Genomic DNA, 60948 nt, shown 5'->3' on the forward strand with positions numbered 1-60948 from the left:
AATGCTGAGCCCTTGATAGGGCACTTTTCCTTGAGGAGACTAACCAGCTACTTGGTGGCAAGTCAACTGCTTTGGGCCTCTCCCACGATGGCTGGGCCAGTGGTTCATCCTCACAGGAATATATGACTTATTTGGGGTATGGGTTTGCATTTCCTACCTGTAATGGCTCAGCCAGCATCACTATTTAGGGGCTTATGGAATCCCTGATCTACAGGCAGGGATTCTCACACAGCTTAGCATCCAAACATGGGAGCCTCTTCATAGTGAAGGAAGTGTGGAGTGGGCCCATGATCATAGGTCCACCGGTCATATCACATACTATACCAGCCAGGGGCAGCTGGTCTCAGAAAATGTTGAATAGCCTTTTAAAGGCACAGCTAAAGTGCCAGTGTGTGTATGGGAAGAATACATGGCTCTGGGAAGCAAGGGGTACAAGCAGAAGTAACCCCACTTACCATTACTCACAATGACCCAGTGGGGGATTTTGTACTTTCTATCCCTGCACCTCTGAGCTTTGTAGAGTTGGAGGTTCTGATCTCTAAAGAAGGTGTACTCTTGCCAGGGGACACAGCAAGGATCCTATTGAACTATAAGTGATGGCTGCCACCAGGGCATTTTGGACTCCTGTGTCCAGGGACCAGCCTGAGAGAAGAGCCACCGTATTGGCAGAAGTAATTGACCCTGATCAGCAGGAGAAGGTAAGGGTGTTTTTACCCAATGGGGACAGGGAGGGAATATGTGTGGAATCTCTGTGATGCAGTTGGGCATTTCCTGGTATTTCCTTGCCCTCTTGAATGGACACATGCAGCAACTCTAGTCTGAGAAGGATGTGGTTACCCACAGCATGATTACCTACTTCAGGAATGAAGGCTCAGGTCACACTACCAGGTGAATCAACAAGGCCAGCCAAGGTGACAGATGACAGTGAGGGGAATTTAGAAAGGAGGAGGCAGAGTATGAGTACCAGTTGCAGGCCTGAGATCAGCAGCAGTGATGAGGGCTGTAGTTTTTTCCACTCAGTGGGCCCTTGCTTAGGAAGAGAGGCCCCATGGAACCATGGAGGAGCTGCTCCCCAGTCCCCTGTGGAGAAGGAGATGTGTGCGACCATGGGAATGTGTCTCTCAGATCTCCTACTGTGGGCAGCGTAGTTGATGCCCCGCCTGCTCTGATCTACATACACCACCACATTTGCTCCGAGGCCACATTTCCTGTGGTCTTTTTCCAGACAGTGGTGGTACGCAGCAGGCCCATTCCTGTGAGACAGAGGACGCCTCTGACAGATGATTTTGGCCTGAGCATTCTACATCAGCTTTCAGATACTCTCTGAAAGCTTCATGGCATACTAAGGTCCCTCCTACCTTCCTTCTTTGCCTCGCTCCTTCTCACAGGTTAGATGTGTGTCACTGTCTGGCAGATCTCAGCCTTCTCTAGCTTTCTCCCCATTTTTTTCCACAGGCATTTCCCCCCGTTTCTTGCAAGTCTAGTCTGATCTTGGTGTCTACTTCTTGGACTTGAACTGACACAGGTAGGTAGAAATTTACTCACTTTATAGATGAAGAAACTGTGCTTCAGGGAGGTTGAGTAACCTGCTCAAGGTTATATAACCAATAAGTGGCAGAGCCATGACTTAAATCCAGAATCATCTGGCTTCAGAGCCCATGTGCCTAGATTTCATATTTCTGTTTTCTTGCTTCTGCAGTTTCTGTTAGCTTCATTCTCCCCCAGTCTCCTGGAAAGGCTTTTGAATGTTCTAGTCTGTCTCTACCCTGCAAAGGCAGGAGGACTTTTGAGTACCACACTTGTAACAGAATGTGAAAGAAAGAACATTGTACTCTTGGGGTCAGTTACAGTTCTTGGGTTTAAAGAACCCACCTGGGAAGGAGAAATTAAGGGGACAGGGTTGCTGAACTTCCCCTCCCTTCCTGGAGAGTCTTTCTGGAGAGTTAAACCATGAAAGTTCAGAGTTTTGTTTTATAAGAGAAACTGTATGCCTTTATACCCATGATCTTACTAGTACTTGTCCCTCCTTTATGCCCCTCATCTTCTATGAATTTGTGAGTTTTCCTCTTAATTAAATACGACACAAAATTTTTAAGGAGTGAAAATCAAGGGCTGTGTGGACTTTGTGGCTAGGCATCACCTGTGGAATTCATTCACCCTTTCCTGATCACAGTTTCCCTCACTGCCCTGGCTGGCCTCGAGGAGATTGTGCTCTTTTATCATGCAGATTCTCACGTGAACATACGGTTTTTGTGAGATTCTCTATCTGAAAGCTGGAATATCTGAATGAGATGTTAGTAAAGGATAACAAAAGGAAAACCAACCTAGGGAGTGCTGTTTGCCTATTGCAGGCAACATGGCTTTCAAGTCAGGTTTGTTTTCAGAGTCTGCAGGATGCTTTCCATCCCTGGACAGCTCAGCCAAGGTCTTCCCTTCCTGGCCCTTTCCATTAGGTGAAAACCACTACCTTTTACAGGAGTGAGGCCAGCTAGCTGTCTGCCTCAGGGCCCACCTTAACTGTTCTGTTTCAAATAAATTGTTCCCTTTCTTTTTTGAGGACCCTTGCTTACCCTAGATGTTTGACACAGGGAGTCTCTTCACCCAACTGCTGAAACTCTATCCCTTTCCAGTAAGGATGCAGTTGCCACAGCGTATCATAATTTAACCTCTTCTCCTTGCCCATCTTCATCATCATTCTCATCTCTACTGGTTCATTCCCATGTTCTCATCAGCACACAAGCATGCTGTGATATACCATCTTAACAAAAAACAAACCACAGAACTGCAAATCACAGAACTACAAACCACAAACAGTACAGAAATGTACTCTATTCTACAACCATTTTCAATTTATGGCTCTTTTCTCTGTTTTCCTTTCTAGCATAACTCTTATCTGTTTCCAGTGCCTCTCTCCCCATTTTTTCCTGAACCTACCACATCAATTAGACTTTCATTCCTACCATTCCACTGAGAATGCTCTTGTGAAGGCCACCAGTGGCCTGCAGTTTATGAAACTCAGCATTTAATTCTAAGTTCCCATCTTGCTTATCCACTAGGCAATATTAACATAGTCGATCACTCCTTGGGACCTTCAAAACGATGTTCACTTGACTTTGGAGACACCACACTCCCCTGGTTTCCTGCCTATATCATGAACTGCTCCTCCTCGTATTTTTTATCTCATATTTCTTATCATCGGAGCGCCCTAGGACTCCGGCCTCAGACCTTTTCTCTACATATATTCATACCCTATTAAAGGTTGACAAACCACTTTTATAAAGGACCAGATAGTAAATATTTTTGGTTTTGTGGGCCATATGGTCTTTTACAACTACTCAAGAAGCCATAGACAGTACAAACATGAATGTTGAATTGATCAGTGTCATGATTGCTATAGGTATTCAGTGTTTTTTATGAGCCTTACATTGCTAAATAAACAATTTATCAACCTGGTATTTTAGCATAGTTACCTGAGCATTACTGGAACTCAGAGGGAGGAAAAGTTCCCTACCTGTGTAGGAGAGGAGGGGGAGTTCTATTTTGAAATGTCTGTATATTTCTCCAGGACCTTGTGCCCAATTTTGTTTAAAATTCAAGGGTTTTAAAAGGCTCAAGGCTCAATCTGAACTCTTTTTTCTTATTAATGTCAGCATTCAGCCTTTGCTCATCATGTGGGAGAAGGATGTGTGTAGGGGGTGGAGGGTGGCTTGGGCATGGCTGTGGGGAGGAATGAGGGACAGCTTCTTAGTAGGGTCTGAGAAAGAGGGAGGTTACTTTATTTGTTGAGATGGGGTGATTAAACTCCCAAAGTGAATTCTGAGAGACAGCTGCACACAGAAAAGAGATGGTGATTAGAACTAATTATTGTTGTTGTAGATGTTTTGCATTTCTATAGCACTTTGTATTTACAAAGAATTTTGTAATCGCTTATTAACTTTCCCCCACCAGAACCTTGTGACATAGGCAACAGTACCACAGATGTTTGTATTTTGTCTTCTGGGAAGAAATTTGAGCTGCTTTGGCCATATACTAGAATTAAGGAATCAAAATCCTTATTGCACCTCTTTTACTTCCTTTGTGACTTTGAGAATCTGAATAAGAACTTGAACACTGTTTTATTCTATAATTTTATTATGAAGAGTAACTCATGAAGATGGTTTAGTACTTTGCTAAATTAAAAAAGATATTATATGTAGGTACATAATAATACTCAAAATTTGTTTTCTTCAGATTTTTAAAAAATAAAATTAATAATAGTGTCTATATCATATTTTTACATATCAAGTGTTCAGCATAGTGCCTAGCGTATTTACCTAATGAGTGCTTAATAAATGTTATCCATTATTAATACTGTAACAAGACCCAAGTAACATAGGCATTCTTATTGCCTCCACTTGATTTCTTTCTTTAGTGTTCCTGTCTTTGGGTAAAGATGCATGCAGATGTACATTCACTTATTCAGCCATATTTATCGAGTGACTACTGTTGATCAAGCATTGTTCTTGGAGCTAGGTATAGAGCGGTGAACAAAAAAGGAGTACCTGCTCGCATGAAGCTTATATTCTGGCAGGATGGGGAGGACTCACATCATTGTGGAGGAGGGACTTACCTTCTAGTGGGAGTTAGGCTGGGATAGAGAGGATAGAAGCATGATTAGGGTATATTTAGAATATGTGTGGAAAACATTTTCCTGAAATTTTTATATAAAAATAGTATTTTGTTATAGCAATAGGTTAAGTGTTTATGTTTAACCTATTCATTTTTATAAAAGTATTTAAATATATACTTGTTTATTTTATTTTAGAAAAAATATACTTAGGAATTTATAAAATATTTAAAGAAAATATTATTTTATTTATTATAATATAAATAATAATACCACCATACTGAAATTTTTTAAGATAGGAAAAGTATCTATAATTTCATTACAATATTATTCCTTTTAAGTCGCCTGCTTCAACGTAGGAAAAATGGGCTCAGTTTCCTGACACTTGGGCATGGCTTGTAGCAGCAGACAGCTCAGTGGTATGGCAGCCGTGGGAAAGGATATCACATAAAGCCATCCTGAACTCCCTTAGCCCAGAGCCTGCTTTGAAGGGATGAGGTAAAGGGAGAGGAATATTGGCCATGCTGAAAAAGATCAGGTAAAGATGAGTAGACTGGATCAGGATTAAATCCCTGGGACATGCCAGGTGCCAGAAGACCAGAGAGAAGGTTCTGGAGGTCAAGAGGAGCCCCAGGTTCTCACTGTTGCCTTCTCAACCTCAGGTGATTTCTGGGGAAACAGTTGCCCCTACCCCCGCAACGTAAAGACTTAACACTTTTCTTTCTGTTAGGCTGTTAGGGCTGTGGATTGACATGCAAGCCAGAGTCCTTGCTAAGATGACCCTGAAACAAGTTAATTTGGAGTTCCACAATCTGTGATTTTGGCCTCTTGCCCTCTTTTCCAGCTTCAACCAATGTCTTCTCAGTCTGGGTTCTTGCCTGGATACATCTAAATTGTGATGCAGTTTCCCAATTTATTCCTCACTCTTCGGACACTGAAATGAGTTGATGAACAACTTGTAGATTTTTAAGGTCAGAATTAGAGTTATGGAATTGAAAAATATGCCCAAAAAGGTCATCTGGGAAGTTTCTCTCCATGTTCCTGACCCTGTCTGAAAAGTTTCTTTGTTCTTTGTCCTGCTTAAAACTTTAGTTCTCTGACAGCAAGATTTCATAAAATGAGACCAGCAGTCACACAAACAGTCACCAACAGTCATACCAGAAATCTTCATGAATATCAGGAGTAAATGTCCCTGATCTTGATGGAAATGTGTTGGGGGCTCTTCTGCTTCTTCTAGGCCCCTTCCTGAGACACTCCCTGGATTCTGCTCTGGGTGTGAGCACTAGCTGCAAAGCCCTTAAGCTTTCTTTATTCTGGACACTAGGCCCACTGGCTTCCTGGCACCTCCTTTAATGGTGCAGCCTCCATGCTTTGTCATTTTGTTGGAAAATCCTATAAGGGTTAGGAACAAGAGATGTTGTTTTAGGAGAAAACTCCCAAATGGTGTCTCTGATCTCGGGTTCCTTCTGTTTTACCAAAGGAAAACTCAGCCAGGTCATCCGCTGACATGAAGAGACCCAGGCGGGAGTCCACAGCAGCACTTCAGTGCACTGAGAAACCTGCATAAACAGATGCTTTGTCCCAGGTGCTGAGAATTTAAACTTCAGGCTTGGATGAAGCCCCTAGATACGTTAGGGAGACAACCAGCAGTTTTTCTATTTTACATGGAAATGCTAATCTCACTTGCAGAAGAGAAGTACCAAAATAGTATTATGATTATAACAGTAGAAATGTAGGAGTGTGGAATTTGTAATGTTATAGACAAATTAAGCATGAAATGCAGATACCACATCAGAGTGGGCTGTGTATCCAGATCTCAGCTGAAATTCTCGGAAAGGGTTACAATGGCTAACTAGTGCAGCTGAATAAAGGGCTGCGGTGTGAGGAGATGGAGGGGGTAAAAATAGGTGATGTAGAAAGAGGAGGAGGCAGTCTTAGGTTTGTGACATCTCCTCAGCTCTTCTGGGGAAGTTGTTCATAGATTTGAATATCTACAGTAATGAATTCTCCCACTGAAATACGTATAACTTGAGAATTAATTTAATAACTGTTATTTGGGAGGATAAGACAGACTGCTGCTTATGATGACGTGACAACTTGAAGACTTAGTACATTTGGGCTGCTATAACAATACCATAGACTGGATGGCTTATAAATAGCAGGAATTATTTCTTTTGGCTGTGGAGGCTGGGAAGTCCAAATCAAGGTGCCAGTCAGTAGATTCAGTGTTTGGTGAGGACCCAGTTCCTGGTTCCTAGATGGCCATCTTTTTGTTGAAATCTCAGATGGTGGAAAACAGAGGGGGAAGCAAGCTCTATCATGACCCTTATAAGGGTACAATCCCATTCATGAGGGCTCCACCTCCATGACCTCATCTAATCCTAATTACCTCCCAAAGGCCCCACTTCCTAATACCATCACATTGGGGTTAGGGTTTCAACATGTGAATTTGTAAGGGGGTCATAAACATTTAGTCCATACAGAGACATTTGATAACCTGCAAATCTGATTGTTTCAATCCTCTGCTCAGAGTGCTCCAATGGATCCTAGTGCCAGTAGCACAAGTCACTCATTATTTATTGGTTTGCTCATATTATTTTTTTCATTCTTTCCATAAATATTTGTTGAGTAGCAGTCTGTGCTAGGTGCTGGAGATGTAGCAGTAAAGAAGACAGATAAGGGAGACCCACCCCTCTTGGAGCTTGTATCTTGTGGAGACAGACAATAAACAAATCATTTAAATGGAGGTGGTATTTTAATAATAAACTAATGTGGATTTGTTTCACAGACATCCTAACCCCAATCATGTTTCCCAAGTCCAATCGTATTCCCTTGTAGCCATCCCACCAGTATGTTCTCCACCATAAAGAAGAACCATATGATAGAGGGGAAACTCCCTCCAGAGAAAATGATGAAGTAAAAGAAAGCACTTTCATTGAGAGTAGGGGTATGGAGGTGGGAGGATGTTACAGAAATATTCAGATAGTGCGAAGGTGATCTGAGACCCTTTGAGCCTGATGGCAGGTACAAACCTTGGAGAAGCTCTGTGTTTGATGTGGAGGTGCGGAAGGGGAGAGTAGGCAACGAAGGAACGTCTGTGAAGGCAAGCGTCTGGGTAAAACTCCTCCCAAAATGCTGCTCGTTCTCAGTGGTCTGTATTTAGAATGCAGAGATTCAACAGTCCCTGTGTAGCCCTAGAGTACTGTGAGGACAGCAAGACCAAGGGACACCGGAGCCACTGAGATGATGGCCGTAATGGAGGTTGGTGGTGGTGCTTGTTGATCCCAAGTGGATTCCAGAAAGACAGAAACTAACAGTCAGGGGTGGATTAGAGATAAACAGGGTGAAACAGCTCAATTGAAGACCAGCAGAAAAAGAGTACGGAGGGCTTCCCTGCTGGCGCAGTGGTTGAGAGTCCCCCTGCCGATGCAGGGGACACGGGTTCGTGCCCCGGTCCGGGAAGATCCCACATGCCGTGGAACGGCTGGGCCCGTGAGCCATGGCTGCTGAGCCTGCGCGTCCGGAGCATGTGCTCCGCAGCGGGAGAGGCCACAACAATCAGAGTCCTGCATACTGCAGGAAAACACACACACAAAAAAAAAAACAAAGAAAAGAAACAAAAAAAGAGTACGGAGACCAGCTGTACTCCCATGTTTCCAGGGAAGAGTAGTAGACACTGTGTTTGAGAAGCGGGAGGGGGAAGGGAAGAACACTCCTATGAGGGCTGAACTTCGAATTGGCTTAATACTTACCAGAAAGTGACTATCACATGTGAAAAGATCAAGGGGCAAAGGAGAGAATGAAAAGAAGCCTGGACTGATAGGAAAAGTTTAGCTCATGAGAGTCTTTTTTTTTTTCTTTTTGCCACAAAGCAGAAGCATAATATTTGTCAGTTGATTAATGTTTTAAAACAAAAGGTTCATGATGCCACGCCCCTACTTAAAATCCTTCAATAATTTTCCATTACATTTAGAATGAATCCTAAATCTTTAATAGGGCCTAAAAACCTCTATGATATTGTGGCCCTCCAACATCTTGTAGTACCGCTTCATTTTAATCTCACCAGTCAGAATAATAATAAGCTAATATTTACTGAACAATTACAGACACCCTATGGGGTAGGTATAAATGAGGAAACCAAGGTCCAGAGAGGTTATGTAACTTTTCCAAGGTCACACAGCAAGTTGGGGGCATAGCTGGGATTCAAACCCAGGCCATTTGACTTTGGAACCTGGGCACTTCATCACTACACTGTACTGTCTGTTTCAGTTCCTCATAGTGCAAGTGCTTTCCCACTTCAACCCCCTTGTGTACATTATTCCCTGTCTAAAACGTTCTTCTTCAAATAAACTCACTCTTTCAGTTTCACCCTAAATGTCACTTCCTCTGCAAAGCTTTCCCTGATAGCCATATCCCAAAGGTTAGGTTACATGTCAGTCCTGTACACAATCAGGATACCCTTCTTATTCCTAAGTAGCACTTTTTGTAATTTTATATTTATTTTGTGTGATAATATAGTGCTGGTGGGAGGTTGGGTCAAAAATTTTAAACTTGAACACATACACCAAAAAAAGTAGCTTTAAAAAAAAAACCTGACCTGAATTCCCTGGTGGTCCAGTGGTTAGGACTCTGCACTTTCATTGCTGAGGGCCCGGGTTCCATCCCTAGTCGGGGAACTAAGATTCCACAGGCTGCGGTGCTGCCAAAAAAAAAAAAAAAAAGCTGATCTAATCTTACTTTTGAGCCCCAGCCCCCTTGTTTGTATTTCTGACTTGTTTTGAAGAGCATTAGGAAAGTCCTTATATGTATAGATAAGTGGTTGTAAAATGTAACAATTTATTTTTACGTACTGTCTTTCAGTCTCAGGATTTTCTTCAGTTAAACAGAGCCATTAGAGAAGTTTTATTCCAATTTTTGTAAGACTTCATAGTTTGGTATAGTTTCCAGTGTGTTAAAAATTAGTAGAGGGCTTCCCTGGTGGCGCAGTGGTTGAGAGTCCCCCTGCCAATGCAGGGGACACGGGTTTGTGCCCCAGTCCGGGAAGATCCCACATGCTGCGGAGCGGCTGGGCCTGTGAGCCATGGCCGCTGAGCCTGCGCGTCCGGAGCCTGTGCTCCACAATGGGATAGGCCACAACAGTGAGAGGCCTGCGTATCGAAAAATAAATAAAAAATTAGTAGAGGGCCCATTAGAGAGTGCATGCTATTGTGTATTTATTTTAAAAAAGTAAAATGTTTATGGATAAAACAGGGCAATGGGCTTGCATGACATCATGCTTATAATTGAAACTAGTAGTCCCAGGTAGAGTATTTGCTGGTGCTAGGGGTTAGGTTCCAGGGGCTGATGCTAAGATGTGTAACTTACTGAAGCAGCAAAGAACAGGATGATTAGGAAGAGTTATAAAGAAAGTTTGTAAGAAAAACTGAGAGTCAAGCTGAGAAGCTAGAAGCAGTTGAGACATCTGGTGGCAGGATCAAGGCTGAAAATGAGAGAAAAATGAGAAAAATGCACATACAGGTTTTTGTGTCATCAGAGGCTTTCATTTCACTTAGGTAAATACCTGGGACTGGGATAACTGGGCTGTATGGTAAGTCTGTTAAATTTATAAGAAACTGCTAAAATATTTTCCAAAGTAGCTATACCATTTTGCATTTCCACCAGCAATGTATGAGAATGAGAGTTCCAATTGTTCTACATCCTCATTGGCACTTGATAACATCAGTTTTTTGTTGTTGTTTTGGTTTGGATTTTAGGCATTCTATTAGGTTTATAATAGTATCTCATTGTGGCTTTAATTTGCATTTCCCTAATGACTAATAATATTGAACATCTTTTTACGTGCTGATTTGTCATCTGTGTATCTTTCTTTGGTTAACTGTCTGTTCAAGGCTTTTGTCCATTACAAAACATTACAGATTATTTCCTGTTCCTCTACATCCTTGCTAGCATTTGGTGTTGTCAGTGTTCTGGATTTTGGCCTTTTTAATAGGTGTTTAGTGGTATCTCATTGTTTTTTGTTTTTGTTTTTAAATTTAACATCTTTATTGGAGTATAATTGCTTTACAGTGTTGTGTTAGTTTCTGCTGTATAACAAAGTAAATCAGCTATATGTACACATATATCCCCATATCCCCTCCCTCTTGCATCTCCCTCCCACCCTCCCTATCCCACCTCTCTAGGTGGACACAAAGCACCGAGCTGATCTCCCTGGGCTATGCAGCTGCTTCCCACTAGCTATCTATTTTACATTTGGTAGTGTATATATATCAACGCTATTCTCTCACTTCGTCTCAATTTACCCTTCCCCCTCCCCGTGTCCTCAAGTCCATTCTCTACATCTTCATCTTCATTCCTGTCCTGCCCCTAGGTTCATCAGAACCATTTTTTTTTTTTAGATTCCATATATATGTGTTAGCATATGGTATTTGTTTTTCTCTTTCTGACTTACTTCACCATGTATGACAGACTCTAGGTCCATCCTCATTGTTTTATTTCCTTGATGACATGTGATGTGGGGCATCTTTCATGTGCTTATTTGCCATCTGTATATCTTCTTTTGCCCATTTTAAAATTGGGTTGTTTGTTTTATTACTGTGGAGTTTTGAGAGTTTTTAATATATTTTGGATAAAATCCTTTGTCAAATACCTGATTTGCAAATATTTTCTCCCAATTTGTGGCTTGTCTTTTCATTCTCTTAACAGTGTCTTCCAAAGAGCAGAAGTTCAGAATTTTGATGAAGTACAATTTATCAGTGTGATCTTTTATGAATCTTGCTTGGATAGTATATTTAAAAACTCTGTTCCTAGCTCAAAATCACAAAGGTTCTCTTGTGTTTTCTTCTAAGAGTTTTAGTATTATACATTGCCTTTAGGTCTGTGATCAATCTTGAGTTAATTTGGAGTGTGTGAGGTATAAGTCGAGAATCAGTTGGTCTTTATTGTGAGGGGGGTGCAAATGGATGCACAATTATTCTGGCACCATTTGTTGAAAAGACTTATCATTTCTCCATTGATTTGGCTTTTCACTTTGATCAAAAATCATTTGTCCATTTATGTGTTGGATCTATTTCTGGGCTCCCTGTTTTAGGAATTGACTATTATTTTTTCCCTAAAGGGCCAGATATTAAATAGTTTAGGCTTTGCAGGTCAGATGGTCTCTGTTGCAACTACTCAACTCAGTTATTGTAGCATGAAAGCAACTATAGACAACCTGTAAACGAATGAGCATGACTATGTTCCATAAAACTTTATTTTCAAAATAGGCTGTCGGTCACATTTGGCCCACAGGCCACAGTTTGCCAATCCCTGCTCTATTCTGTTCCATTGACTTTTGTGTCTCTCTTTTCTCTAGTACCACACTGTGTTGGTTACTGTAGTAAGCCTTGAAATCAGGTAATGGGAGTCCTCCACTTTACTTCTCTTTTCTTCAATTTTTTTGGGTATTCTTCTTTCTTTGCTTTTCCGTATAAATCTATAAGAAATCCTGCTGGGATTGTACAGATCAGTTTGGGGAAAGTTGAACCATTAACTAAATTAAATTTTCCAGTCTTTAAACTTAATATGTCCCTTTGTTTATTTGGGTCTTCTCTGATTTTTTTCATCAGCAATTTTTTTCCATCAGCATTTTGTAATTTCCAAATATTTGGGGATTTTGCAGAAATCTTTCTAGTCATTAAATAATGATTTGCAGTTTAATTATTTTATGATCAGACAATATACTTTGTACAATTTTAGTTTTTAAAAAATTGTTAAGGTTTGTTTTACGGCCCAGAATATGGCTTATCTTGATGAATACTCCACGTGCGCTTGAAATGAATGTGTATTCTGCTCCTGTTGGGTGCCGCGCTCTATAAATGTCAATATGGTCAAGTTGGTTGATAGTATTGTTCAGGTCTTCTATATCCTTGCTAATTTTTGGTCAACCTGTTACAGAGAGAAGGGTATTTAAATGTCCAGGTATACTTGTGGATTTGTCTCTATCTCTTTTCTATCAGTTTTTGCTTCATGTATTCTGGAGCTCTGGGTTCTTAGGAGCATATACATTTAAAATTGTTCTCTTCTTGGGTAGTTGTCCAATTCTTCACTATAAAAGTTTCCTCTTTACTGCTGGTAATTTTCCTTGTTCTGAGGTCTGCTTTTTCTGACATTGAAAGAGCCAATCCAGCTTTCTTTTTGATTAGTGTTTGCATTATCTATCTATCTATCTATCTATCTAGTAGGTTTCTTGAAAGCAGCATATTGTTATATAGTTTGGTCTTTTAAAAATTGAATGTGAGAATTTGTTTGTTTTAATTGGTATGTATAGACCATTTATATTTACTGTGATAATTGAAATGGTTAGACTTAGTTGTACATTTTATTATTTTCCTGTTTGTCTTCTTTGTTTCTTGCTCCTCTTTCCTGGCTTCTATTGGAATTTTTTGCATATTTACTAATATTCTATTTTAACTTATTTACTGGCTGTTGGCCATGTAGCTTTGCATCATTTTTAGTGGTCGCTCCAGTGATTATAATATATAATACATACCCAGCTCTCACAGTCTATTTAAATTTAATATCACTTCGAGTGAAACACAGGAGCCTTACAGCCACAAAGCTCCCTTTATCGTGTCCCTTTATCAGTGTCTTATGTATTACATCTATAAATACAATGTTGTAATTGTTGGTTTCAACATTCATACATATATTAAAGTACTTAAGAGTAGAAAAATAGTCTGTTTATCCTGATATTTACACTTTATTTTGTTCTTCCTTAATTCCTGAAGTTTCAACTTTCCTTCTGGGATCATGTCTCTTAGGCCTGAAGAACTTCCTTTAGAATATCTTTTAGAGCAGGTCTACTGGTGACAGATTCTGTTAGTTTTCTTTCTTATGAGAATGTTTCTAGTTCATCTTAATTTTAAAAAACTTCTAAAATTAAGACATAGTTGAGGTACAATATTATATAAGTTACAGGTGTACAACATAGTGATTTATAATTTTTTTTAGTGATTTACAGTTTTTTAAGGTTATACTCCATTTATAGTTATTGTAAAATATTAGCTATATTCCCTCTGTGTTTGTATAATATATCCTTGTAGCTTATTTATTTTATTTTATTTTAATTTTTTTTAAACTTTATTTATTTTTGGCTGCGTTGGGTCTTCGTTGCTGCGCGCGGGCTTCCTCTAGTTGTGGTGAGCGGGGGCTACTCTTCGTTACAGTGCACGGGCTTCTCATTGCGGTGGCTTCTCTTTGTTGTGGAGCACGGGCTCTAGGTGTGCGGCTTCAGAAGTTGTGGCACGTGGGCTTTAGAGTGCAGGCTCAGTAGTTGTGGTGCATGGGCTTAGTTGCTCCGTAACATGTGCGATCTTCCCGGACCAGGGCTCAAACCCATGTCGCCTGCATTGGCATGCAGATTCTTAACCACTGCATCACCAGGGAAGTCCCTGTTTTGATACATAATAGTTTGTACTTCTTAATCTGCTATCCCTATCTTGCCCCTCCCCACTTCCCTCTCCCCACTGGTAACCACTAGTTTGCTCTCTATATTGTGAGTCTCTTTCCTTTTTGTTATATTCACTGGTTTGTTTTATTTTTTAGATTCCACATATAAGTGATACCATACAGTATTTGCCTTTCTCTGTCTGACTTATTTCACTTAGCATAAGTACCCTCTAAGTCCATCCATGTTGCAAATGGCAAAATTTCATTCTTTTTTATGGCTGAGTAGTATTCCATTGTATATATATACCACATCTTTATCTAGTCATCTGTTGATTGACACGTTGCTTCCATATCTTGGCAGTTTGAACACTTGGGTGCATGTTAGTTCATCTTCATTTTTGAAGGACATTTTAGCTGGCTATAACATTGTGGAATTTCAGCACTTTAAAGAGGTTGTTACACTGTCTTCTGGCATATATATATATATATATATATATGTTTTTTTTTTTTGTGGTACTTGGGCCTTTCACTGTTGTGGCCTCTCCCCTTGCGGAGCACAGGCTCCGGACGCGCAGGCTCAGTGGCCATGGCTCACGGGCCTAGCCGCTCTGCGGCATGTGGGATCTTCCCGGACTTGGGCATGAACCCGTGTCCCCTGCGTCAGCAGGTGGACTCTCAACCACTGCGCCACCAGGGAAGCCCCCTATATGGTTTTTGATGAGAAATTCAGTCATTCAGACTGTAACGTAGTATTTTTCTTTTTTTTTTTTTAGTTAATTTTTATTGGAGTATAGCTGTTTTGCAATGTTTTGTTAGCTTCTGTTGCACAGCAAAATGAATCAGCCATACATGTACATATATCCCCTCCCTTTTGGATTTCCCTCCCATTTAAGACACCACAGTGCATTAAGTAGAGTTCCCTGTGCTATACAGTATGTTCCCCTCAGTTGTCTATTTTATGCATAGTATCAATAGTGTATATGTGTCAATCCCAATCTCCCAATTCCTCCCACCCCACCCCTTTCCCCCTTGATATCCATACATTTGTCTGTATGTCTGTGTCTCTATTTCTGCATTGTAAATAAGGTCATCTGTACCATTTTTCTAGATTCCACATATACATGTTACTATATGATATTTGTTTTTCTCTTTCTGACTTACTTCACTCTGTATGACTCTGTAGGTCCATCCACGTCTCTACAAATGACCCAATTTTGTTCCTTTTTATGGCTGAGTAATATTCCATTGTATATATGTACCACATCTTCTTTATCCATTCATCTGTTGATGGACATTTAGGTTGCTTCCATTACCTGGCTATTGTAAATGGTGCTGCAATGAACACTGGGGTGCATGTGTCTTTTTGAATTATGGTTTTCTCAGGGTATATGCCCAGTAGTGGGATTGCTGGGTCATATGGTAGTTCTACTTTTCGTTTTATAAGGAACCTCCATACTGTTTTCCATAGTGGCTGTATCAGTTTACATTCCCACCAACAGTGTAAGAGGGTTCCCTTTTCTCCACACCCTCTCCAGCATTTATTGTTTCTAGATTTTTTGGTGATGGCCATTCTGACCAGGGTGAGGTGATATCTCATTGTAGTTTTGATTTGCATTTCTCTAATAATTAGTGATGTTGAGCATCCTTTCATATTTTTGTTGGCCATCTATATGTCTTCTTTGGAGAAATGTCTATTTAGGTCTTCTGCCCATTTTTGGATTGGGTTGTTTGTTTTTTTGATATTGAGCTGCATGAGCTGCTTGTATATTTTGGAGATTAATCCTTTGTCAGTTGCTTCATTTGCGAATACTTTCTCCCATTCTGAGGGTTGTCTTTTTGTCTTGTTTATGGTTTCCTTTGCTGTGCAAAAGCTCTTAAGTTTCATTAGGTCCCATTTGTTTATTTTTGTTTTAATTTTCATTATTCTAGGAGGTGGGTCAGAAAAGATCTTGCTGTGATTTATGTCAGAGTGTTCTGTGTTTTCCTCTTAAGAGTTTTATAGTGTTTGGTCTTAAATTTAGGTCTTTAATCCATTTTGAGTTTATTTTTCTGTCTGGTGTGGGAGTGTTCTAATTTCATTCTTTTACCTATAGGTGTCCAGTTTTCCCAGCACCACTTATTGAAGAGGCTGTCTTTTCTCCATTGTATATTCTTTCCTCCTTTATCAAAACTAAGGTGACCATATGTGTGTGGGTTTATCTCTGGGCTTTCTATCCTGTTCCATTGGTCTATATTTCTGTTTTTATGCCAGTACCATACTGTTTTGATTACTGTGGCTTTGTAGTATAGTCTGAAGTCAGGGAGCCTGATTCCTCTAGTTCTGTTTTTCTTTCTCAAGATCGCTTTGGCTATTTGGGTTCTTTTGTATTTCCATATAAATTGTAAAAATTTCTGATCTAGTTCTGTGAAAAATGCCATTGGTAATTTGATAGGGATTGCACTGAATCTGTAGATTGCTTTGGGTAGTATAGTCATTTTCACAGTATTGATTCTTCCAATCCAAGAACATGGTATGTCTCTCCATCTGTTTGTGTCATCTTTGATTTCTTTCATAAGTATCTTATAGTTTTCTGTGTACAGGTCTTTTGCCTCCTTAGGTAGGTTTATTCCTAGGTATTTTATCTTTTTTTGTTGCAGTGGTAAATGGGATTGTTTCCTTAATTTCGCTTTCTAATCTTTCGTTGTTAGTGTATAGGAACACAAGAGATTTCTCTGTATTAATTTTGTATCCTGCAACTTTACTTAATTCATTGATTAGTTCTAGTAGTTTTCTGGTGGCATCTTCAGGATTTTCTTTTTTTTTTTTAACTTATTTTTTGGCTGCATTGGGTCTTCATTTCTGTGCGCAGGTTTTGTCTAGTTGCTGCGAGCAGGGGCTACTCTTTTTTTTTTTTAAAGAAGATGTTGGGGGTAGGAGCTTATTAATTAATTAATTTATTTTTGCTGTGTTGGGTCTTCGTTTCTGTGCGAGGGCTTTCTCTAGTTGTGGCAAGCGGGGGCCACTCTTCATCGCAGTGCACGGGCCTCTCACTATTGCGGCCTCTCTTTTTGCGGAGCACAGGCTCCAGACGCACAGGCTGAGTAGTTGTGGCTCGTGGGCCTAGTTACTCCGCGGCATGTGGGATCCTCCCAGACCATGGCTCGAACCCGTGTCCCCTGCATTAGCAGGCAGATTTTAAACCACTGCGCCACCAGGGAACCCCGGGGGCTACTCTTCATTGCAGTGAGCAGGCTTATCACCATGGTGGCTTCTCTTGTTGCGGAGCATAGGCTCTGGGTGCTCAGGCTTCAGTAGTTGCAGCATGCGGGCCCTAGAGCACACAGGCTTCAGTAGTTGTGGCATGTAGGCTTCAGTAGTTGTGACACGGGCACAGTAGTTGTGGCTTGTGGGCTCTAGAGCTCAGGCTCAGTAGTTGTGGCACACGGGCTTTGTTGCTCCGTGGCATGTGGGATCTTCCCGGACCAGGGTTCGAACCCATGTCCCCTGCATTGGCAGGTGGGTTCTTAACCACTGTGCTGCCAGGGAAGTCCCTTTAGGATTTTCTTTGTATAGTATCATGTCATCTGCAAACAGTGACAGTTTTACTTCTTTTTTTCCAATTTATATTCCTTTTATTTCATTTTCTTCTCTGATCGCCATGGCTAGGACTTCCAAAACTATGTTGCATAATAGTGGCGAGAGTGGACACCCTTGTCTTCTTCCTCATCTTAGAGGAAATACTTTCAGTTTTTCACCATTGAGAATAATGTTTCCCATGGGTTTGTCATATATGGCCTTTATTATGTTGAGGTAGTTTTCCCTCTATGCCCACTTTCTGGAGAGTTTTTATCATAAACGGGTGTTGAATTTTGTCAAAAGCTTTTTCTGCATCTATTGAGATGATCATATGGTTTTTATTCTTCAGTTTGTTCATATGGTGTATCACACTGATTGATTTGCATATACTGAAGAATACTTGCATCCCTGGGATAAATCCCACTTGATCATAGTGCATGATCCTTATAATGTACTGTTGGATTCGGTTTGCTAGTTTTGTTGAGGATTTTTGCGTCTATGTTCATCAGTGGTATTGGCCTGTAATTTTCTTTCTTTGTGATATCTTTGTCTGGTTTTGGTATCGGGGTGATGGTGGCCTCCTAGAATCAGTTTGGGAGTATTCAATCCTCTGATTTTTTGGAAGAGTTTGAGAAGGATAGGTGTTAGCTCCTCCCTAATCTTTGATACAATTCACCTGTGAAGACATCTGGTCCTGGATTTTTGTTTGTTGGAAGATTTTTAATCACAGTTTCAATTTCATTACTTGTGATTTGTCTGTTCATATTTTCTGTTTCTTCCTGGTTCAGTCTTGGAAGGTTGTACTTTTCTAAGAATTTGTCCATTTCTTTCAGGTTGTCCATTTTATTGGCATATTGGCTTGTAGTACTCTCTTATGATCCTTTGTATTTCTGTGATGTCAGTTGTAACTTCTCCTTTTTTATTTCTAATTTTATTGATTTGAGTCCTCTGTGTAATGTAGTATTTTTCTCTTGTTGTTTTCAAGATTTCTTTATCTTTGGTTTTAAGAAACTTGATTATGATGTGTCTGGGCATGGTTTTCTTTTAATTTGCCCTGTTTGGAGCTCACTGAACATTTTGAATTTGTAAATTTATGACTTTTATTAAGTTTGAGCAATTTTCAAGTCATTTTTCTGAAATTATTATGAAATCCTTACAATTCTAGAACTCATAAGGATATATTAGCTAAAATTATATTTCCAGATCTTTAACCTTAAGAGCTTAATCATTAAACAAATGATTAAGTTAATTAAAAAACCACCTTTGGATACCTGAACTATTTCTAAGAGACAGATGCAAAAATACTGCTCACTAAATATAAATTTGATTTACTCTCATTTCTTGGAATGGCAGTATATTAACAAATATGTAAAAATATGCAAATTCACTGGATGATTATTTGCTACCTCAGTTTTCTTAAGATGATATGTAGGAGATGCCCATGGAAATACTAGCTAAATCACTCTTGCTTTTCTGTCTTCTAGTTTTCTTCTATGTCTGGAGAAAAGAAAAGCTTGTTACTTTAGTTAAAGATCATCATTAATATAATTGGTTGACTATTATAGGCATTTTTCTCTGTTTCTTCAGTAACTAGAACAATGCCTTTAACATACACCAAAGCACCCAATTAAAATCTGTTGAATCCACCATGGCAGTGAAGATAAACGCCTAAGATTGAGCCTAAAGTATCTTTACAACAAGAAGTACCCCTTTCGCAATTTAAAAACATTTGTTTTCTGGGGTATGGGTGGGGTATGGTATTAGCTCCATAAGTGAGAAGAGAAAGGAAAAACTTACAGAAAGACAAAATTCCAATAAAGAAATTAATAGGTCTGGGAGGATAAGAAAATAAGACACCAAACGAAAAAAAAAAATCCAAAAAGAGGACTAAATTGGGTGAAAGGAAGGACAAATGAAAAGACATAGAATGTGATGGATAAAACATAGCAGTTTGAAACACTAGCCTTTTACCAATGAATGTTTTATTATTAGAAAAAGAACTTCCAAGGTCAATAGGACAATCAGTTATCAACTACTTAAAATACTAATGATATGTAGGAGTTTCACATTTGGGCTTTGGACAGAGGTCAGCTCAACAGCTTCTCACTCCCTTTCCTCTCTTTCTTCTCCTTCTCACCTCTACTCCTTCCTCTCTCTTTCCTTCCCATTCCTTCAGGACTGCATGTGCACACACCCACAAAGATCAAAAAGTCTGTAGAGAAATGCACCCATGCAGAATTTATACCTAGAAACACATATGGTCAGATTCAGGAGACCCATCTACACAGTTCATGTCCACATGATGCAGAAAAACACATCCACAAGGAGATATCTACTACCTCAGTTTTCACACAAAGACCAAAAGAAATCTAAACCTCACTTCATTGAGATCGAATATATACAAAATAAAATGTACCCATAGTAAAATAAATATTTCAGGAATCCTTCTGTTATTTCCACATATCATTACACAGAGGCACCAGCCGCTTTATCCATGCTGACTCCTGCATGTGGATCACTCTCTTCCAATTCCACGTATTAAAATCCTCTGTCTGCTTCAAGCACCAGTTTAAATGCCATTTTCTACAACATGGAGCTTTCCCAGATCACTTCAGCCAAAAATAACCTCTCTCCTCTTTAGAGGAGATTTATATAGTAGTTTACTGTACCAGGCACATTCTGAGATATTTTGAATGTTTCTGTATAACTAACTGTTATTTCCTACTTTTAAGTTATCAGGATTCACTTATGGATAACATTTATTATTCTCCCCCCCCACCCAAATGCTTTATTCAATAAATAGCCTTTGATAGATACTACTCTGTACTAATGGGAAAAAACTGAGGCACACAGAGGAAGGTAGCTCAGACTGAGAAATAGTGGTGCTGCTCTCCTCTGCGGGAGGCCGGGGATTGTGGTCTTTGCAGCAGCCTCGTGTTTAGAATTGCCCTCCCTGCCTCTGCAACTGGTCAGGAGAGTGGAGACTAACTAGGAGGAACGGAAAGGAGGGAGAACTAGGAGTCAGTGTTCCTCAGCTGTGCAAGTAGAAAGACTACATGTTGTCAAGGTTCTCTGAGCCAGTTGGTTTCCTGAAGAAACCAACTGTATTTAAACTGAATTACCAACTGAAATTAAACTGAAAGGAGGCTGAGTCATAAAATCATCATGCTAATTTACGAATTTATATTGAGAAATACAATCCCGAGGGACCTGGAATACTCCTACATGCTAGTCAGGTCATTCTCTTCGTATAGGTCAGGTTCATTTACACTGTAAGTTACATTCTAGTCAGAAGGCACTTGATGAGCCTGTAATCAAGCCAGGCGTGTGAATGGGGTAGTCTCAGATGCTAATGTCACTGGGCTGTTGCCCCTGGGGGACATACCTGATGAGAAGTAGGTATGACCTGGACGACATTGGACACCTTTGGACCCAGCCTTGCTCTTTCGCTCCTGTTTTAGAGTCCTTTTATTACCGTGGCCCTTCTTTTCAAAAACAACTGGACATGTGAGTAGTCTGCAGTTTCAAACATCTTATAATCATATGTTATGTCCATTTCCTCTCAACTTGATTGAATTGAAGGTTGCAAGGCTTAGTGGAGTTTAGAAACAAACTTTTTATCCATCACTAAGTTGCTACGTGACCTCAGACTAGTGTTACTTTACTTACAGGTGATTCAGTTTCCTCCTATATAACATGGGATAACAGTACCTGGGTCTGGTTGAGGGTAAGGACTGAATGAGGTGATGTGTGTAAAGGGCCTGGCACATAGTACTTTTTCTCAGTCAGGGTCAATTCTCCTTTCTTCCGTGTGTTCCTGAATTCTTAACTTGCATTTACAGATCACTGTCTAAGTTAGGTCATTGCCAGAGATGGCCAAGCTTACCTATTATAGGAGAATTTTTTTTTTATAACATCACCCACAGATAGTTGTTTCAAATTTCATCCAGCAGTCCCACTTCTGGTTATATATCTGAAGGAAGTGATATCACTATCTCCAAGAGATAGCTGTACACTCATGCTCATTGCAGCATTATTTATAATAGGTAAGACATGGAAACAACCTAAGCGTCCATTGACAGATGAATGGATAAAGAAGATGATATCATGGAATATTTTTCAGCCATAAAAAAGAAGGAAATCCTGCCATTTGCAACAACACGGATGGCCCTTGACAGCATATGCTAAGTGAAGTAAGTCAGACAGAGAAAGACAAATGTTATGTGATCTCACTTATATATGGAATCTAAAAAAAACACCAAACTCATTCAGACAGAGAACAGATTGGTGGTTGCCAGTGTCAGGGAGTGGGGATGGGAGAAATGGATGAAGGTGATCAAAAGGGACAAAATGCCAGTTATAAGATTAATAAGTTCTGGGGGTCTAATGTATAGCCTGGTGACTGTAGTTAATATATTTGAAAGTTGCTGAAAGAGTAGATCTTAAAAGTTCTTATTATAAGAAAAAAATTATAACTCTAAGGTGATGGATGTTAACTAAACTTATTGTGGTAACCATTTCACAATACCTACATACATCAAATTATTATGTTGTTTCCCTTAAACTAATACAATGTTATGTGCCAATTATATCTCAGTAAAACTTGGGTGGGAGGAAGAATTGTTGCTCTTTGGAGGCCATTTGCTCCCCAATACACACCCCAAAGCCCAGTGCTCTATTGCTTGAGGATTATTTTTGACACTTATTTAATACATAGATTGAAAGACTGTGCCCCTAGAGATTCTGATTCATTAAGTCTGGGGTGAGGCCAGGAAATGTATATTTTCACAAGCTTCCCAGTGATTCTGATGTAAGGCCAGGATTGAGAGCCACTGGAACAGATGGCCTTTTAAAGTTCCTGAAACGGAGTCCTCGGGACTCATTGGGTGGGCAAGTGCTGCCCTCTAGTGCCTCTAGATGCTTGCTACACTTCTGTGTAGCGTAGTAACCTGCTGTGAAGCGCTGGTGGTCTTGCAGATACTACTCTGGGGTGTGTCCAACTCTTCCTGTCCAACTCTTGGGCATTAATAAAAATGCTAGCATATAAAAAATGTTGCTTCTGAATGGAAGCAGCTATACCTCTGTCCCCTCTGTCCCTGAGACATCTAAGGTATTCACTAGTGTTTTCTGAGAATGAGACACAGCAAAACTCCTAAGTAAGGCTTGTGTGGAGGGACAAAATCACATCAGTGTCCTGTCAGGATTTTTCTTTATCGGGCTGTGATATGACCCATGGTGCATATGAATCAGTAATCATGAACAGTTTCCTGAAGAAATTCTACTATTACAGTAATTGTGGCACTGTAGCATTATCATGCAAGCAGGGTCCAGCTTTAGCAAGTTTTCTAGAAACAGACAAATCTGAATCCTTTACAGTTGTGTAGCCCTCCAGAGTCCACAGAGACCTTTGATGTACTTCATCTCCCTTGTTTGCCGTTCACGATAAACCATGAGGCAGGAAGGGCAAAGCTGAAGGTCCATGCCCACATCATTAAAAGCAACAGTGGCCATCATCAAAAAATCTACAAACAGTTGATGCTGGAGAGGGTGTGGAGAAAAGGGAACCCTCTTGCACTGTTGGTGGGAATGTAAATTGATACAGCCACTATGGAGAACAGTATGGAGGTTCCTTAAAAAACTAAAAATAGAACTACCATACGACCCAGCAATCCCACTACTGGGCATATACCCTGAGAAAACCATAATTCAAAAAGAGTCATGTACCACAATGTTTACTGCAGCTCTGTTTACAATAGCCAGGACATGGAAGCAACCTAAAGTGTCCATCAACAGATGAATGGATAAAGAAGATGTGGCACATATATACAATGGAATATTACTCATCCATAAAAAGAAACTAAATTGAGTTATTTGTAGTGAGGTGGATGGACCTAGAGTCTGTCATACAGAGTGAAGTAAGTCAGAAAGAGAAAAACAAATACCGTGTGCTAACACATATATATGGAATCTAAAAAAAAAAACAAAACAAAACTGGTTCTGAAGAACCTAGGGGCAGGACAGGAATAAAGATGCAGACATAGAGAATGGACTTGAGGACACGGGGAGAGGGAAGGGTAAGCTGGGACGGAGAGGGAAGGGTAAGCTGGGACGAAGTGAGAGAGCGGCATGGACATATATATACACTACCAAATGTAAAATAGCTAGTGGGAAGCAGCCGCATAGCACAGGGAGATCAGCTCGGTGCTTTGTGTCCACCTAGAGGGGAGGGATAAGGAGGGTGGGAGGGAGATGCAAGAGGGAGGGGATATGGGGATATATGTATACGTATAGCTGATTCACTTTGTTATACAGCAGAAACTAACACACCATTGTAAAGCAATTATACTCCAATAAAGATGTTTAAAAAAAAAAAAAAGACAGTGTGTGGACTTCCCTGGTGGTGTAGTGGTTAAGAATCCACCTGCCAATGCAGGGGACACAGTTTCGATCCCTGGTCCGGGAAGATCCCACATGCCACAGAGCAACTAAGCCCGTGTGCAACAGCTACTGAGACTGTGCTCTAGAGCCCACGAGCCACAACTACTGAGCCCGCGTGCCACAACTACTGAAGCCCGCGCGTCTAGAGCCCGTGCTCCGCAACAAGAGAAGCCACCGCAATGAGGGGCCTGCTCACCGCAACGAAGACCCAACGCAGCCAAAAATAAATAGATTAAATAAATAAAGAAAAAAGAAATGATCCATTAAAAAAAGAAAAACGATAGTGTGTTCATTACATGAATGTGCCCTTGTTTAGGAAGACGCTGATCCCACTGTCGTATCCACATAAGCACCCTCCGTCAGTGGGTACCAAGTCAATAAGTAAACCAGTACTAAAAGTCTGCTCTGCAGAAAGGCATAAGATTGTCATTTGACTCTACCTCGGCTCTGAGACAGAGGAGCAAGGGTGGGTAAGTTGCTATAGAGCAGTTTGCAGCATATGGTTTTAACAGTTTAGTGGGATGACAGTGGCTGTGGATTATCTGTTAAGTAAATAGTATACTCGTTGGAGCTGGTGCCAATGTTGCCAAATTTGGTGATTTTGTCTGGGGCAAAGAGGTCAGGCAAATGGGAGACTAAGCAGTGTTGCAGCAGTAGCTGCAGGAAGCAGGAGCTGGTTGTGTAGGACATATAGAGTCCTATGCACCTCCTCTTCATCCCATTGGTAACCCTGGGGTTCTGGGGATGGCCGAACGAGCACTGGACCTATAAGACTGAATGAAGTTTATTAATTACCTACATTCATAGTCCAGGGAAGGAGGACCCCAAGTACCACGCAGTGCCATACCGGGTCAGATTAACGGGAGACTGAGAACCTTTGCAGCAGCATAGAGGCCGGCAGCAGCTGCAGGAAGCCAGAGCTTGGTTTGGTAGGAATAACACCAGTAATAAAAGATTCAAGCCACTTTGTACGTATCTTGATCTACTGCTAAAAAGCTGATGCAAGATGCTTTTTCACTGATTATTGTTAACCTGTCATTCAGTGCTCTTTAGTTGGAAAAGTCTTCTCATTCCTGTATTATGGAATTTACAAGTTCAGGAAAGATGTTGAAATGGCTCAAATTCATCCCGTCTTCACGGTGAGACTCTTCTTAAATTATCTTAAATGTAAGAATCTATTTTGTATTTATTTTGTTCTGTAAAAAAGGACATTTAAGAAAAACATTCACTAATCCATTATTTTGCCAAATTATTTTCAGAATATTCTTCCTTATAGGTAGCAAAAAACCCCCTCATGCTAACAATTGGGTTTTCTTGGCCTTTTGTTTTTTTTTTTTTTTTTTTTTTTTTTTTTTGCGGTACGCGGGCCTCTCAGTGCTGTGGGCACTCCCATTGCGGGGCACAGGCTCCGGACGCGCAGGATCAGCGGCCATGGCCCACGGGGCCCAGCCGCTCCGCGGCACGTGGGATCCTCCCGGACCGGGGCACGAACCCGCGTCCCCTGCATCGGCAGGCGGACTCCAAACCACTGCGCCACCAGGGAAGCCCGGCCTTTTGTTTTTTAAATTGTGGTAAATACTCAATATAAACTTTACTATTTTAACCACTTTTAAGTGTACTTGTCACTGACATTAAGGACATTCACAGTGCTGTGCAACCATCACCACCATCCATTTTCAGAACTTTTTCATCATCCCATACAGAAACTTTGTACCCATTAAATAACTCCCTACATCTCTCTTTCCCAACCCCTAGTAAGGCTGGTTCTTGATTCAACTCTTAATAAGGTGGGTTCTTGATTGTGAATTAATCTTGTCTTTGAAACTAGGTTTTTAAGTGTCTTGAGAGCAGACAGGTAACATAACTCAAATGTTTTTGTACCTTTGACACTGTCCAGCTTAGGGATGAGACTGGGAGGACTCCTTCTTTAACTCTTCAGTAAGTTATTTAAAACAGAAGCTATGTCCTTTCTTTGTCACATTAATCACTGTTCTTTTCCTAAACCTCTTGATACTGACTACCTATTGCCTGTGGCATCAAAACCTTCACTGTCCAAGACTTAACAAGACAATGTGTGCACTGTCCTCTTGTGTGTTTTCTAGTTATCTTCCCAGCACAGGTGATATAGTTCATGGAGTTCCTTTGTAGTAGGAGGAAGAGAGACAGTAGCCACTGTCTCTGTTTTAGGGCATGCAGTGTACATAAAGACTCAGTTATCTGGGGATAGATGCCAGACTATTATCTGAAAGAAGAAGACTGAGCCAACAGGATATAGAGAATAGAGCATGAAAGAGTATTTGCTTCCTGTGACTTGGCACTTTTAGGCTCAGGCTCTGCACTGTGTCACATGAGTTTCTCCTAGACAAATAAAGGTCTGTGATGCTATGCATGATGGGAAACAGGAGGGCTTTGTGATGCAGTCTACTGGTCTGGTTCTGTGCTCTGTGGGGCAGAGATGATAGGTCTAGAATTTGGAGGCATTAGGTTCTAAGACCCTGAAAGCCTAGGAAGCCTAGAAAGGGGGATGGCTAGTGAGGTTTAGATTATGTTGAGGCCTACCTTTATTCTGTGGGATGTTGGATATCCTCTTTACACTTATGGTTCCATCATCATTATTGCATTAATTATTTGGCAAGTGAGAAAGAGTCACCAAGATTTAAGATTGGGACCTAACAGGAGCTGCTGCTGGGTAGGGAAACACTATGACCACAACTGAACCAATTAAGCCTTAAACAAGGTTTTATCCCCTCACTCTCTCTTGTTACCCTTAACCCCTTACTCCTGTTTTTTTTTAATGGTATAAGTTTCCTCACTGGATCCCAGAACAGCTTCATATTTGGGTGATTCCTCTGGTTGGTGGACATTTAGGGCCTTGGATGGCTAAGGTCCTTTGGCTACTGTACCACCATTCCTCCCTTTCTCTTGTCTTATCCTGATCTCTCCACAGAACTTGTTCAGGGAATGGGGGTGGAGGTATGGTGTATGATGATCCTAAAAATGAATCAGAAATAAGAGAAAGGAAATGATGGTGTGAAAAAGGTAGAGTAGCAAAAAGAAAGGTAGGAGAATGTGTAAAATTGGAACACAGAAAAAGCTTGGGAAATATTTGCAGGTTTTGTCTCAGTTTAGACATGAAAAGAAGAGAGCACCCCAGCTTCACACTGTCTTTTGCCTTTAAGCATCACCAGAGAGTCAAACAAAGTGCTAAAGATAAAACTTCAAGAGGTAACGTCGCAGTCTCTGCTCTGACTTCTCTCCACTGTGGATGAGGCTCCCATGAACCCTGTCCCTCAATGACCCCTGGTGCCAGGCACCAGGTGCTCTAACCACTGAAGGCCCAATTCCCCAAGTTGACAGATTCTCCCAGAAGACTTTTTTGGGTGGGAAATCAGAGCCTGGGAATGTTCCAGAATTCTCCACCTTACCCCTGGGAGTGAAGAGGAAGTAGGGGAGTGAGGAAGTAAAGCCTCTGTCCTTAACTGTGTCATTTACTAGTTTTATGACCCAGTGGACGTCACTTCAGCTCTCAGTCTTGTTATCCATAAAATGGGCATGATGATGCTGTCTCACTCACAGTGTGGTTGTGAAGGTCAAAGGAGATTAGGTCCAGGAGAGCACATCATACCTGGTTAAGTTGTAGTCAGACGTGCCTCAGAGCACTGGCTGTTGGGGTTTGCCGTCTCCTGTCATTCAGAGGTCTCCAGCTTCCTGTAGGATGTCCCTGAATCCTCTCCCATTCCATGTAACACTGTCTGCTGGTTTCTCAGCTAGGAGACTTTCCCGGGAAGAAGCTGAGAAGCCGTGGGAGCTGCTCTCTGTCATGAGAAGGTGATCTCTTGCTCTTTGCAGTCTCCCAACTCCCAGCCTGGCCTGTGATCATTTGTCCGCTTGGCCTGGGGCAGGGTTGGGGTGGAGCATAATGGCTGGGACGTAGCCAGACACAGTGGAGCCTGGACACTGGTTGGGGGTTCCCAGAGGAGAGGGTGGGATCAGACGTCTCAGGAGACAGGAGTCCTGCAGTTCTGCTCTGGGCTAGGCTCACAAAGGTCCTGGAATTCAGGATTTGACTAGTGCAGGATTTAAAACTACATGGGTTTTCACTCAACCACAAGACAAGGATAGATAATTAATTAAGTGCATAGATCAGTCATCATTTTCATATTCTCTTTACAGCTAGACCCTTTCAAGGGCAGACCCCTGGACCCTGCTGACGTACCTCCTCTAGTTTTGTCTTCAGGGAGGCCAGTTCCTGGGACAGCCCTCAGGCAGGAGCTTGTCATATTGTCCCCCTCTTAAGATCTCTAGAGAATAGGGATTGTCTTCCAAGAGATGTTGTGTATGCCCTGTAATCCCCAGAATGCAGAGTTCCCACAAGGACCTCTGTAGCCCCAAACGAGGCTGACTCCAGGTTCTATCTGGTGATGTTCCTGGTGCTGCGCCATCAGCTAACCATTGGCTCCCCCATCTGCCTGGTTGCCTTCTCCTAGTTCAGCTACTCAGCACAGGTCAGCAGAGAACTCACCCACCTCCCAGGCTCTCAAGGCCCTGCGTTCCTTTCAGTTGTCTGAGACTTTGCCCAACAAGCCCCAGGCTCTCAGTCCAGCACACCATAACTTGCCAAGTGACATTTCCCTGGGAAGAAAAGTAGATGAGTAAACACCCAGTGGGTGCAGGCCTCAGAGTTTACAGGGCTAAGGGGAGCAGTGTCAATCTCCAGGCCACACCCTTGAAAAGAGGCAGATGTCATTCCATCAGTAACAAACGGTTGCCATGTTTCCCTTCCCAGCCAGGGCTGGCTTCCTCAGGAGGGGAGCGTGCGGCAGATCCTGTGTACAGGTCCCTGCTGCCAAACCTGCAACGCTGTGGCTGTGGAGATTCAGCAATTGCTATCGGGTGAGAACACCCTGACCACCACTACTTCTTTGGGGACATCGCAGGGCTCCTCTTGCCTAGAGGTTTTGTCCACGTCCAGTCTCTCTTTTGAGCAGAGTCAGGATTCCCTGCACTCCAAAGAGCTTTCGCTTCCATCAGCAACCCGCATAGTGTCATCACTAACAAGTCAGAAATCCTTAACCCAGTTAGTTGCCAGGTCAGCCACTAAGTCAACCACCAAGTCTGCCAGTGCAGTCAGCATCCACGAATACTGGGCGGACGACCAGCAGCTAAGGCAGGAATATCAAGGGCCAGAGGTACCCTGGGACGTGGGAGCTCTGTCTTCTTCAAGCCTTGAAGAGCCTAGGATTCCTGTGAACCAGCAAGACAAGAAGAAGAGCAACTCTGAATGTGTTCCAGAGAAATAAGGCCAGCAGCCCTTGAATATCTGATTCCCTTTCTTTCCCTGAACCCAAAGCTCACAAACGTAAAATACCCCATGACCTTTCATTCCCTTCATCTCATGTTCCTTTGTCCCCAAATCCCTGATGTATCTTTAAGTATGTGTATATAAATACATGCATTTCTACACCTGAGGGCTCCCAGGATCTGTGGAAGATTCCTGTGGCAACTTACGTCACACGGCCCCCAAATTTTCCAAGCCTGGGGGAAAACACTACCATTTCTTTCATCATGAATGCTACCTCTAAGGCCTCTGTTGAAAAGATGGGCTTTTATCTCCCTGACCTGGGGTTCATGGGAGGTAAGCAAGTCCACCCAAACTTTCTGTTTTTCACGGATACACTATGGATCCAGTGCAGATGTCACTGCAAACAAATCCCAAACTCTGTGACTCTGGCTCTACCCTCTATCATCTTTCAGTTTATAAGTGGTCTCTGTCCATTGCTTGGGGGTCATGCTGAGGCCTCAGTGTCCTGTCTGCAGCAGAACACAGCTACCTTTCTATGGTTCCTCTTTTATGCACATTGAGTCCCTGGTCCACCCCTAGACATCTTTGCCACAAAAGTGGAGCCTGGTTTCTTTTTCTTCAATGATTTGTTAATCTCCAAACTGTCTAAAATTTCCTCTTACCTCAGTTAGACCCACCTTCTTCCCACATACCTGAATTTCGGCTTCTTTATCTTTCTATCAACAAGCCTATGTCAATGTCCCATTTCTGACTCTGGCCAAGTGTGAAGCCTTGCAGTGGCACCTTCACTTCAAAGGCAGCTCCAGCTTCTGTGGGGCTTGCCAGCTGTTGCCCAGAGATCTCTGTAGATGCATAGAACCATACAGCATAAGCCCTGAGACATGCTGAAGCCTGTCTCCTGAGACTTAGGGGCCTACCTGTTTGGGGAAGCCCATTTCAGTCCTCAAGAGCAAGGTAGTATTTTCCTGGAGCATGCCCTGAGCTGGTGGAGTTCCACCTTCAGAAGTGGTTGATTTGGCCGTTTGATTTACCATTGCTGGGGTCTGCCCCAGAAGATCCAGCAGTCCATCCAGTTGCTTCTATCCCCTGCTGACCAGCAGCCCCTGCCCCAGTGCAGCACACTGACCAGGGTGAGTGTCCCCTAGCCTGCAGACCCAGAGGCCAGAGGGGATAGTGGCCTCTTCTGATCTATTGTGGCCAGTAGTGCCAGCCCACAGTTGCTTCCCAGGCCATGGTGATGTTGTAGAGCCATATTGGCTAAAAATATGAGAGGATCTGCTAGGGGATTGTCCCTGCCCACATCTGCAGCGGTTGGGACTCAAATCACTGGGTCTGCAGAATTCCAGGGGCCCTGGCAGCAACTCGGCTCTCTTGCACCCCGGAAAGTAAGCCCTTAGACATAGAGGCAGCAATCAGTCCCTACATGGACTAGGAAGTGACACCCTGAATACTGGCAGGCCTTAACTAGCAGCAGTAAGCCTCACCAGATGGTGTTACTGATCACCTTGATTAGCACCTACCTAGGTGCCCTCCCAGGGAGCCTTTGAGAAACTGGAGACAAGTTTTGGCCTTCCTGTCAGAACTGTGGGCTCTTTGTACTGTGGCACTCTCCAAGGCTATGGCCCTGGCAATCACTAGCCAATCTCCAATCACAAAGATGGTGCCTGGGCCTGTTGGGGGCCCAACAGAGTCTCTGGCTCAATCTCATGTAGGCAGCAGTGTATAAATCCTGTGCAGTGCAGCAGAACCAAAAGCAAGCTAGTTCCAGAGCAGTCCTAATGGTTCTTCCCATGGGCCTCCAAGATCTCACAGCCCAGTGGGGACATAACAGAGGCCCAGGTGCTTGTGTTCAGCTGGAGGCCAGTGTGAACAACCCCTGCCTGGAAGATCCCTGAGCCCCAGGCCTCTGCAAAGGTGAGAATAACTCCCTGCACCAGCAGGGAGAACAGAGGACCCAGGGAAACTCAAAGCATCAGAGAATCACAGAGAAGGGGGTGCAGCGCCGAGTCTCTCTCCAACCAGAGAGAACATCTACCCTGCCAAGGTTCCAGTAGGGACACTTCTAAGTAGAACCCCCAGAGCCCCTGACTTCCCAAATGTATCTCCAGGATCTTTCTCAGGTAAAATTTTAGTTTGGCCAGGATGGTTGTGTTGAGTGAGTAGGGACTAGCAAGGATCTGTCTGGATCTTTAGAGCCACCATCTCCATCCTGTCAGCTTAGTGCCCCCTGTCAGTACCTTCACCAGCTTCTCCCTTTACCTTGAGTTCCTAGAGCATCCTCCAGGATTCCTTGGGACAAAAGGACCAGATAAGAATAGTCTGTAAGGCTGTTAGGGCAAGTTGAATGACCTCACCCAAACAAGGATTCCTGAGAATGTCAGATCTGGAGTGTTCAGGGCTTAAAGGGCCAGATCTTACAGGACCAACTTACTGGCCCACATTTTGCAAGTCCAGCATTTAAAGGAGCCACATTTTTCAGATCCAAGCTTTGCAGGGCCAAAATTTGTAGGGCCACACTTTGTAGGGCCAAGAGCAGGGTCTGTGAGTCCATACTCACAAGTGCCCTACCCTTACAGAAGCTGCAGAAGCTGGACTGGGAAATAAGATGAAGCACTTTACACACTGGATTAACCCCAAGGTGAAAGGTCAAGGGCATAAGGAATCCATTCTCCTCTCTAAGGATGAGAAGGTAGCCAAAACCAAGACAGAAAATGTTGAGAAGAGACCACCTCCCACCAAATGCCCTGTGAGGGGAGCTCAGTCTGAGAAGGAGGAGAAAGGCGTGGCCTTCTTTGATGCCCTCCAGTGCCTAGACAATGAGTTCCAGTGACACTCCCTTCAGTCCAGCCAATCCTGGTTCCTGCGCCTTTCCTGCAACAGCTCCAAGCACTGTCCTCAGCTGACTTGTGCCACTCAGCCAGAAAATCCATCCCATGTCTCAACTGTCACCTCAGCAGAAGGTACTTGTCTATACAAGGAGAATACCCAGTCCAGGAAAAAGGAGTTCATAGGTTCCCAAACTTCTGCATCCTCCTGAAGAAGGCTGTCATCATCATTGCCATTAATATGCAGGTGAGGCAGGGCCCTCTCCAAATGTACTGTGTACCTCTAAGCAAAGAACCACCTGTTTGTGCCTCTTTGTTTTTAATGTGATATGTGATGGAGAGAGTAGAGGAGGTAGATTGTACTTCCCATATGGTATGGGAGCTTAAACCCATTTTACAAATGGGCCAGCATTCCACACAACTCTTTCAGCTCCACCCTGGACTGTGGATAAAGGGACTTGAGCAGAGAAGGGAGACCCTCGTCTAAGGTGTGCTGAAGGTAAAGATCAGGCTTGACTTCTGTCATGGCTTCCCGTGTTGTCTTTGGGCCCCAGAGGAGCAAAGTGTGCATGATGTAGTACAAGAAGTAGTAGCCAAGAATCCAGTGCACTTTTGGCCCACAGGCACAATTCATTGATAACTTTTATATATTCCCACAATCCGGAGGGAAGGTTTTTAGAGGAGTGTTAACAGTGCTTCATTCTTGAGGAGGTGCTTTGTGTTTATCAAAGGCACATAGCTAATATGATAGATGTCAGAAGCAATTGATAGAATCTCCCCTCTCTGCACCCTGTTGTTATTGATTAGATTTTAAGGGGTAACCCATCTGGGAGCTTGCTGTAGCCCTGTTACCTGTTTGACCCCCCCACTGCCTTTCAGCTGCATGGAATAAATGCCTCCTAGAACGAAAATCAGTTGATGATAATGTCTCCAAAGAGTCACAATAAAAATGACTTCGAGAGGCATCTTGCATTCAACAATTAAAATGTTTGAGTACTTACTGTGTGCCAGGAACTATGCCAGACACAACAGTCACCTAGACACAGGCCTTGCCTCCATGCAGATCATTATCTTATGGGGTAGACAGTCTCATATGCCCAAATTGTCTAATCAAAAGTGTATATACTCGGATGTCCAGTATTTGTTTCAAAAGTGAACTGACTCCCCAGACCACCACCACTACCCAATCACACATACCAAACCTGCTCCCACATCAGTTAATGGCACCTTTCTCTTGCCAGTTGTTCAGACCAGAAATATTGGTGTCAGCCATGACTTTTGCTTCTAACAATCTGCTTCTGGTCTATTAGTAAATCCTGTTGTCTCTACCTTCAAAATTCAGAAAATGACCTTGTCTTACCTCCTCTGCTGCTACTAATACTACAATAGTTTCACAATCTCCTGCTTCTTCCTGAGACCATATCTCCAACAGTCTGTTCTCAACCCAGAAGCCTTATAGTGCTCAGGGAGCATCCTGGCTGGAGAGAGAGAGAGAGAGATGGAGAGATGGATGTATAATTGTGGGACCAGATAAGGTTACTAAAGGAATGAGTATCAGTGAAGGAGAGATCTAGGGACTTGGCTCTGGGACATTCCAACCTTAAGAAATTGGGAAGAAAAAGAGGAACAAGTAAGCAGAGGAGACTGAAAAGCAGGAGCCAGGGAGGAAGGAGGAAATCCAGAAAAGTGTGGCATCCTGGCATATTGCAAGGAGAAAATGATCAATTGCATGAAAAGTTGTGAATTGGCCAAGTAAGATGAGGGTGTGGAGTTGACCACTAGATTTAGCAGCACAGAGATCACTCATGGCCTTGAGAAGAACAGACTCGCGTGTGATGGAGGTGAAGTGGAGTGGATTCAAGAGAGAATGAGAGGAGAGCAATTGGTGATAGCAAGTGTGATAGCAAGTGTAATCAATTCCTTCAAAGGAGGTTTGTTCCACAGAGGTGCAGAAGAAGGGCTGGAGCTGTAGGAGGAAGTGGAACCCAGAGAGGGTTTTTTTTTTTTTTTAAAGATGAGAGACATAAGATGTTGGATGTTGACAGAAATGATGCAGTCGAGGAGGGGTCAACTGATGATGCAGGGAGAACTGCTGGAGCCATGTAGTGGTGTAGAGGGGAGGGGATGGGAGTGCATGTCCAAGTTCATGAGATGGCCTTGGAAAAAGCACAGACACTTTGCTGGTGGTTAGTAGAAGGAAGGAGGCATTAATGAGGTAAGACTTCGTGTATAGAAGAAGGGTTGTGCTCACATGTAACAGAATTTGGGCAAAGACTCAAAAGGGTAAGTGAGGATCTGGGAAGGTACCATGGCTATGGGGTGGAAGGAGTAGTATGGAGAACCAAAGCTGAAGGCAGAAGTAGAGGTAGATTCTGGAAGTTACCATGGCAAGTTTCTATTAGGGCCTAGGAGTTGGTGGCCAACTGAGGGCCCATGTGGGTATAAAAGGGTGGTTGAATGTGCCCTTGGAACACTGGATCAGCAAGAGAGATCACAGAGAAACTCTAGGTGCACAGAACATGAGGAAGAGGATGGGACTAGGGACACAGAAAGGGGGCAGGTGTGGCATCCTAGTGTTCAGACACCAGGCATGTTTGGGGGTGGGAGGAGAGACTGGGACGCAGAAAGACAAAGAGGCTGCCCTGAGTGTTTGGGAGGGAACTCTGTTTTGGACACCTCATTTCTCTCAGAAGGTGGCACCTCTCTGCATTCCCACCATCTGACCTACCACAGAGGAGAGTAAGGGCAGGAAGTGCTGTGGCTTCCTCATGGTGTGGTATGGGGGACTGTGGGATGCCCTGCCTCACTGTTTCCTAAGGAAATCCAGGATGGCTCAACATACCATCAAACCAGGAGGCAGGGGCAGGAATCTCTTCCTCTGATAGGACTCAGCACTTAGCAAAGTGTATCCACTGCTAGCAGGATGCAGAAAAGCCAGATGGAAAGAAGCATGAATGTATCCCTCCTCTGAATGGTGATTCTTTTTTTTTTTTTTTTTTTAACAATTTCTGTTTATTTATTTTGGCTGCGTTGGGTCTTCGTTGCTGCATATGGGCTTTCTCTAGTTGCGTCAAGTGGGGGCTACTCTTCGTTGCAGTGCATGGGCTTCTCGTTGCGGTGGCTTCTCTTGTTGCGGAGCACGGGCTCTACACATAAGCTCAGTAGTTGTGGCGCATGGGCTTAGCTGCTCCATGGCATGTGGGATCTTCCTGGACCAGGGCTTGAACCTGTGTCTCCTGCATTGGCAGGCGGATCGGATTCTTAACTACTACGCCACCAGGGAAGTCCCTGAATGGTGATTCTGTGCCTAAGGGTGGGGGGCCCAGCCCCTATTGTGGCCCCCAGGGTGAGGGGCACAGGGCCCAGGCCGACTGAACCACACTCTTCGGTGTTTTCCTAAAACATCCCCAAAGATCATAGGAAGTCTTGTGACAGGCACATCCTCCCTGCCTGGTGGGAGTTGGGCTGAGAGCCACGCAGGAGGATGCCCAGGCGAAGGAATGTGACTCAGAAGGGTCACAGCAGCGTCAGGTGGGAAGCCAAGGTTAATGTGCACACATCCTGGCTTAAGTGGACCAGCCTTCCCATGGTCCCTCACAGGCTCCCACGTGCCTCAGCAGATTCCTGTTAGGAAATTTCAGACAACTGACCATCATGATTGCTTGTCTTTTGTACATGCTCACTCCACCCTAGCAGGAAGGTTGTTGCTGAGCTCAGGAGTGACTTGCTCAATCCTGTCATGCCAGCCTCTTGCCAGCAGGGGACTGGGACTCCCTGAGCATGAACTGAAATTCCCTGCCCTGCTCGAATTCCCAGCTTGCTGGAGATGCTCAGACTCAAGGGCTCAGTTAGTCTGTTGGTTCACTCAAATTCTAGTCCTTCTCCTCTGTGGGTCTTTTGAATAAAACATCCCCTGCCCCTAAATTCCCACATCCTCTGAATCATCCTCCTTCCACAGCCTCATTTCTATCCTTGACTAACTTTCCCATCGCCACCCTGTCCAGGCTGAATCCCTGGAAATATGCTAATAATATATATGAACATAGTAGTGGAAAAAAGCAAGTTACAAAAATATCCATGTTATAGTCTCATATAAAAGATATTAACAGACTTAAAAAATTTTTTTTTACTGTGGTAAAAGCCACATAATGTAAAACATACTACTTTAACCATATTTAACTGTACAGTTCAGTGGCACTAAGTACATTGACATTGTTATGCAACTCTCACCATCATCCATTTCCCGAATTTTTCACCTTCCTAAACTGAAACTCTATCCCCATTAAACACTAACTCCCCATTCCCACTTCCCACCTCCACACCCCCAGCCCCTGGCATCTACCAATGTACTTTCTGACACTATGAATTTGACTATTCTAGGTACCTTGTATGAGTGGAATCAAACGGTATTTGTCTGCACCTAATGTAAAAAATATTAATAGACTTTTAGAGAGCGGTTTTAGGTTTGCAGAAATATTAGGCAGCATGTACAGAGTTCCCATATACTTCCTCATCCTTGGTCACATACACAGTTTTCCCTATTACTAACATTGTGCATTTAGTGTGGTACATTTGTTAAAACTGATAAGACAATACTGATAAATTATTATTAACTAACATCCATAGCTTATGTTAGGGTTCACTATTTGTGTTATACATGGGTTTTATGACATATATCCACCATTACAGTATCAGAAGAGTTTCATTGCCCTAAAAATCCCCTTTGTTCCACCTATTCATCCCTTTCTCCCTTCCCCCAAAGCCCTGGCAACCATTGATCTTTTTCTTTTTAATTTTTATTTTATATTGGAGTATAGTTAACAATGTTGTGTTAGTTTCAGGTGTACCACAAAGTGATTCAGTTACACATGTATCTATTATTTTTCAAATTCTTCTCCCATTTAGGTTATTGCGGAGTATTGAGTGGAGTTCCCTGTGCTATGCAGTAGGTCCTTGTTGGTTATCTATTTTAAATATAGCAGTATGTACCTGTCAATCCCAAACTACCAATCTATCCCTTCCCCCACCCTGGTAACCATAAGTTTGTTTTCTAAGTCTGTGAGTCTGTTTCTGTTTTGTAAATACGTTCATTTGTGTAATTTTTTTTAAGATTCCACATATAAGCGATATCATGTGATATTTGTTTTTCTCTGTCTGACTTACTTCACTTAGTATGATAATCTCCAGCTCCGTCCATGTTGCTGCAAACTGCATTGTTTCATTCTTTTCAATGGCTGAGTAATATTCCATTGTATATATTGGATTGGCCAAAAAGTTCATTTGGGTTTTTCCGTATGATGTTACAGAAAAGCCTGAACGAACTTTTTGGCCAACCCAATATGTACCACATCTTCTGTATCCCTTCATTTGTCGATGGATATTTAGGTTGCCTCCATGTCTTGGCTATTGTAAACAGCACTGCAGTGAACACTGGGGTGCATGTATCCTTTCAAATCTTGTTTTTCTCCGGATATATGCCCAGGAGTAGGATTGCTGGATGATATGGTAGCTCTATTTTTAGTCTCTTAAAGAACCTCCATACTGTTCTCCATAGTGGCTATACCAATTTACATTCCTACCAACAGTGTAGGAGGGTTCCCTTTTTCTCTACAGCCGCTCCAGCATTTATTGTTTGTAGACTTTTTGATGATGGCCATTTTGACTGGTATGAGGTGGTATCTCGTAGTTTTGATTTGCATTTTTCTAATAATTAGCGATGTTGAGCATCTTTTCATGTGCCTCTTGGCCATCTGTATATCTTCTTTGGAGAAATGTCTGTTGAGGTCTTCTGCCCATTTTTTGATTGGGTTGTTTGTTTTTTTGCTATTGAGCTGCATGAGCTGTTTGTAAATTTTGGAGATTAATCCCTTGTTGGTCATATCATTCGCAGATATTTCCCCCCATTCTGTGGGTTGTCTTTTCGTTTTGTTTATGGTTTCTTTTGCTGTGCAAAAACTTTTGAGTTTAATGAGGTCCCATTTGTTAATATTTGCCCTTCTGTGTCTGGCTTATTTTGCTTAGCATAGTGCGTTCAAGGTTCATCCATGTTGTAGCAAGTATCGGAATTCAGTTACTTTTTAGGCTAGATAATAGTCTATTGTATGTATATATTGCATTTTGTTTATCTGTTTATCCATTGATGGACACTTGTGTTGGTTCCACCTTTTGGCTGTTGCAAGAAATGCTGCTGTTGAACATTGGTGACCAGGTGTCTGAGCCCATTTTCAATTCCTTTAGGTATATGCCTAGGAGTGGAATTGCTGGATCATATGGTAATTCTATGTTTAACTTTCAGAGGAACTGCTGCCAAATTATTTTCCACAGCAGCTGCACCATTTTACATTCCCACCTGCAGTACACAGGGGTTCCAGATTTTCCACATCCTCACCAACAGTTATTTTCTGTTTTTGTTTTTTTTTGATAGTAGCCATCATCATGGATTTGGAATGGTATCTCATTGTGGTTTGGATTTGCATTTCTGTAATGACTAATGATGTTGAGCATCTTTTCATGTGCTTAATATCTATTTGCATATCTTCTTTGGAGAATTGTCTATTCAAGTCCATTGCCCATTTTTGAATTTTTGTTTGTTGACCACTGATATTTTTATTGTCTCCATAGTTTTGCCTTTGCCAGACATTATATAGTTGTAATCATAGTATGTAGCCTTTTCATTTTGCTTCTTTCACTTAGCGATATGTATTTCCTCCACGTCTTAAATGGCTTGATAGTTCATTTCTTTTTAAGGCTGAGTAATATTTCATTGTATAGATTTACCACAGTTTGATTAGCCATTCACCTATTGAAGGATATATTGGTTGCTTCTAAGTTTGTGTTGTAAAGCTGTTATAAATATTTGTGTGTAGGTTTTTGTATGCACATAAGTTTTTAATTAATTTGGGTAAATAGCAAGAAACACAATTACTGGATCATATAGTAAGAGTATGTTTAGTTTTGCAGGAAACCACCAAACCGTCTTCCAAACTGGCAGTACCATTTTGCATTCCTACCAGCAATGAACGAGAGTTCCTGTTGCTCTACATCCTCACCAGCATTTGGTGTTGTCAGTGTTCTGGAATTTGGATATTCTAATAGGTGTATAGTGGTATCTTACAGCTGTTTTAATTTTCAGTTCTCTAATGACATATGATATTGAACATTTTTTGATATGCTTACTTGCCATCTGTATATCTTCTTTGGTGAGGTGTTCAGGTCTTGCCTGTTTTAAAATTGGGTTGTTCATTTTCTTTTTTAAATTTATTTATTTTTGACTGTAGTGGGTCTTTGTTGCTGCACGTGGGCTTTCTCTAGTTGCAGTGAGCAGGGGCCACTCCTTGTTGCGGTGCGCAGGCTTCTCACTGTGGTGGCAGAGCACGGGCTCCAGGTGCATGGGCTTCAGTAGTTGCAGCATGCAGGCTCAGTAGTTGTGGCTTGTGGGCTCTAGAGCACAGGCTTAGCAGTTGTGGCACACCGGCTTAGTTGCTCCGCGGTATGTGGGATCTTCCCAGACCAGGGAAGTGTCCCCTGCATTGGCAGGGGGATTCTCAACCACTGCGCCGCCAGGGAAGCCTGGGTTGTTCATTTTCTTATTGTTGAGTTTTAAGAGTTCTTTGTGTATTTTGGATACCAATCCTTTACCAGAATACGTGTTTTGCAAAGATTTTCTTCAACTGTGACCTGTATTTTCATTCTGTTAACAGTGTCTTCTGGAGAGCAAATATTTTTAATTTTAATGAAGCCTAACTTATTTATTTATTTATTTTTTCATGGATTGTGCTTTTGTTGGTGTATCTAAAAAGTCACTACCAAGCCCAAAGTCATATAAATTTTCTCATAATCTCATTTATGAAAGAATAAAATGCATATATGTTTTTCATCTTTTTAGTAATCTGTACTTTCTAATTTACCTATATTGCAAATTAATTATATACTTCCCAGGGTTGGCAACATAGTGGCTTCTTTTAGTTTTACATGTAACATTCTGTGACTCAGAAAACACAGCTTTTATTGCTCTGGGTTCAGTTTTCCTGTCTATCAATGAGTATTGGAACAGAGAGTCACTGAGTTCCCTTTCTGTCATAAACATCTAGGATGATCATGTTTGTTTTCAAATTCTTTTAAACATCCATGGACCTAATTGCAGCATCTAGTCATGGGGTATCCAGCCATGGGGCAGGGAAGGAGTCTGTGTGTACGTGTAAACATTTTTTAGCCTATTCACCTAGGAATTTCTTGAAGCGAGAGGCTGGGCCTGTAGTCTGCAGACACTGCCCACATGCCTTATGCACACTGGCTGTGAAAGCCCCCAACTTACAGCGAGAGGAACAGGCACATCACAGCAAGAAAGAGAATGCAAAACTAACACCCAGCCCTTCACTGCAAACCTTCCTCAAGATCAGTTACTATTTCCAAGGTCACAGCGTTTTCCTCAGAAACCTTCTGAGGTATATTTTTCACATTTTTTTGACTGCGACCCATAGTAAGAAATGTAGTTTATTGGGCTTCCCTGGTGGTGCAGTGGTTGAGAGTCCGCCTGCCGATGCAGGGGACACGGGTTTGTGCCCCGGTCCGGGAAGATCCCACATGCCGCGGAGCGGCTGGACCCGTGAGCCATGGCTGCTGAGCCTGCGCGTACCACAAAAAAAAAAAAAAAAAAAAAAAAAAAAAAAAAGAAATGTAGTTTATGATGTGATCCTATACACACATAAACACATGTTCATAGATCTATAACTGACCCAAATTTTATGAAACAATCCTAATTTTACTACACGTGATTCTCCCTGATATTTTCTATCCTCTCTAACCTAGTTCATTAAAACAATCCTGATAGTGACTCTCTAAAATGATTTCATGACTTCCTCATGGGTCTGGACTTGCAATTTGAAAAACATAGCCTTAGGATCATTATATATTTTTGATTAGTGAGCTACGCTTTTGACTTTTGATTTAAACATGGTTATGTCTGAAAGACAAGGGCAACATTGTGGGGTATAAGGTAAGCTTTCCCCTTGACTGGAGTGACGCAAGAATAGAATTCTCAAGCTTGTCTTAAGAGTCTGTGTGGTTGGACGGTCTAGCAGATCTGGACTGATACTGGTATACCTTTGACTGAAGAAAACTACTGTATACGAGAGACTGATCCTGTGACCTGTGGACATATGTAAAGGAATACTTACTGGAGCATAGTTTATGGTGATTTAAAGGTAGAAACAACCTCCACAGGAATAGGAAGTGTAGAGCTAAGCTTATTAAATGGTGAACTGGCTGGATCCTAGGCAAGTGGGAAGGGTATGTAAGAAACTCTAGGAAGAGAGCGGGAAATGAGTGGACTGAAAAAGCATATCCATTATAATATACATATTTATGTTTGGAAAACAAATATTAAAAAGCCATTACCTGCCTTTTTTTTTTTTTTTTTTGGTAACAGACTACAAAACAGCAAAGGTTTACAGTATCTTCTTGGTATTCAGGGCTACATAGAAGGTACTAGCTCTCTAAATAGTTTGGGAAAGCTCCTTCCCAGAGTTATATCAAATGCTTTAGGGAGCAGCCAAAAGATTTTTATGTTGAAAAACTGAGAAACACTGTTCAAAGACCTGGAATAAACATACTTGGAAAATTAATTTTTTAAGAATGATTCCTTAGAGGAAAATCAGTATAATATGCATTTGGTCCTTATTGACTTTTTCAGGCAAGACAGTAAGAGTTATTGAACAGCATCCAACTGATTAGGAGGGTTACTCTATAAGTGAACTGACTCATTAATAGTGTATCAGCAAACTAACCACAGGCACCCCGTAATACACCGCAGTCTTGCTACAACAGTTATTCTCTAAGGATAACAAGAATCACTATTAAGCTACTCAGTTGTTAATTGGTGGCTTCAGGAGTCTGTCTTTAGAGGAATTTCAGTGAACTAAAGCTGACATCCACTAGTAAAATAAACTACCCTCACACACACACACACACACACACACACACACACACACACACCCAAAAAAAACACCCCAACACTTTCCAGCCTTGACCACAGGCTCTAAGAATACTTCTGTTCCTTTTACTTAAGATGGCTCCATTTTCTTGGCCAATTTTTTTTCCCTCTAAAGGCAGAAAATGTAAAATAGAACCTTAAAAAGAGTACATCAAAATCCAAATAAGAATCCCAAGTCATTTTAAATTGACGTGGCTTTGATTTTGAGAGTAAACTGTGAGGGCACAACAGAATTAGGCTTAATGAATGAGGCCAAAGACTTTAGTGGTTAATGGAGGAGACAAACCTATGTACAAAAAACACCTTGATTAAAGTGTGTGTTCCCAGATATCAGTGCGCATGGAGTGTTTGAGAAATTGACAGAATCAGCTCTAATTTCCAGAGAAACAAGTGGTAGTGGTAACGGGTAAAAACAAGTGTCTGGGAAGTCCGAGCTAGTGTAATGAGGCACAAAAAGGAAATAAGAGGTATAAAGACTGGGAAAGAAGATATCAAACTGTCTTTGTTCACAGATGACATGGTTGTCTATGTAGAAAATCCAAAGTGGTTGACAAACTGGAACCAATAAGTGATTATAGCAAGATAGCAGGATATAAGGTTAATATACAAAAGTTCATTGTTCTCCTGTATACCAGTAATGAACAAGTGGAATTTGAAATTAAAACTCATTCGCATTTACATTAGCACCTCCCCAAATTACTTAGATATAAATCTAACAGAATATGTATAAGATATATATGAGGAAAACGACAAAACTCATGAACGATACCAAAGAAAAACCAAATAAATGGAGAGCTATTTCATATTCAAGGAAAGGAAGACTCAATATTATCAAGATGTCAGTTCTTGCCAGTTATATAGATTCAATGCAGTCCCAATCAAAATCCCAGCAAGTTATTTGGTAGAGATGAACAAACTGATTCTAAAGTTTATATGCAGAAACAGAAGACCTAGAATAGCTAACTCAATTTTGGAGAACAAAGTCCGAGAGGCAAAAAGTGGGACAAAAGGTATAATAGGGCCATCTATCTGGCTGTTATGACCTAGAGGAAATTAGATGACTGGCTGTCTAGATGTGTTTGTAAGGTAGTAATATATATATGTGGCAACTTGGGCTGTGTGTCTATGTGTGTAAAAAACATGTATTCTCTGCAGAGAACTTGCTTATTTATAAGGGCAAATTGCGGGGTAGGGGGCGGTACTCTGCAGCAGGAAAGGGAAAGAGGGAATCAGAATGCAGTTTAGGAACAGCTCTCTGTAAGGAAAAATTGCTGAGAAAGTCTGAGGAGCAGTCTCCTAAGCAACCAAAGGTGTCTCATCCTATGTTAAATGCAGTTGTAAAAGATGAGCTTTTGCATTTGATTTTTGCATCTTTTACATTTGATTCTTGGCATGAGAGTGACAACTGTTTGGAAAAGACTCAAAAGTAAGTAACAGTGATCTCCTGAAACATGAGAAGGCTTCATTAGGCAAAAACAAAGCAAAAGAAACCTCTGAAAGGGAAGATGGTTGGAAGCAACCGAAGAGTGTTCCAAAGGTGGGAAAAGAAGCCCTAACTTTTCATTGAGGTCAGGAGGGAGGAAAACAGATCTAGACAGCTCTCACTGCCTTCTACAGAGCACGTGTTCTGTATACCTTTGTTGAATGAATGCTGCATCAATGACTTGGCAACAGAAAAGTTTGAGATCATGGTATCAGTACCTTTTCTTTTCCTCAAAAATGGGCCAGAAAGACTGATCAGACCAAGTCTTCAAAACTCACTTCTAGAAGTTACACAGTCACCAGCTCATCACAGCCACTTTACTTCCCCAGAGGTAGAGCCTGAATGGTGAGTCAGGCTAGCAGAGAAGGGGCAACACATACAGTAGCTACAGGTGATTTCTCTCACCACAGGGGAGAGCTACAGAATTCTGGAATTTAGCCAGTTTCCACAAACCACAATGATAAGAAAAGACCAAAATTACCAAAGTCAGAAGTTTCCTGCATTTATCCTAAGTTCTGGGGCATTGTGGCCTGGCCCCCAGGAGGGCAGCTTCCCTAAAGGCATGTGCAGGAAGCTTAAAAAATGCATCTCCTCTGTCCTGGGGAAATTTAGCATGAGCAGCATCTGCACATAAGGGTGAAAAATTTCAAGGTCGTTGATAATTGGCTCCTGGAAGCATGTGCCTGAAAGATTGTGTGAGAGCCTCAGGGAAAGCCACATACCTAACACAGAGAGTGGAAAACCAGCAGAACTAGGATCTGTAAGAAATGCAGAATGCACATACCAACACCACTGCACATCTGGGTGTTATCAACCCAGAGGAGACTAAGCAAAACCAAAGGAACAAAAGTCTTTTTAACCCCTCGATGAGACTCCAGCTCTTTGAGGAAATCCAAGCCCTAAGTGATGTGCCTGTTCTCTAGTGACTGTTGTTTTAGGAATTGAGTGCCTCACCACAGTGCTTTTGGAGCCTATTTCTAGCCAGAGTCATTTGGCAGTAGCCTATGTGCTGCTTTTAGTTTCCACCTCTGTAGGTACAGTGTCTCTCCATTCACTCCTGTTTACATAGTCCAGCAGAGCTGGCTTCAGTCAGCCCAGGAAAACATGGCCACCCTAAATTAACTGAATTGTTTTGGGGTTTCCAAGGACTGAAACTGAGTCTTCCTGGACTCAGCTCAAGAGAATGAGGCGTGAGGGAGGTGCTGCTGTTGTTTAATATTAACCGAAATTTCCAAAAGCCCTAATAAACATGAGGACAAAATTATGGCATGATCTTTAGGCCCTGGAGGCCTGGGAGGAGCTTCATGAAAAGCTGTAGGGCTGGCTTCCCACAAAAGCAGAGTAACGGTTAAGGAACATCACACTATCGATGACTGACTGCTATGATTGCACTTAGCAAGCAGAACTTCTCAGCAAGATGGAGAGACACTCCTTGTTCTCTGGTCTGGTCCCCTGAAGCACAGATTCAGCCCCATTTAAGGCACTCATTACACCCCGTTTATCACCATTCACTAGTTTGTTGGTTCTACAGATACTTGCTGAGTGCAGACTAGTATGTGACAGGCACAGATTAGCCTCTTAATAAATGTTGGTAAAAGGAAAAATGGAACCTCACTCAGCCTGTAGAATGCAGTGTTGAGTATGTGTGTGTAGGGGGCATTAGTGGAGGATTTTTTTAAAAGGTATTGTTGCATAAGTTAAATCTTAAAAGTCAATTAAGAGTTCCTACAATGTATAAAGGAAGAGTTATTCCAGAAGGAGGTAAAAGCACAGACAAAGGCAGGCACATAGATCTACAGAGACCCTATTGTGACTCAGAATGAAACCAGACTGAGTGCTGGGTAGGAATAGGCAAGGAAACCTCATTCCACATAGAATTATCAGTCCAAAGAATTGATTGGAAATAATATGCTTAAAGTGAGTAGAAGGAAATATGTCCTTGAATTTCAGGAATTAAAAATAAACTGACCCGGACCTCACGAAGGACGGCAGGAGCGCCACAGGTATGGCGTCGCCGGCGCCGTCCTGGAGCCGTCTGGACCGAAGGCAAGAACGCAACGTGCGCGAGCTCGTCCGCCTTGTGGCCGGCGTCCAGTACGAGGCGGACCCCAACTTCCGGCTCGCCTTGCACTTCGGCTGGTCCAACTTCAGATTTCATCATTTCTTAGATGTCAACAACCACAAAATAGGAAAGACAATAGAAAGGATTTATGAAAAATTCATCATTCATTCTGATCTCAGCAAAGCTGCTAGTTGGAAGAGATTAACTGAGGAATTTCTAAATGCATCAGTTCCAAGCATAAAGGAAATCAAGTACTGTCCACTGACTAGAACCAGAATCTCCTGGAAATTGACTTGTGTTGCCATCAAATCCAATGTGTCTAAAGCTTGTGATGAAAGAAGTATGTTCTTGTTTAATCATCATAGCCCCAATCTATTATGGAAATTGAGATCAGAGATTGGCAGAAATAATAGCACTGTCTTGCTATCCTTAAACCTTTAAATGACTTCTCTGCACTTGGTAATAATAATTATCCATATATTGCTCACTAGATGCCAGGTGCTGTTCTAAGGACTTCCATATTCCATCACAGGTCCCCAAGACCACCCTTAGGCTCAGTGATTCACTGGAAGGATTCACAGAACTCCAAAAAAGAAAAAAGTGCTATTCTTACTGTTATGGTTTATTACAGTGAAAGGATACAGATTTTAAATGAGCAAAGGGAAAAGGTATGGGGTGAAGTCCAGGAGAAACCAGGCACAAGCTTCCAGATGTCCCTTCCCAGCGAAGTTGCATGGGGATGCACTTAACTCTCCCAGTGACAAAATGTTGCAAACCAGGGAAACTCCTGAGTCTTGGTGTCCAGGGTTTTCTTGGGGGTCAGTCACATGGATATGCAGTGTCCATGTGGCTGGCTGCTCTTAGCTACTCAATCTCCAGCACTCCCAGAGGTCAAACCAAGGACTTCAGGCCTACAGAATCATTCACTGTAAGTCACGTTGTTAGCATCATCTGTCTGGTCAGGCTGATACAGTGTGGCCCAAAGAATGGCATACAAATATGCTGTACTAGCAGGATATTCCAAGGGCTCAGAGGATATCTCAGGAGCCAGTCAAGGGCCAGTCCTGAAGATCTTTGAGATGTTCAGGGTTTGGGCAACCCAGGCCTCCTGAGTTAACCCTTTAGTGCATACATATATTAACTCAATCTTCACAATAACCTCTGTGGAGTATTCTGTTACTGATGGACTTTCCCTTTGTCTGCACTGAGTTGGTGGCCTAAGAAAGAAAGCTTTAGGTAATTTTTAAAACTGTCCATAAATTCAAGGAAGGGCTATAAAGGTATTTCTGGAAGAGAGAACTGCAGTGCTATGAACCCATGCCCTAAGGATTAGAAATACACTTCTGTGTATTGTTCCTGCAAGGATCGTTTTGAAAGAGAAGGAGGCAAATCTTTTTTTATATCTCTTCTTGATTCATTTTGTATAGCTTTCTGGGTAGACTATAGAATTTAATAATTTAGGCACTATGACACCATAATATTAATAATAAACATAATGGCAAGCATTTTTAGAGCATTTACTACATGCCAGGCACTGTTAGTCCAATAAAGACCATCTTCAGTACATACTGTTGCTATCATTTTGCCAGGCAAATGCCCTAATCTCAGTTTCATCTGTACCAATGAAAATACCTATGTGGTGCAGAATAATTAAATGAAAGTGACCGTCACTTTTGATTCCTACTTTGACCTTTTTGTTGCCATCTTTGGTTATTTTTCTGTACACCCCCAGTCATAGGGCTCACTGAACGCAGTGGAACCACATACCCTAGTTCTTCTGTGGCACATCCTACGTCCTGTACCTGCCCTTCCCCTTGTGCCTGAGGAATCTCATCATTTAATATTAAATTCAAATATTGTCTATACATACTATGCATTTAACTTGTTTATTATATTTGTTATTGTTTATTTCCTATCTCTCCTTTAGCATAGGAGTTTTACAGGTGTAGGCTTTGCTCCTGATTTGTTCTCAGGCACCTAGAACAGAGTAGACAATAGATATTTGTTGAGGAAATAAATGTGTATTCCTTTCTGCCTTGCTGTCCCTCTCTGTCCTTGGCTTCTGCCCCACTTACACAGGCAAAGTTGGTTGGTTGCCCTTTTCTCCTTTGCTGTGGCGTCCTCGACACATCTGTTGTAGTGCAGCAGTAACTTCACATTTTTTTCAGCTTTATTGATATATAACTTAACATAAAATTCCTCCATTCTGAATGTACATACAGTTCACTGATTTTTAGTAGATATGTAGTTATGCAACCACAGTCCAGTTTTAAAACATTTCTGTCACCCCAGAAGTTCTCCTCAAGCCCAGTTTTTTTGTTCCCACCCCAACCCCAGACAACTACTGATCTACTTACTGTATGTATAAATTTGCCTTTCTGTACATTTCATATAAATGAGATTATACAATAAAAATAAATAAATAAATAAACTGACCCAGAGAACTGCATTTTCTGAGGCCAGTGTGGTGGGCAGCCTCTGAGATGACTCCCATTGAGCTCTGCCTCCTGATTCTCATGGCATTGTATAACCTCCTCCTCTGCAGTACCTTGCTTTTGGCCAATAGATTATGGCAACACTGAGGGGTATCACCTTCCATGATTAGGTTACTTCTGTCTTGTTAGCCAACTCTCTATTGCCTTCTTGGTGTGCATGCTTTTATGAAGTAAGCTGCCATGTTGGAGAGGCCCACATGGCAAGGCACTGAGGGTGGCTGTGACAAACAACCAGTGAGGAAAAGAAGCTCTCAGTCCAGAAGAGTCTGAGGAGCTGAATTATGCCAACAACCACTGAGTGAACTTGGAAGCAGATCCCCACTTGAAACTTTGGATGAGATTGCAGAACCTGGGCTGACACTTTGATTTTGGCCATGAGGCAGAAGATCCAGGTAAGCTGTGTCTGGATTCTTGACCCACAGATACCATGAGATGATAAATATGTATTATTGTAACTGGCTAAGTTTTGGGTTAATTTGTTATGAAGCAACTTAATAGAGACAGGAAGTGGGGAAGCTCTGATAAATTCCAGGGCTCTTGATGTATGTATGCACTGCAGTTATGGCAAAGGCCTTGGACACAGCATTCCTGTGCCTTACCAATTCTGTGGTGAAGTGTGTTAAAAGTTTTTCCTCTTTTTAAAATTGGGTTGTTTGCTTTCTTATTGTTGAGTCTTGAGAGTTCTTTATATATTCTGGATATGAGTCATTTCCCAGGTATATGATATGCAAATATTTTTCTCCCACTATATAACTTATTCTCATTCTCTTAACATTATCTTTCAGAGGGCAGCCATTTTAAATTTTTGATAAAGTACAATTTATTATCCATTTTGTCTTGAATGGGTCATACTTTTGGAGTTATGTCTAAGAAATCTTTGCTTAACTCATGTTCATGGGTTTTCTTATATAAATTTTATACTTTTAGGCTTTGCATTCAATCTATGATCCATTTTTTTTTTTTTTTTTTTTTGCGGTATGCAGGCCTCTCACTGTTGTGGCCTCTCGTGTTGCAGAGCACAGGCTCCGGACGCGCAGGCTCAGCGGCCATGGCTCACGGGACCAGCCGCTCCGCGGCATGTGGGATCTTCCCGGACTGGGGCACGAATCCGTGTCCCCTGCATAGGCAGGCGGACTCTCAACCACTGAGCCACCAGGGAAGCCCTATGATCCATTTTGAATACGTTTTTGTATATATTGTGAAGTGAGGATTGAAATTCATTTTCTTGGATATTGATAACCAATTATTCCAGCACCATTTGTTGAAAAGACTTTACTCCTTTGTTGAAAATCATTTGTCTGTACGTGACTTAGTCTATGTTTAGATTCTCTATTCTGTTCCATTGATCCGTTTGTCTATTTTTATGCCAATACCACACTGTCTTGATTGCTGTAGCTTTATAATAGGTGACTTAGTATATAACACTTAGTATTAATCCTCAAACATTTTTTCTTTTGTAAAGTTGTTTTGACTATTCTGAGTTCTGTGTATTTCCACATGAATTTTAGAATGAGCTTGTCAATTTCTCAAAAAATTGCTGGGATTTTTTTTTTTTTAAATTGCTGGGATTTTTATTGGGACTGACTTTTATATCTAAATCAATTAGAGAGAGGTGACATCATAATAATATTGAGTCTTCTGACTCATGGACAAGTTATATCTATTTTTTGAGTTCTTTAATTTCTCTCAGCAGTGTTTTAAAGATGCAGTGCATTGTTCTTACATTTTTGCTAGATTTATCCCTATTTCATGTCTTTATGATATTTTCAATGGTATTGATTTTTTTCAAATTTCAATTTCTATCTGTTCGTTACCAGTATACAGAAATACAGTTGTATCTGTATATCAGCTTTATATCATACAACCTTGCTAAATTCACTTATAGTTCTAATAGCTTTTTTTTTTTTCAGATTCCACAGGATTTTCTATGTAGACGATCATGTCATTTGTGAATAAAGGCAGTTTTCCTTCTTTCTTTCCAACCTGGATGCCTTTCATTTCTTTTCCTTACTTCATAGCGTTTGCTAGGACCTTCAGTACAATGTTGAATAGAAGTTCTAAAAGTAGATATCCTTGTATTGTTACTAATCTTAGAGGATAAGCATCTAGTCCAGGGGAACTGGGAACTGGGCTGCACAGCAGGAGGCGAGCAGTGGGCAAGTGAGCGAAGCTTCATCTGCCGCTCTCCATCGCTCCACATTGCTCTCATCACCACGTGAACCATCCCCCCCCACCCCATCCGTGGAAAAATTATCTTCCACGAAACCAGTCCCTGCTGCCCAAAAGGTTGGGGACCACTGATCTAGTCTGTCACCATTAAGTATGACCTTAGCAGTGGGATTTTCTTAGATTTGCTTTATCAGGTGGAGGAATTCCTTTCCTAGTTTGCTGAGATGTAAAAAATTAGGAATGCATGTTGGATTTTGTCAAACGTTTTTTCTACACTGTTGAAATGATCATATTGTTTCTTTTTAGTTTGTTAATATGATGAATTATATCAGTATGATGATTTTCAAATGTTAAACCAATCTTGCTTTCCTGTGATAACCCCACATGGTCATGGTTTATTATCCTCTTCATAATTTTTTGTTTCAATTTGTAAAATTTTGCTTAGATTTGCATCTATGCTTATGAGGAATATTTGTACTTTTTTTTTTTTTCCCTTGTAATGTCTCTGTCTGGTTTTGAAATCAGGGTAGTGCTGGCCTTATGGAACAGGTTGGGAAATAGTCCCTCCTCTTCAATTTTACAAAAGAGTTTGTGGAGAATTGGTATTATTTCTTCCAATGTTTGGTAGAAATAACCAATAAAGACACCTGTGGGGACTCCTCTAGGGGTGCAGTGGTTGAGAATCCGCCTGCCAAAGCAGGGGACATGGGTTCGAGCCCTGGTCCGGGAAGATCCCACATGCTGTGGAGCAGCTAAGCCTGTGCGCCACAACTACTGAGCCTGCGCTCCAGAGCCCATGAGCCACAACTCCTGAAGCCCAGGCACCTAGAGCCCGTGCTTGGCAACAAGAGAAACCACCACAGTGCGAAGCCCACGCACCACAACGAAGAGGAGCCCCTGCTCACCGTAACTAGAGAAAAGCCCACATGCAGCAACGAAGACCCAACATAGCCAAAAATAAATATAACTAAATAAATTAAAAAAAAAAGAATCTGCTGTAAAAATAAATAAATAAATAAAATTCAAAAAAAAAATAAATAAAAGCCTAAGGAAAAAAAAGAGCTCTGTAAGGAAGTCTCATTAGTGAGTCTCAATGGAAGGCAGTGTTTACAGTCTCTTCTCACTCATCTGCAAGCTTGAGGCCACACAGTCTGGGAGGCATTCCTTTCTGACTCCCACAACGTCATTTAAAGATGCTACCACCGTGGCCTTGCCGTGGTCCCTTCATGCACCTCTGATTTCCCATTATCCACTGCCTGTAACATCAAAGCTCTCCATTTCCACGCCATAACCAGACTCTGGCCATCAGGCTGGTGGAGGGTGTGGAGAGTGGAGACAAAGTGGGAGAACAGACAGTGACTGTGAGAGGCACCTTCAGTCCTTGCAGACAACCAGACACCCTCATCTGCAAATGGGATCACCACATTCACTTCTCTAGACAGGTAGAGGTCTTTGACACCACAGCTGCCTTGTGAAACAGACCTTTGTGATGCAGTCTGGTGGCCTGGTTCCGTCGTCTGTGAGGCGGAGATGACAAAGTGTAGCATTGGAAGTCACTAGGCGCCGGGACTCTGAATGCCTACATATAGGGATGGTTGGTCTCCTTGTGCTAATGAGGTTTAGATCATGTTGAGCCCGACTTTTGTTCTGTGGGATTTGGGGTTTCCCTTATACACCTATGGCTCCATCTTCATTATTATCCTAATTGTCTGGCAAGTGAAAAAGCGTTACCATGGACTAACATCGGAACGTAAAAGGAGCTGCTGCCAGGTAGGGAAACACTGTGACCATGACTGAACTAATTAAGCCTCAGATAAGAAGCTTTTAAGCTCTCAGTGTCTCTCCTTTTATCCTTCCTTTTCCCCTCCCTCCCCTTGATTTTTTTTTTTTTTACCATCCGTTAGTTACTCTTATAAGGTATTTCCCTTCTCAGAGCCTACAAATAATTTCTTACCAGGCTATCCCTGCAATGTATTCTAATTGAAAACTCAAGAACGTCTCTCTCTGACTTGGGTTGAGACTTGGATGAAATGGAATGTGCTTCACTGGATCTTAGAAGACCTCCCATTATGGGAGATTTTTCTAGTTTGTGGTCCATTAAGGCATTTGTAAATTGAAGTTCTTTGATTATTAGACCTACACACCTTTTATTCTGTTCCACCTTTTCTCTTGTTTCATCATAAGCATGATACACAACTTCTCTTAGGAAAAAAATGGGAGGTATTGAGGATGAAAGAACCTCAAAATGAATCAGAAGTAAGAAGAGAAGGGAAATATTAGGGTGAAAAAATAGAGTATGGAAAGTTAGGTAAGTTAATAAAATACAGATAAATTACAAGGGATTGGGAACTGTATATTAGCTTTGTCTCAGTTTGGACATGAAAAAGAAAATGGTGTCCCAACTTCATACTCTAACTCTTTTGTCTTTAAGCATCACCGAAAAGTCAGACAAAAGGCTAGAGATGCAGCATCAAGAGGTAATGTCCCAGTCTCTGCTCTGACTTCTCTCTACTGCGGGTGAAGCTCCCATGAACCCTGTCCCTCAATGACCCCTGGTGCCAGGCACCAGGTGCTCTAACCACTGAAGGCCCAATTTCCCCAAGTTGACAGATACTCCCAGAAGACTTTTTTGGGTGGGAAATCAGAGCCTGGGAATGTTCCAGAATTCTCCACCTTACCCCTGGGAGTGAAGAGGAAGTAGGGGATTGAGGAAGTAAGGGCTCTGTCCTTAACTGTGTCATTTACTAGTTTTATGACCCAGTGGACGTCACTTCAGCTCTCAGTCTTGTTATCCATAAAATGGGCATGACGATGCTGTCTCACTCACAGTGTGGTTGTGAAGGTCAAAGGAGATTATGTCCAGGAGAGCACATCATACCTGGTTAAGTTGTAGTCAGACATGCCTCAGAGCACTGGCTGTTGGGGTTTGCCGTCTCCTGTCATTCAAAGGTCTCCAGCTTCCTGTAGGATGTCCCTGAATCCTCTCCCATTCCATGTAACACTGTCTCCTGGTTTCTCAGCTAGGAGACTTTCCCGGGAAGAAGCTGAGAAGCCGTGGGAGCTGCTCTCTGTCATGAGAAGGTGATCTCTTGCTCTTTGCAGTCTCCCAACTCCCAGCCTGGCCTGTGATCATTTGTCCGCTTGGCCTGGGGCAGGGTTGGGGAGGAGCATAATGGCTGGGACGTAGCCAGACACAGTGGAGTCTGGACACTGGTTGGGGGTTCCCAGAGGAGAGGGTGGGATCAGACATCTCAGGAGACAGGAGTCCTGCAGTTCTGCTCTGAGCTAGGCTCACAAAGGTCCTGGAATTCAGGATTTGACTAGTGCAGGATTTAAAACTACATGGGTTTTCACTCAACCACAAGACAAGGATAGATAATTAATTAAGTGCATAGATCAGTCATCATTTTCATATTCTCTTTACAGCTAGACCCTTTCAAGGGCAGACCCCTGGACCCTGCTGACGTACCTCCTCTGGTTTTGTCTTCAGGGAGGCCAGTTCCTGGGACAGCCCTCAGGCAGGAGCTTGTCATATTGTCCTCCTCTTAAGATCTCTAGAGAATAGGGATTGTCTTCCAAGAGATGTTGTGTATGCCCTGTAATCCCCAGAATGCAGAGTTCCCACAAGGACCTCTGTAGCCCCAAACGAGGCTGACTCCAGGTTCTATCTGGTGATGTTCCTGGTGCTGCGCCATCAGCTAACCATTGGCTCCCCCATCTGCCTGGTTGCCTTCTCCTAGTTCAGCTACTCAGCACAGGTCAGCAGAGAACTCACCCACCTCCCAGGCTCTCAAGGCCCTGCGTTCCTTTCAGTTGTCTGAGACTTTGCCCAACAAGCCCCAGGCTCTCAGTCCAGCACACCATAACTTGCCAAGTGACATTTCCCTGGGAAGAAAAGTAGATGAGTAAACACCCAGTGGGTGCAGGCCTCAGAGTTTACAGGGCTAAGGGGAGCAGTGTCAATCTCCAGGCCACACCCTTGAAAAGAGGCAGATGTCATTCCATCAGTAACAAACGGTTGCCATGTTTCCCTTCCCAGCCAGGGCTGGCTTCCTCAGGAGGGGAGCGTGCGGCGGATCCTGTGTGCAGATCCCTGCTGCCAAACCTGCAATGCTGTGGCTCTGGAGATTCAGCAGCTGGTGGTGGGTGAGAACACTCTGATCTCCCCCACTTCAGGGGGCCCATCGCAGGGCTCCTCTTGCCTAGAGGTTTTGTCCACGTCTAATGTGTCTTTTGAACAGAGTCTGGAGCATGGCCCACACTCCAAAGACCTTTCACTTCCATCTGCAACCCTCACAGTGTCACAGAAATCCTTAACCCAGTCAGCTGCCCAGTCAACTGGTGCAGCCAGCATCCATGATTTCTGGGCTGAATACCTCATGCTAAGGCAGGGATTTCAAGTGCCAGAGGTGCCCAGGGGCCCAGAGACTATGTTTTCTTCAAGGATTGAGGAACCTGGGGTTTCAGTAAAGCTGCAGGAGATGATACAGAGCAACCTCAACCTTGTCTGTGGGAACCAAGGCCATCAGCCCTTAAATTCCCAGGTGTCTCTGCTGACTCTGAACCGAGCAGTTACTACCCTGACACATCCTGTGGCCTTGCAGATGGTCACTGTCCTCCCTGCCCACCTGCCATTCCTGAGTCCTGAAGTTCTGAGGCGGCTTGAGCTACATGTAAAAAAATGGATGCATTTCCAGAGGTGGGGTCTCCCCAGACGTGTGGAAGAGTCTCTGAGGCAGCTTATGCCAAATCCACCATTATTTTACCAACCTGTATATAAGCAACCAGTTTCTTTCATTCAGAATGATACTTCTCAGTTCTCTGTTGAGAGATTTGGGACCATTTCATACCAGAACTTGGGTCCATGTATGGCTGGCCAGCCTACCCAGGCCTTCTGGGTTTCTGAATGGTCCATTATGGACCCAGAACAAATACACTGCTACCAGCAAATCCCAAACCATATGGCTCTTGCCTTGCCCTCTTCAGCCCTTAAAGAATTAAGTGGCCTTTATCTAATGCCTGGGCAGCAGGCTAATGATTCAGTGGGCCATGTGCAGCCGAAATATAGCCAGCTATTCTGTGGTCTTCCTTCTCTGCACAGTGAGTCCCTGGTTGACACCTTCTTGGGTTCTCAAGGCCTCTCCATGAATGAGAGCATGCCCAAGCCCCGCTCGAAGGATCCTTTTCTCTTCAAGGAACTCTCCTTCCTCCCTCTGCTGCCTAAAGCTCCACCCCAGTCAGCTCCACCCTCTTTTCTGTCTTCTCAAAATTGGGTTGCTCCATCTGACAACCAACCAGCTCAGATCAGTGTCCCATTTCTGACCCTGGATGAGTGTGAAGCCTTGGAGTGGCACCTGCTGCAGAGGCAGCTCCAGCTTCAGTGGGACTGGCCAGGTGTTTCCCAGAGAGATCAGCACACCCAGAGCCCTGTGTAGTATAAGCCCTGTGACAAAGCCCAGTCTTCTGAGACTGTGAAAACTTCCTGGCCAGGGCATCCCATCTCAGTCCTCACACGAGAACTACTCTTCCCACAGCAGCATGCCAGGAGACAGCTGGAATTCCGCCTCCAGAGACAGTTGATTCACCACTGCTGGGGCCTGCTGCAGAAGATCCAACAGTCCATTCAATTGCTCCTGTCCCCCACTAATCAGCAGACTCTGTCCCGGAGAAGCACATCCCTAGACAGTGTGAATGGCCCCCGGCCTACATCTCTAGAGGCCGCTGGGGCTGATGACCCACTCTCACCCATTGTGGACCCAGTGACAGTCCCCATGCCACACTTGTTTGACCAGGCCAAGGCAATATTGCAGAGCCATATCAACTCCAAATGTGGGCAGATTCACCAGGGCAACGTCCCTGCCTGTGTATATAGCTCTTGGGAGTGCATAATTCCTGGGGGCCTGGAAGTGGCTCCCTTCACCTGCATCCCAGAAAGCAAGCCCCTGGAACTACAGGCAGCAAGTGACTCGGACCTACAACAGAAAATTATACCCTGGATGCCGACGGCCCTCGATCAGCAGCAACAAACCTCACCAGATGCTGTCACTGAACATCCTAAGCTGCCCCGATCCCTGTCTGAGGGAGCCATTGAGAAACTGGAGACAACTTTACGGCACAAGTATCTGGCCTTCTTGTCAGGGCTGCCGGCTGTTTATTATGTGGCTCTCTCTAGGGTCATGGCCCCAGCAATCACTTCCCAAGCTATGATCACAGAGATGGTACCTGGGCCTATCGAATTCCCAACAGAACCTCTGACTCAGATGACCTCACCTGAAGAGCAGGGTCTAAGTCCTGGGTCAGTCTTTCAAGATGCCAACAAGGCTTGTGCAGACATTGCAGATGAATTCCAGGCTGAAGTGCAGGTGGAAGAAGTAATTGAGATGGTGCCTCTAGAAAGTCAGACAGAGCCTGCGAGGCCCTCCTCACTTGGAGAACACAAATTGGCCGAACTAAATTTCCATCTGAGAAAGAAGATGCTAGAGATACAACTGGGAATTCCCATAACGGCAAGGAAGTCCAGGAAACAAATTGTAGCAGCCTCAGAGAACATATGCACACAGGAGTCTCTTGGGAGTCTAAACAACCAAGGAAACACACTGCTCCAGGAGCTCCCCATCCCACGAGATATGCCACATTCCCCAGATCCAGAATGCCTCTATTCCAAAGAACAGCTGGCCACTGGGTTGAAGGCAGTGTATCAGAAACAGAAGCAACCCAGTTCCAGTGCAGTATCCCATGGTTCTGTCCACTGGGCCACCAATATCTCGCAACCCAGTGGGGACCTGACAGAGGCCCAGGTGCTTTGTGGTCAGCTGGAGGCCAGTGTGAACAACCACAACCTGAAGGAGCCCTGGAGCCCTGAGCCCCAAAGTCCTGACAAGAGCAAGGACTCAGCCCAAGTACCCACACTGGCAGAAAAGAGAGAGGAGCCAGGCAAACCCAAATCGGCCGGGGACCACAGAAAAGGGGATGCCGGGTTTGCAGTCTCCTCCACAAGAGAGAAAAGCCACTCTGCTGAAGCCCAGAGGCCAGAAGGGATGCTTCTGAATGGGAAACCCTGCAGCCCCTGGCGACGGAGACATCGCTTTCACCCTGATGTCCCCTGTCAACACAGTCCCCAGCATCGCCCTCAGCTTAAACCCCCAGAGCTACCTCCTGGAGTCCCTGGGAGGAAAGACTCTGAGAAGAATGACCTGCAAGAGAGTCAAGCCAAGCTCAATGTCATCCTCAAACCAGCAAGGGTTCCTGAGAATGCCCAGCCTGTGGTGCCCCAGGTGTCACAGGGCCAGCCTTTCCTAGGCCAACTCACTCCGGGTAAGCCGTTGCAGGGCCAAACTTTACAAGGTCAGGTTTTTCAGGGGCAGGTGATGCAAGGCCGTACTCACAAGAGGCCCAGCTTTCCAGAATCTGGCTGGAGAAATAAGATGAAATCTTTTCTGCACTTTATTAACCCCAAGACAAAAGGCAAAGGGCGTGAGGAATCCGTGTCCTCCACATCTGAGAAAGTGGCCAACACCAGAAAAGAAAATGTGGGAAAGAGCCTGGCTTCAGCCAAAAGTCCCAAGGGGCAAACTAAGACGGAGAAGACAAGAGGGGACCCTAAGGCCCAATTTCCGCCCACTGGGAAGCAGGTGGGCTTCGCTGTGCCCTGCTCCCCAGACAGTAAGCTCCGGCACCGCCCCCGCTCCCATCAACTCCACTCTGCCTCAGTCCCGGGCATCCCCTGCCGCCACCCTCGGCACTGTCCTTGAGTGGCTTGTGTCACCCAACCAGGGAACCCACCCTAATTCCCAACTCTCACCTCGGAGGGAAGCACTGGTCTGCTCAAGAAGACCCAGCTCAGTCAAGAGACTTTGTAGTCTCTCCAACGTCAGCATTCCTTGAAGAGGACTGCTACTGTCATTTTCATTATACAAAAATACACTGTATATCTCTAAGTAAAGTGGTGTGCGTCTGCTCCTTCTCTCCACTGCGGTGTGTTCAGGGAAGGCATAAGGGAGGTAAATGTCCTTCCTATCTAGGGAAGGGGCTTTAACCCACACTTAAGCTGGGTAGCATTCCACCCCACCCCCACCCCGGACTACGGATAAAGGGACTTGAACAGAGAAGGAAGGCCCTTGTCTAAGGTACATTGAAGGTAAAGGTCAGGCTTGAATTTTATCATGGTGTCCTTTGGCCCAGAGGAGCAATGTGGACATAAGGCTAGAATTGTCAAGGAGGAGCGGCCAGGAATCTCACAGGCAGAATTCACTGATGACTTCTATATGTGCCCACACTCTGGAAGGGAGGTTTTTACGAGAGTGCCAGTGTTCCACCCTTGAGCAGGTGCTTTGTGTTTATCAACAGCCTATAGGTAATATGACAACAGTCAAAAGCAAATGATAGAATCTCCCCTCTCTGCTCCCTGTTGGTTATTGGTTAGATCTTTCTGGAGAACTCACTTGGGAGGCTGCTGTAGCTCTCTTGCCTCTGTCCCACTTCCACTGTCTATCAGCTGCATGGACTGAATGACACTGGGAATGAAGATCACAGTAGAACATGGAGAGGGGCTGGTCCCCACTCCCAAGGGTAGGCAGGGAGAGAAGCAGGGAGGGAGAGCATGTAGATGGAGGTCTGAACACCTGGGGTAGAAGTTGACATGTTCCTGAAGAGGGCATGATAAGAGAAAAGGCTGGTTAGCTATGCACTCTAAAGAACCTTGAGGCAGGAAGCCACCCAATACCCAAGTGCTTTTAGGGGATGGAGATGAATAAACTGAGTTTTGGTCTGTTGTCCATAGTGTGATGAAGAGCAGTGAGTTGAGCCTTGTTTTCAAAGGCAATGCATATTAATTTAAAATTTCTGAATACTCACCGTCAACCCCACAAAACTGTTTTCCAGTGTCAGGAATTGGTATAATTATAAATCTGTGTTTTTGCTCAGCTCAAACATGAAGTCAGTGACTGTGTTCTAATGTTGATATATCTCAACTTTGCCCCCTTTTTTCTGTGTTTACTGCCTCTGCTTGTTAGATTACTCATCCATTCTTGCCTAAATAATACAATAGTGTCTCATATCCCCAGGGCTTAGGATAGTGGTGGCATAATAATACCTTAATAGTACTTGAATTGAAAGTCTGGGCTTAGGAAGCAGACAAATCATTACATTAGTGTGATGAGTGCTATGGAATAGGGAATGCTGACACACGATTACTGGGGTACTGACCTCAGGTCACAATAAAAATAACCTTGATTATGCTGTACACCTTAAACTTATACAGTGCTGTATGTCAATTATATCTCAAAACTGGACCAAAAAGAATTTAAAAAATAATTTTGAGAAATATCTTACACTCAGTTAAAATAATTTACTATATGTAAGGGACCATAGCTAACATGACAAAGACACAGGACTTGCACAATGGAGCTCATGATTGCATGGGATAGTCTCACATGCCCAAATTGTCTAATCAACACATATACTTGAATGTCCAATATTCACCTCAAACTATAGAACAGTGAACTCCTGATTCCCTGCTCCAAGCCATCATCTGATTACACATATGAAATATTCTCCAGTCACAGTATTCACAGCATCACTTAATGGCAGCTCCATCTTTCTAGTTGTTCAGGACAAAAACGTTGGTGTCATCCTTGATATTGTTTCCCTAACTGTCCATATCCAGTCCATCCTGTTGTCTCTACCTTCTGAAATGAATTCGGAACATGATGATGTCTCTCGCTCAGTCTGCTGCTATGATTACTGCAGTAGCATCATAACTAATCTCCCAGCTTCTGCCTGAGACCATACTTCCAACAGTCTGTTCTCAGCACAGAAGTTTGATGGTCCTCAGGGAAGGTCCTGGCTGTAGAAGACTAGATAGAAAGATAGATTAAGATCGAATGATGGGCTTCCCTGGTGGCGCAGTGATCGAGAGTCCGCCTGCCGATGCAGGGGACGCGGGTTCGTGCCCCAGTCCGGGAGGATCCCACATGCCGTGGAGTGGCTGGGCCCGTGAGCCATGGCCGCTGAGCCTGCGCGTCCAGAGCCTGTGCTCCGCAACGGGAGAGGCCACAGCAGTGAGAGGCCCGCGTACCGCAAAAAAAAAAAAAAAAAAAAAGAAAGAAAACCAGAGCCATATTATTCTAAGATTTCAGGGACAAAAATGTCCTCAGGTATATAATTCATCTAGTTCTGGTAAAACCTCTTTCTTTGCCAATGTAACAAGCTCTACCTTTAACATTTTTTTAGGGTCTGCACACCTAACTCCTAACATCTGTGAAATCCTTTACTTCTTTCACAGGATTTTTCTAGTTTGGCATCCGGGCATCCTCTCAAACAGCAAACACACAGATCCAGGTGCAACCCCTACCCTATCTGAAGACAGCATTTCTGCATCCATGGAGGGCTTTAGTAACAATTAAATGACAAGTTGAGGACTTCAAAGCCTTACGATAGAAGACTTTTTCTTTGTTTCCTTATTTAGTTGAATACACGGCTATCCTCATTTTTTAAAAAAGCAAATGCAGAACTTCTTAAAATGGATAGGAAAAAGAAAATTACTAGACAAAGTAAGGAAGAAGAGATGGCCTAGCTGATATACTAGGAGGTTCTCT

General features: G+C 42.9%; 2 protein-coding genes across 2 annotated transcripts; both read left to right on the plus strand.

Moving 5' to 3' along the window:
• The first annotated feature begins 26571 nt into the window (after positions 1-26571).
• FAM205C (family with sequence similarity 205 member C) lies at positions 26572-32365 on the plus strand. Its single transcript, XM_032636253.1, is given in 5 exon segments — positions 26572-26715; positions 27206-27251; positions 27794-27854; positions 28813-29327; positions 31905-32365. Coding segments are annotated over 5 exon segments (1227 nt in total).
• A 19614-nt stretch (positions 32366-51979) lies between these two features.
• Positions 51980-58104, plus strand: LOC116754987 (protein FAM205A-like). Its single transcript, XM_032633870.1, has 5 exons — positions 51980-52123; positions 52785-52830; positions 53374-53434; positions 54393-54495; positions 55888-58104. The coding sequence occupies exons 1-5, from the start codon at positions 51980-51982 to the stop codon at positions 58102-58104; spliced, it is 2571 nt and encodes an 856-aa protein (XP_032489761.1).
• Positions 58105-60948: the final 2844 nt, after the last annotated feature.

Source organism: Phocoena sinus, chromosome 6 (assembly GCF_008692025.1).
Source record: "Phocoena sinus isolate mPhoSin1 chromosome 6, mPhoSin1.pri, whole genome shotgun sequence".
In the NCBI taxonomy this organism is placed as follows: Eukaryota; Metazoa; Chordata; class Mammalia; order Artiodactyla; family Phocoenidae; genus Phocoena; species Phocoena sinus.

What these genes read in the sequence shown, in the direction of transcription:
- LOC116754987 (XM_032633870.1), top strand. Translation starts at nt 51,980, where the DNA reads ATGTTGAGCCCGACTTTTGTTCTGTGGGATTTGGGGTTTCCCTTATAC. An exon ending in GTAAAAGGAGCTGCTGCCAG is followed by an intron (nt 52,124 to 52,784) that starts GTAGGGAAACAC and finishes TTTGTCTTTAAG; the next exon opens with CATCACCGAAAAGTCAGACA. An exon ending in TGGAGATTCAGCAGCTGGTG is followed by an intron (nt 54,496 to 55,887) that starts GTGGGTGAGAAC and finishes CTCTTCCCACAG; the next exon opens with CAGCATGCCAGGAGACAGCT.